The sequence below is a fragment of the Eretmochelys imbricata genome, chromosome 1 (genome assembly GCF_965152235.1).
Source record: "Eretmochelys imbricata isolate rEreImb1 chromosome 1, rEreImb1.hap1, whole genome shotgun sequence".
Taxonomy (NCBI): domain Eukaryota; kingdom Metazoa; phylum Chordata; order Testudines; family Cheloniidae; genus Eretmochelys; species Eretmochelys imbricata.
In genome coordinates this window covers 345215782-345287870 of record NC_135572.1, presented here as the reverse complement: position 1 = coordinate 345287870, position 72089 = coordinate 345215782, and the positions used below count along the sequence as shown (strand labels likewise).

General features: G+C 44.4%; 2 protein-coding genes and 1 long non-coding RNA gene across 4 annotated transcripts in view; all 3 read right to left on the bottom strand.

Moving 5' to 3' along the window:
• Window positions 1–17515: 17515 nt before the first annotated feature.
• Window positions 17516–29665, bottom strand: UCMA (upper zone of growth plate and cartilage matrix associated). The gene is made up of 5 exons (XM_077807886.1): window positions 29608–29665; window positions 29012–29077; window positions 28795–28890; window positions 22775–22873; window positions 17516–17613 (listed from the first exon to the last, which is right to left on the bottom strand). Exons 1-5 carry the CDS (start codon window positions 29663–29665, stop codon window positions 17516–17518), a joined length of 417 nt encoding a protein of 138 aa, XP_077664012.1.
• Window positions 29666–37328: 7663 nt separating this feature from the next.
• On the bottom strand, window positions 37329–53863 carry LOC144259598 (uncharacterized). Of its 2 annotated transcripts, XR_013344865.1 has the most exons (5): window positions 53808–53863; window positions 53242–53359; window positions 42640–42777; window positions 40396–40479; window positions 37329–37566 (listed from the first exon to the last, which is right to left on the bottom strand). It is a non-coding gene; the product is annotated as an uncharacterized LOC144259598 (long non-coding RNA). The 2 variants fall into 2 exon arrangements; XR_013344864.1 differs by lacking the exon at window positions 42640–42777.
• Window positions 53864–58063: 4200 nt separating this feature from the next.
• The window catches only part of PHYH (phytanoyl-CoA 2-hydroxylase), a 22770-nt gene continuing 8744 nt past the window's right edge, over window positions 58064–72089 (bottom strand). Inside the window, exons 4-9 of the mRNA XM_077836480.1 lie at window positions 71768–71936; window positions 70812–70893; window positions 69505–69686; window positions 65628–65777; window positions 63745–63879; window positions 58064–58539 (exon numbers count right to left, since the gene is read on the bottom strand). Coding sequence (XP_077692606.1) covers window positions 58486–58539; window positions 63745–63879; window positions 65628–65777; window positions 69505–69686; window positions 70812–70893; window positions 71768–71936 — 772 coding nt within the window. The 3' untranslated portion in view covers window positions 58064–58485. The remainder of the gene's footprint in view (window positions 58540–63744; window positions 63880–65627; window positions 65778–69504; window positions 69687–70811; window positions 70894–71767; window positions 71937–72089) is intronic.

The window sequence follows — 72089 nt, the reverse complement described above, 5'->3', positions numbered from 1 at the left end:
AAAGCCTGGTGGCTGTCCACTTTCCACTGATGAAGTGGTGAACCAATTAATAAACGTGCATTGCTCAAGAAAGGGTCTTGAGCAGGGCAAGATGGTATATTCTGGTGGTATGAGGTTAGGAGCTGGGGGGATTTGGCTCGTGCCTTTCTGTGTGTGATTTGTGAGTAGCTGTGGGAGCATTCATGCAATCTAGCTGAGTGTGGGGCTCCACATGTGGTTGTAATAAGTGGTAACAGCACCTGGAGGGATTTGCTGCTTGTCACCAGTAAGACATTGAGTGACAACCCTGATTAGTGAGTTAAAGGGGCAGAGTGGTCCCACAGTCCAGATTGCACCCCGCGGATCCTGTCACACCTCTGTTTGCCCAGATTGAATGTAATTAGATCATGATCACTGGTACTTAGGCAGCCGCCAACTTCCAGTCCAGTGATTAATTCATCTTTATCCATCATAATGAAGTGTAAAATGCAATCACTTTGTGATAGAAAATCATCTAGAATTTTTAGAAACTCTAATGATGTTTTACTAACGGCTGTATGAAACCTCCAGCAGTTGTCTCTCAAAATGAAGTCCCTGTAAGAACAGTTTTCTCTCCAGAGTATAGGTTCAAAGAGTAACTCATCCTGTTCTCTCGTTTGATTCGGTCGTCTGTAACAGACCCACCACAGTATCCCCTCCAGGGCTTTGTTAGCACATTGATCCATATGCATTTGAGTTCCTGTGGCTCTGAGTTATCAGTTTTAAAACAGGTAATGGTCTGTTTAATGTAGAGTGTCAAACCATCCCCCCCTTTTACCCACACTGTCCTTCCTGACTAGGGTAGGGGGATTTTTAACATTCCCATTGTGACAGGTTGTATCCCCGGGGTGCAGTCTGGGAGCCGTTGGAGCAGCTATGCCCCCTAACAATTCAGTTGGGTTGGCCACTCTCACACTGCTCTGCTGATGACACCCAGCCAGCCTCCTAGGCCCTGTTATCACCCAACAAGACAGCAGATGGCATCACACACCCAACAGAGTCACCTTCATGCTTTCTCTAAGCCACTCATGGACTGGCAATGGAGGCCTCAGCCAATTTCCCAGCTCCCCAGCCTTACACCTTTACTGGAGTATAAACCCAGACTTATGCCATCTTGCACTGCACAGGGATCTGTATGGTGCAAGCTCATTAATTAATCCGCTTTTCCCTTGATGTGGGGAAGATGGGCACCAAGCCTTTGTTAACTGAGCTGATATTTTCCAAACACATCACTCAAAACCACACTGGTTAAGATAAAACATAACACATAAAACAAGTTTATTAACTACAGAAAGGTGCATTTTAAGGGATTATAAATTATAACAAACAGAGCAAAGCGGGTTACCTAGGAAATTAAACAAAATCGCAAACTAAGACTTATACAAACTAGACAGGATTTGAATCAGCCATATCTCACCCTGACTGGTGCTAGAATCAGGCTTACAGATTATTGAGGCACAGGCTGCATTTGCTGTGCAGCCCAGGTTCCCCTTCCCCCAGTCCAAGTCCTTTGTCTTCCCGAGGTTCTTTCAGGTGTTGAGTTGTGGGGAAGTGAAGACAACTCATGATGTCACTCCCCATCTTTTATAGATTCTTCCAGCTTGCTGGAAAGTCCATGCATGTGACATGGGGGATCCAGCCCCCATTGGCCAAACATTCTCCATTGCCTACATGCTCCCTCTGAGGAAACTTGCTTATACAGAGTTCCTGTGTTAGTGGATTCTTCCCTCTATGGGTGTTGATGACAGCAATTCACACTGTCTGGCTACTCCCCTGTCATACCTGGAAGGCTGCTTTTGGGTGTTTCCAGCCTCACATCATACCTTAGGGTATGTCTACACAATGAAATTAGGTCGATTTTATAGAAGTCGATTTTTGGAAACCAATTTTATACAGTTGATTGCGTATGTCCACACTAAGCGCATTAAGTCAGCAGAGTGCCTCCTCACTATCATGGCTACCATCGACTTACAGAGCGGTGCACTGTGGGTAGCTATTCCACAGTTCCCGCAGACTCCACTGCCCATTGGAATTCTGGGTTAAGCTCCCAGTGCCTGATGGGGCAAAAACATTGTCGCGGGTGGTTTTGGGTACATGTCGTCAGCTACCCCCCCCGCCACCTCCCTCCGTGAAAGCAACGGCAGACAATCGTTTCCCGCCTTTCTTCCTGGGTTACCCGTGGAGACACCATACCACAGCAAGCATGGAGCCCGCTCAGCTCACCGTCACCATACGTCTCCTGGGTGCTGCTGGTAGATGTGGTTCTGCATTGCTACACAGCAGCAGCTCTTTGCCTTTGCGGCAGACTGTGCAGCAGGACTGATAGCCGTCATACATCTCCTGGGTGCTCCTGGCAGACCTTGGTGAAGTCGATCGGGGCGCCTGGACAAACATGGCTATTCTTCTCTGAGAGCACTGAATGGGAGCCAGAGACTCCAGGTCATTCTCTTCTTTAAGTTTTGTCTCATGGAGATTCAGTCCTGCCTGGAATATCATGCGAGCTGGAGGCTTCTGCCTCAGGCTGCTCTCCCAGCTGGCAGCACTACATGGTCACACCTACCCCAGCCTACCCCTTGCTCCCATGGCTTATGAAGCCTGGAGACAGTAAGGAGCTGTTCAACTATAGGCTTAGCAAGTGCAGAATGGTGGTAGAATGTGCCTTTGGATGTTTAAAAGCTTGCTGGCGCTGTTTGCTGACTAGGTCAGACCTCAGCACAACCAACATTCCCATTGTTATTGCTGCTTGCTGTATGCTCCATAATATCTGTGCGAGTAAGGGGGAGACGTTTATGGTGGGGTGGGAGGTTGAGGCAAATCACCTGGCATCCGATTTTGAGCAGCCAGACACCAGGGCGATTAGAAGAGCACAGCAAGGTGCGTTGCGCATCAGAGAGGCTTTGAAAACCAGTTTAATGACTGGCCAGTCTTCGGTGTGACAGTTGTGTGTGTTTCTCCTTGATGCAAACCCACCCCCCTTTGTTGATTTTAATTCCCTGTAAGCCAACCACCCTCCCCCCTTCGAAATAAAGTAACTATTGTTTTGAAACCACGCATTCTTTCTTTACTAATTAAAAAAAATGAGATCACGGACAAGGTAGCCCATGTGTGGTGGGGGAGGAGGGAAGGACAAGGCCACATTGCTTATTGTAGTCACACTAAAAGTCAAACTGTTTGAATGACAGCCTTCTGTTGCTTGGGCCATCCTCTGGACTGGAGTGGCTGGGTGCCTGGCGCCTCCCACCCCATGTTTTTGGGCGTCTGGGTGAGGAGGCTATGGAACATGGGGAGGAGGGTAGGCGGTTTTTCAGTGGATGCAGTGGGGGGTCTGTGCTCTTGTTGGCTTTCCTGCAGCTCCAACAGACACTTCATCATGTCCGTTTGCTCCCCCAACAGACACTTTAATCATGTCTGTTTGCTCCCACATTAGCCTCAGCATCGCGCCCTGCCTCCGCTCTTCGCGCTCACTTAATTCTTTCCTGGCCTCTGCCACTGAATGCCTCCATGCATTAAGCTGTGCCCTATCAGTGCAGGAGGACTGCATGAGCTCGGCAAACATGTCATCACAAGTGTGGTTTTTTTGCCTTCTAATCTGCGATAACCTAAGGGACGGAGATGATAGGGGGAGCGTAGAAACATTCTACGCTCTACGATTTTGGGGAGACTGCATGGTCACCTGTGCTGCTGAGTTCGCCACGCTGACCAAACTGGAAATGAAATTCAAAAGTTCCCGGGGCTTTTCCTGTGTACCTAGCTAGTGCATCGGAATTCAAAGTGCTGTCCAGAGCGGTCACAATGGAGCACTCTGGGATAGCTCCTGGAGGCCAATACCATTGATTTGCATCCACACTACCCCAAATTGGACCCAGCAAGGTCGAGTTTAGCGCTACTCCCCTCGTCGGGCAGGAGTACAGAAGTCGATTTTAAGAGCCCTTTAAGTTGACGCAATGGGGTTGAATGTGTGGATGCAGTCATTTTTAAATTGACCTAACGCAGCTAAATTCGACCTAACCCCATAGTGTAGACCAGGCCGTAACTTACATAGCAAGGTTTCATAACTTCACATGCAATGATAACACATACAATTCAACGAGATATTGATGTTTAGTAGATCAAGACTTTCACAAGGCATGCTTTGTACAAAACATATCATAATTATATAACAGTGGTGAATATGGGGGTGCCAGGGTGTCATACCCATCATGCAGATTGTCCCACTAGGTTTCAGTAATGCCAATTATATCAAATTTCTTCCCATTACTGAGAGTTTCTAATTCCTCTTGCTTGCTACCTAGGCTCCTAGCATTGGTTTATAATCAACTGAAGAATTTCTTCTCTGCGTATTCTGTCTCATACCAGTTTAATTTGTTCGTGACATACGGAGTTGTACTGCATTTGCTTTCTTAGCATCCTCCTCTACTATTCTAGAACGAACAGAAATAGCCGAATAGACTTAACTAACAAGACATCTGCTGGAAAAGTAAGACCGCAAAACCAAAGTTTCCAATAAGTTATTGGAATGTATTGGGGACACCTTTTTGTTCCAGAAAGTGGAGGAAGTAACAAGGGGAACAGCCATTTTAGACTTGATCCTGACTAAAAGGGAAGAATTGGTGGCAAATCTGAAAGTGGAAGGCTGTTATGATGAAAGGGATCATAAAACCATAGATTTCATGATTCTTCTTCGAGTGCTGTTGCTGTGGGTGTTCCACTCCAGGTGATGGTGCGTCCCGGCGCTGTTGATCAGAGATCTTTGGTAGCAGTGCCTGGTCGGGACGCACGCGCCCAGCTGCTGTCTCACGGCGTTGTTAGGGTCTGTCTGAGCGTGCGCATCCCGCACCCTCCCTCAGTTCCTTCTCAACCATTGTTGGCTGAAGATGGGACTCAGGGCAGTGCTGAACTTCTTCCCTGGTCACTGAAAGAAATAAGTTAAAATAAATAGAAACAGTTAGACAGAAATATCCCAGTTCTCTCCCTTCCTTTAGAATAGTTTGTTAATTTAAAAAACAAACAAACAAAAACTTTTCTCTCACGTTCATCTCCCGTTGAGACTCTCCCTCCCAGGCAATCGTAGTTCCACGATATGGGGGTACCCGGGCATCAAGAAATGTGGTTCCTGCAAGGAGCCTATGCCATGGTCTGACAGACACTCACTGTGTGTGAAGTGTCTCGGCGAGACACACAGCCCTGCTAAGTGTCTCCACTGTACCATCCTGAAAACGAGGGCTTGTTGTGACAGAGACTTGCGGCTAAAAATGCTCCTGATGTAGAAAGCTCTGCAGCCATCTATGGAGACGGGCACAAGTAGACCCTCTCCCTCATGCTCTCCTGCTAGGTCGGAACCGACTGGGAGCGTGGCTTCAGCCTCTCAAGCGAAGAGGCAGGAAGCTCCAACGTCTCCGCACAGAGACCTTCAAAAGGGTAAAGGGTCTCCTGTGTAATCTCTACCCTTGGTGCTGACAGCGCCAAAAGCCGGCGCCTCCGACCGTCCCAGCACTGCAGCCGCAGCTCACATGGAACACAAAAGCAGGGAACCGACTTCCCACAGTGGGTCCCGTTGGCACCGAAGATGGACCCGGTACCAGCAGCGCGTTCCACCCTGGCGCCAACAAGAATGTCGGCACCGCACCTGACTATCACCCCTGTAGCGGACACGGAACCCCCGCAGGGTGCCTATAAACGGCCCACAGCGCCCACTAAAGCTAAACAAAAATCGCTGCGGACATCAGCTCACACTCTGCGCCCCACAGGACTGCAGCCCACGGAGCACCAACAATTTTTGAATCAAGCTGATAGTTCTGTGGCCCCAGAGCCTGACTCTCTGCTCCTTGACACAGAGCGCTCACTATTTGAACTGCCGCTCTCACCACCCAACCTGGCTACCCTCACTGACAGTGAGAATGACATGCAGCAGCAGGCAGAGTTCTCCCTGCCTGATTCTCCTCCCCCACCGGAGCCGTATCTATCTCAAGGCACAGCACCTCACAAGAACCAGCCTCAGTTTCTCTACTTTGTCCCTCCAGAGGCGGGGCCCCACTTTTCCTACCCCATGCCTTGGCCTCAGTAGTACCCTTGGTTGGCCCCTGCTGCCACTCCTCCTTGCGGCCCTTCCACCAGACTACAAGTCTGTTCTGTACCTCTATCTCCAGCTCCTTCTACATCTAGAGCTCCTGAACCCCCTCCTGAAGAGGTGGTTTATGAACCCTTCCCAGATTCACCAGCTCCTAACTCGCCATCAGCTGTGGATGAAGCCCTCATGTCTTGACCTCCACAAAATGTGGACAACTTTAAGCAATTCCAGGAACTTTTCAAGAGGGTGGCACTCAGCCAGGACATTCCTTTGGAGGAACTCCAGGAGACACAACACAGACTCCTCAAAATCCTCCAACCCTCTTTGCCCTCAAAGAGCACGCTACCCATAAACAAAGCCCTCCTAGAACCAGCTGACACTCTCTGGCAGACCCCTGCCTCCATCCCATCAACATGCAAAAAGGCAGAACATAAGTATTATGTTCCCGCTAAGGACGTAGATTTCTTATTTTCCCACCCACAACCCAACTCTTGTGGATGCAGCAAAGCACAGAACAAAACGGCCACAATACTGACCTGCTTCGCAAGACAAGGACCTCAAACAGCTTGACCTCCTGGGTGCAAGGTTTATACTTCCTCCACTCTGCAATTCAGAATTGCAAATTACTCCACCCTCCTCGCAAGCTATGACTACGACAACTACAACAAGCTATTTGATTTTACCTCCCATATCCCAGAGGGCAGGAGAGCGGACTTTAAATCAGTCCTTGTTGAAGGTCAACTAGTGTCCAGGAGGGTGCTACAAGCATCCCTGGACATGGCGGAAACAGCAGCCCACACTACCTCCACCGTGGTGGTGATGCGCAGGTCTTCCTGGCTGTCTGCATCCGATATCCCCAAAGATCTGCAGACCAAAGTGGAGGACCTTCCCTTTGATAAAGATAAACTTTTTTCCAAAAAAAACCCGATGAAGTCCTTCACATTATGAAAGACTCTAGGGGCCCCCTGCATACATTGGGGATATACCTGTCCCTCCCCAGGAGAAAATGGTATCAACCTTATCAGAGGCCCCACGCACAACAATATCACTGGGCCCAGTCCAGACCATATGATAATGGGAGGAACCGCAACAGACCTCCCAGGTGCAGGCAAACTCATGCGCAACCAGCTACCTCCCACCCATCGGGAAACAAACAGCAATTTTGAAGCACTGGTTGGGGGTCTGCACGACCACCCTTTGACTCCACCACCTATTAGCCCATTTGGCCTCCGCCTCCAGTTTTTCCACCATGTCTGACAATAGGTCACACAGGACTGCTGGGTCCTGGAAATAGTTCAGTCAGGCTCTCCGTTCACCCCAGAATACAGGCACGCACATGCCTGCAGCTTCTTGGCCACATGGCAACCACCACATTTGTGGTCAAATATGCCAGACTACACATGAGATGCCTTCAGGGTTGGCTCAGTTCCAACTACAAACCCAGCAGACACAGCTTCTGCATGATGTGAACTCCTCCAGCAAAGGTATTGGCCTCCCTACAAAGGTATTGGCCTCCGGAACTTTGCAGGGCCTTTCACAGGAACAGTTGGTGTTGAAGTAGGAAGTGTGATCTAGTGTATAAATTAAGGCAAATAAAGCAAGACAGATAACTAGTCAACTAAATCTTAAGACATCTGAAAACAGTTTTGTAACCCTAGAGTCTGATGCTCTCCCCCGTCTAGTGAAATCGATCAGTGCCACATCATGCCATTGTTTTTAAGTGGAACCCTCTCCTTGGAAACCACTGGGGATCTGTTGAAAATAATCAGTAACATAGTCTAGCTGTAGCCATTGTCTTTGCTGGGAGTTTAATTAAGATCTTGCCCATTTCTATCCTACTCTTTGCTCCACCTACCCACTTGCTTTGTAATTCCTCTAAAAAAAGCTTCGTTAGTTTAGGGTTAAGATTGTCAAAATCATTAAAAATTAAGAATGTCACCAACCAAACCCTGTAGGGATCCATGTGTGACTAGAACCCACGTCCACTGAGCTGGGGTCAGCTGACATTCCCATATTGCATGCAAATCCATATCCAGGGAGCGCTGTGGAGATTAGGCACTGAAGGAAGTACCGCCCAAAGTGTCCAGAGTGTCTGCATCCTAGAGCCCTCTGATTGGTCATGCACAGTATTTAACCCTGGAGGGTGCCTCAGGAACTGTTGTCTGAGCAACCACACAGACTTCTGGCCTGCTGTGACTCCAGACCTCACCTTGTTTTCTGATCTCCGGTCTCCGACCCCGGCCCGACTCTGTTGAGACTCTTTCCTCCTGATTCCCGCCCGGTACTACAACTGCTCTCAGCTCTCCAACCCCAGCCTGACTCTGTCCTGGTTCTTGCATATCACTCCTGGTTCTTCCCCTGTAGGGAAGAAAGCTGCCAAGTTGTCACCTTCCCCTTATGTACTGATTATTGCTGTGATGAGTGCAAAGCCTGGCAGCTCGTTTCTGTCAAAGCCACAATAAGGGCTAGATTTTCACAAGAGCTCAGCTCCTGTTTAGGCACTGGCATAGGTGACCAGATTTAAGACCATTCATCACAGTGGGTGCTGAATGCTTTCGAAAACCTGGCCCCAGTTGTGGGTGCTGAGCACTTGTAAATGCACCCCTAAGTGAGCGGCGACTTTTCACTAGTTTAAACATGATCTGTTTTACTTATTTAAAAAGATCCCACTGCCGCCGAGATGTGTACCTCTCTTCAGTGGAGACTGTGAGATTGTATTATTATACCATCTTTCCCTCCACCATTCCTCCCTGCTGCTTGTTACCCCCATGCAGTGTGTGTTACAATTACATTGAGGTTCATAGAATCATAGACTATCAGGGTTGGAAGGGACCTCAGGAGGTCATCTAGTCCAACCCCCTGCTCAAAGCAGGTTGGAAGCTCTCTGGAGCAGGGACCACATCTTCCTAGGACTTCCACGAAGTGCCTCGTATGGTTTGGAACCCTACAAAATAACTGTGATAATGGCTGGAGACTGGAGCATTTTGCAGTTCCAGGAAGCAAGATTGAGCGCAGAGGGTACAGAAAATGCACAGAGACAAATAACATCTCCAAAACAACTCGCCTGAAGGGGCAAACTGTGCGGAGACAGTTTGTGGGAAAGGTGCCAGTCCTGGGGGATGGTAGAGGAGAGTAAGTATTTCTTGGGCACCCACGTCACATTCAGCACGGTACAGATTTATAGGAAGACACAAGCCCTGCCCCAAGGGCCCTATTTTAGGTACAGAAAAGTCCTGTAGAATTTAATCAGCATGAAATGTATAGGTTTCTATAGATACTGAATAGAGTTCAGTAAAAAAATTACTCCAAAAATAGCAGTCCTTGTTTAAACATTCTCTAGAAAGGTTTTGAGTCCAAGACTTTCCCATAAGGGAGGCAGTGCCGTCCAGTGGCTAGGACACTGGCTGGGAGTCAGCAGGTCTGAGCGCTAACAAGCCTAACCTTGCTTTATAAAGAGCTTTGAGATCTACAGATGAAAAGCACCAGAAAGAAGCTAAGTATTATGATTAGTAAAAAAAACCAACAACAACAACAACAAAACCCACAGAGACACAGCATCTGTGAAGCCAATGCGGTCAGTGTGTCCTTCCCATGCACCTGACAAGACAGACAGGGAGAAAATCCTCAACCCAACCTGCAGATTTAAAACACACTTTCACGCATTCAGCACTGGACACAGGCCCACGTAGGGTGACCAGATGTCCCGATTTTATAGGGACAGTCCTGATATTTGGGGCTTTGTCTTATATAGGCATCTATTACCCTCCCATCCCAGTCCCAATTTTTAACACTTGCTATCTGGTCACCCTAGGCCCACAGCAGGGACTTACAAAGGGACAACATCTCTCCGTGGGAGGGATACACAAGTACCAGAAGGGGGAGAGATTGCGGCTGAGTCCAGAGCTGCCAAGACCTGCCCAGACCTGCCCCGTCTCCCCAAGCCCCTGCCCTTGCTCCGCCCCTTCTCCCTGAGCGCTTGCCCTTGCTCCGCCCATTCCCCAAAAGGCCCAGCCCCCTCACCACCCCTTCTCCCCAGCCCCCATGCTGTCACAGCCTCTTTCCCTTAGGCCCCACTCCTGCGCTACCCCTTCCCCCCAAGACCCTGACCCCTCTCACTCCTCTCCGCCCCCTTCTTGTTGCTTGGTCTCATGGCCAGTGAAAAGCCTTCCTACTTATTCGTTGCTATGCATAAAATGTGTGGAGTAAGATGGGGGTTTTTTCTTTGACTAAAGCTTCTCACACACACCCCAGAATATCTTCTGCACCCGTTCCCCCCAGGAGGGCTTGCCCCTTCCCCCACCCCCCAGTTTGAGAACCTCTGATTAATCTCTTGGGATAAAATCCTGGCTTAACTGAAGACAATATTAAAACGCCCACTGGATTTCAGTATGACCATCCCCGCACGTTTATTTTTAACTTTGGGAGACACTCAGATACCTGGTGACAAGTACGTTATAAGAACCCAAAGAGATTGGGGTGGGAATGAGGCGCGTGTAACCTTTATTTAACTGAATTGATAGTTTTGTATTAAATCACAGTGAATCGAGCTCTTGTATTGCTACAGGTTTAAGCTCAACAAGGTAACAATTATCCTTAGCTGTGGAGGCTGCAGGAACGCACGAAGAGACCACACGCATAGTCACAAGTAAGAAGTCTTGTCTGCTTTATACATTTTACTAAGCAGATGATTAAGGTTGCAATAACACATAAGTATACAAACCCTGAGAGGCCATCCCAGAACTGCTGCTGTAGTCAAACTCACGCATCCAAGGATGTTATAGAGTCTCTCAACAGGTGGTCGTCGATAGAGGAGTGGTTCCTGCTGGGATCTTTCCAGTGAGGTCTTCCTTCAGGAGCTTCGAACTCGAGCCATACCAAGGAACCCTTTTATCCTCTTATTATGCCCACTCCTAACACCTTGTGTATATGCATGTGGGTTCTAACCTACTTTTCTTTTTCCGTGCTTCCACACCCCATACATTTTGGGGTGTCTTGCTATTCACAGGTTGTTCTTTTCATTCCCTTTATTTTTATTAGCATGTCATTAACATTTATGTAAACATGTTCCCATGGTAACCTGTGGTCAGAGCAGAACTTTCCATAATGTTACAATCAGGTGCCGTGCTGACTGGACACATACGTTGCTGTCTAGATGAGTCCATGATGACACATTTTCTTCTGAAACACCCCTATTGGCACTTTTTTACCATAATCTTGTAACCTTACTGGTATAGGGTCACTCCTGGGTTATACCTAAGTCAAGCCTCTGTAAACCTGAGGCCTAGTTTGGCTAAGCTGAAATCTTACAGGCCTTAGCCTATAGGCCTTGCATTACTGCCTTGCCTTACTCATATACCTAATACACGCTAATCACTCCTAAATACTTGTCAATTTTATATGCCTGTAATGCTATGCTACTTACATCTCTCCCTATATCTACAACTTAAATCTATGCATCACACAGGAAATAACAAATGAGTTTGCCATGACAATAGATAACACAATTGAATGATACAATGAACTAGTTGGCTACAATTGTCACCACATCTCAGTCGATAAGATAGATGGGGTCAGCGTCTCTCTATAGCTTATCAGCATCTGCATCACAGGGAAGAGTTCATCAACTCATTTGGAGAGGAAAACTGGTGGTGTTGTTCCCTCAGGCTTCCAGTTATTACTCCCCTTTCCCTTCAGAATCCAGGCTTGATCCATTAGGAATCCTGGATCGGTGAAGCAGTGTGTAATGCCCTACCCTTACTATGGTGGCCTGTTAACAGACACTGTGGAATAATGTCACAGTCACCTGTCTATACTGACTATGCCCTGTGATGCTTCTGATGTCTTACGTCCCTACCTCAGTGCCAACTGTTAGGAGGTCCATGTGAAGAACTGCACACAAGATTTTACTGGCAATGCACAACAAAAACAACTTTTATGGAAAATCCAGGAAGCATCCTACACATTCTTGACCACTGTCTGCTTCCACCTTGTCTACTAATTTACAGTTCACATAAGTACAGCCATCTCTAGTAACACCAACTGCCCAGCTCCTGCCTGTATCTGACACTGTATCCTTCAATCTCTCATTAATGCAAATAGGAATGGGACTAGACAAGCAAAAACATTGTTCATTCCATCCAGAATGTTATTTCATGCTAATGGCTGAAATAAATAAAAAAAAAACCCCACAATTTGTTTTAAATGAATAATAATTTCAGTATGGTCATGTCATAAACTAGCGATGACTGCACCATAGCTGAAATTGCTTTGTTTCTCATAGATTCATAGATTCATAGATATTTAGGTCAGAAGGGACCATTATGATCATCTAGTCTGACCTCCTGCACAACGCAGGCCACAGAATTTCACCCACCACTCCTACAAAAAAAAAAAAAACCTCACACCTATATCTGTGCTATTGAAGTCCTCAAATTGTAGTTTAAAGACCTCAAGGAGCAGAGAATCCTCCAGCAAGTGACCCGTGCCCCATGCTACAGAGGAAGGCGAAAAACCTCCAGGGCCTCTTCCAATCTGCCCTGGAGGAAAATTCCTTCCCGACCCCAAATATGGCGATCAGCTAAACCCTGAGCATATGGGCAAGATTCATCAGCCAGATACTACAGAAAATTCTTTCCCAGGTAACTTGGATCTTACCCCATCTAAAACCCATCACAGGCCATTGGGCCTATTTACCATGAATATTTAATTACCAAAACCATGTTATCCCATCATACCATCTCCTCCATAAACTTATCGAGTTTAATCTTAAAGCAAGATAGATCTTTTGCCCCCACTACTTCCCTCGGAAGGCTATTCCAAAACTTCACTCCTCTGATGGTTAGAAACCTTCGTCTAATTTCTAATCTAAATTTCCTAGTGGCCAGTTTATATCCATTTGTTCTTGTGTCCACATTGGTACTGAGTGGGCATTACATGACTTTAAGGGGTAGAGAGGAAGGTTTCCTCCAGCTAATTTTCATATCTAGGTATTAATTATTATTATCCAGACAATGGATGCTTATGAATTTTTCTACATATACAACACCCCCCCCCCCCCGTGTGGTAGAAGGAGAGAGCCTGGAGCACAGGGCCTGGTGCAAGGCCTGAGGCCGGAACCAAAGGCCTGGTGAGCGTTGCTAAAACACAGGCATGCCTAGGTACAGGATATTCATGTCAACTCATTCCTGGGAGATGGTACAGGATCACACCAACCCTGAGAAAGACAAAGATGGGAGGATAGAATGATGGATGGGGATGTTTTGTTAGAACGAGCAGGTACAAGGGTTGGTAACTAACCACGTCAGCAGTGTAATACGTAACTGGTTTGTATCAATATCTAAAAGAGAAATCATCGGAGGGGCACCTTTGTCCAGCAGAAAGGCCGGCTGCTGATTGAGCTGAGTCCATTGTGATGGGCATACGCATGTTAGTGTACCTGTCACCATGGAGCCAGGGTGCTAGTACCGTGTTTCGTCGATAGTAAACCTGCAGCCACAGTAGAACAGCAGCAGCCATGAGCCGAGAAACAGAAAGTCCCATCCTCACATGCCATCTAAATTCCATTAAAACAGTGTAATATCGGGCTGTTCGGGAAGCAATCCTGTCCTAACAGTACCCACCATCGCCAGATAAAGAAAGAGATCTTAAGATGTTTAAAGAAAACTTTGCTAGCATTCTGTCTGGCAAGGAATCACTTATCGACAGTTGTGGTTGTGAAATCTCTACGTCTTTATTGTTTTGCCTTTATGATCCCTACTTCTCTATTATATGCATGGTTTGGGGGGGCCAAAAGGAAGTTCTTTGGAACCAATTCCAGGACACAGCCCGAGATCAGAGCTGCCAGATCTCAACACCCTGCCAACTATATCATGCAGAAGCTGGAGTCCCCAGATGACCTGATTCTGACTGGCCACCAAGAAAAGTTTGTCTGTCTTATTGGGAGTGGAGACCGTTGTATGCTTAGCGTGTGCATTCTGTTTTGGTAACTGTCAATACACAGATGTTCTGGCTATTACTGTGTCAGGCTCTTTCACTGCTAAAATGTCCCGTAAGCCCACAGAGGGTTGTGCCCTGAGCCCTAGGTATGGGGTAAGGAGGTGCCTAAATTACCTGCATTATACCTTGAGCCCAGGGAACTGGGTAAAGGCAGGTGCCCTAGCGTGCGTGGGTAACACCAACAGCTTCTCACAGAAGCCTTCCAGTCCTCAGATGAGTGAGCGGAGTGGTTAGGCAAGCGCTGATGGCTCACTGGGGATGCTTCACTGACGTCCGTGCTGGCTGGTCAGGGAAGGTGCATGACACGTAGCTCTTTAAGAACACGGGACTGTTCCAGAAAGCTACAAGCAGGGACCGTCTTTCCCAACCGGTGGATTACCACTGGCGATGTTGAAATGCCAGTAGAGATGCTGGGGGATCCTGCCCCCTTAGTCTCCTCATGAAGCCGTACACCGGCCACCTCAACAGCGCCAAGGAGCGGTTCGACTACAGGCTCAGCACGCAGGGGGTGTGTAATAGCAGCAGATACAAGTCTGCCTCCTGCCTTCACAGGATGGACAGGCCATTCGATCCTGGGAAATTCTGCATTGTGAAAGCTGCGCCTGAGGTTTGTCAACCTTTGTTCATTTCATGTTCATGTTGTAATCATGTGATAATTGATCTAACATGGATTAACGGTCCCATTCCAGCTCCCAGTGGATAAATCCACACTCCATAGCCTACTCCTGCTGATAGGCCCCCACTGCTCGGTCTCAACGGAAGGAAACTGAATTACTTTCTGATCCCTGCAAGTGATCCTAACTCATCACATTTGCCCTACCTTGGCAGGCGGTACAGCCAAGGTTTTTACAGCTCTCCGAGTAGAGCGCTCCAGGTGCCTTTCCCGGTTAAGTGCATGTGAAAAAGAAGCTAATTAGCTCTTAGCACTTGCATTCTGCAGGGATTCCCCTCCTTTAGTTCATAGCAGGACAGTTAGCCAAAGCGTCCAGTGGGGCTGTGCTTTGATGAGCAAGCTAGTAACATAGGCAAGTGTTTGATCCTCCCCATTGTGACATATTACATTTTAAAAATGTGTCCCCTCCCCCCGCCCTTGGTTCTCCACAGAGATATTATTGTGCTGAGGCATCTTTCCATGTGGTCCCTGTGTTCTCTTTCCTTCATTCCTATAAGAGTTGCTGGTGTGAGAAGATTTCCCCATGAGAGAAGTTATTTCTCCACACCTCCTCCCCAGGAACAACTGCCACAGGCTCTGATTAATTTTGCCCCAGTTAACAGAGCTGCTAGTATACAGATAAGAACGGAAGAACGGCCATACTGGGTCAGACTAATGGTCCATCTCACCAGTATCCTGTCTTCTGACAGTGCCCAATGCCAGGTGCTTCAGAGGGAATTACCAGAACAGGTAATCATCAAGCGATCCATCCCCTGTTGAGTGTTCCCAGCCAGGGGTGCTGGAACAATTTTTATAGTGGGGATGCTGGGAGCCATTTAACCAAACTGTAAACCCTGATGAAAACCACTTCAAGCCAGGGGGTGCGCCAGCACCACGAGTTCCAGGACCTATGTCCCCAGCTTCTGGCAAACAGAGGCTAGGGACACCATCCCTGCCCATCCTGGCTAGTAGCATTGCTGGACCTAGGCTCCAGATGGAAGATCCCTAGAGTGATCCTACCTCGTGCTAGAATGATGGTGGAGCACTATTTCACTAGGAGGGTGGTGAAGCACTGGAATGGGCTACCTAGGGAGGAGGTGGAATCTCCTTCCTTAGAGGTTTTTAAGGCCTGGCTTGACAAAGCCTTGGCTGGGATGATTTAGTTGTTGCTGGTCCGGCTTTGAGCAGGGGATTGGACTAGGTGACCTCCTGAGGTCTCTTCCAACCCCCTGCTTTGAGCAGGGGATTGGACTAGGTGACCTCCTGAGGTCTCTTCCAACCCTAATAGTCTATGATTCTATGGAGCTATGTTTATTGATAAACAGCCATTATAGAAAGTGAAGATAGTTATTTAATGTCTGGCTAGAAAAAGAATAATGTAGAGGAATAATTTCTACTGTATCAGAAGGGTAACCATGTTAGTCTGGATCTGTTAAAGCAGCAAAGAGTCCTGTGGCACCTTATAGACTAACAGACATATTGGAGCATAAGCTTTCGTTGGTGAATACCCACTTCGTCAGATGCATGGAGTGGAAATTTCCAGAGGCAGGTATAAATATGCAAGCAAGAATCAAGCTAGGGATAACGAGGTTAGTTCAGGCAGGGAGGATGAGGCCCTCTTCTAGCAGTTGAGGTGTGAACACCAAGGGAGGATAAACTGCTTTTGTAGTTGGCGAGCCATTCACAGTCTGTGTTTAATCCTGAGCTGATGGTATCAAATTTGGAAATGAACTGAAGCTCAGCAGTTTCTCTTTGAAGTCTGGTCCTGAAGATTTTTTTGCTGCAGGATGGCTACCTTTACATCTGCTATTGTGTGTCCAGCGAGATTGAAGTGTTCTCCTACAGGTTTTTGTATATTGCCGTTCCTAATATCTGATTTGTGTCCATTTATCCTTTTAGGGACTGTCCAGTTTGGCCAATGTACATAGCAGAGGGGCACTGCTGGCACATGATGGCGTATATTACATTGGTGGACGTGCAGGTGAATGAACCTGTGATGGTGTGGCTGATCTGGTTAGGTCCTGTGCTGGTGTAGATATGTGGGCAGAGTTGGCAGTGAGGTTTGTTGCATGATTTCTACTGTGTAAATGCAAGTATAAGAGTAGTTTCAAACTTTCTTGTTATTATTTTTCCTTCATATAAAACTTACATCACTAGCTGCTTATGCATCTTGAAGGGACTGATGATAATTAAAAAGGAAGTTATATTCTTTGAAACGTATAGAATTTCCATTATTTATAAGATTAGTAAGGAGGAGTAATATTGAGTGATATTGCAGAAGCTAATACTACTGTTTAATTAAACAACTATTAGAATGTTAATACAGTTCCTTTTTTTTAAACTTAAAGTAAAATATTACAGAGACTCTGGGATTACAGCAAACATAAATTTGCTTTTCAGTGATTCCCAAGATACAGTGATTTAAAAAAAAAATTCTTATCTGTTTACATAAGACAAATTCTAAACAGCCTAAACTATCCTGATTTATACATGTCTCAGGGACCTAATTCTGTCTGCATTGTTCCACTTTTGTGTTTTAAATCCAGATTTTGTCACACATCCAGGCACCTCAAAATACAAAGCAAAGCAGCACCCTATGAGAAGCTCTATCCATTAAAACAGAGTCAATGCAAATACTATAGGAGGAGGGCTTGGTGGAGTAGATTCCACAGTGGGATCCATGACATGGCCAAGACTTTGGAAATGTGGTGGCTTCTTTGGTGTCCTGTGAACGGCTTAGTCAGCAAATATTTAACTTTTTTTTTAGTTCACTCTTCTTACATCTAGATGTGGTGACGGTTGTACATGTAAGATGGGTAGAGACCGTCGTAGTGATATTGACGCCATTGCTCGATCTGTTCCCGGCTTCTCTCCTGTTGCTCTGTAGATGTGGGTGGGGAGTAGAAATAACAAGAGACAATGTGAACTGCGATTCATTTTCGGACAGCCAACTAATCTAATGCCAAATGTACTAGCAACATTGAAATGGGGGCAAGGACTGTTGGCTCTCAAATCTCCAACTGCGCATCCCTGACTGTCAAGTTGTGTATAACATATAAAGGGAGGTTGTGGGGGAGGTTAGGCCGAGCGTACTTCCCCAAAGGCTGAGGGTTTGAATGTAGGCGTTTGGCCCATTATAAGGACAGCTGTCTTTTTTTGCACTGTTCAGATCTGAATCCTCGTTTCGTGACTCGGGTCCACCTCTGATTTGTGAGCTTTCCTCATCCCCAACTTTCAGTTGGAGTTAAAAAAAAAAAAAGAAAAAGAAAAAAACCCCACAAAATGTCAATGCAAATCTTGGTCAAAAGCACCAACTTGCACCTATTTTCATGATATGTCCGTGAGATGTGGCACTCACATAGTTCGGTGGTGGGTGCCAGTATAAGAACCTAGAGAGAGATTTTTGCAGGATTTCCTTGCAAACCCCAAGCCTGCTCAGTTTTCCTGAAACAGGGTCTGGGTTTGCTCAAAAGTTTAGTGTTCATGAACATTAGCAAACCTTTCAACATGCTGAGTTTCTAGACTGTAACAGGGGGTTGGACTAGATGATCTCCTGAGGTCCCTTCCAACCCTGATATTCTATGATTCTTTGATTCTAAAAAAAGAGGTACATTACATGGGCCTCTGTGTTTTGTTGTGAATATTTTGCACAGCATGACCCTCTTCCTACCTCCAACATATACTGGATCCAGGTTTACTATTTCAGGTTGATCTATCTAGGTACCTACCTGCCCCATCACGACTGTATCTTTGTGATATCCTTGCAAACACACAATTAATGGGAGGATTTTAATGTTCACTATTAGTGATCTTGGGGAAGTGGCGAAAGGTTGTCTTACAATTTATTTATTTCGATGTATGGTTCTTCAAATCATCATCAAATTATTCATTAACCCATCAGCTGCTGGTCTGCCATAGGCCATGGTGCCATCCATTTATATGCTACTGAAGTCATAGCTGACATATTTGGTAGTACAACAGGATGCATCACCTTGGTGATGCTTTGAGTGTTGGGCTTTAGATGAAGTAAGTTACTCTGAATGTCATACAATGGTGTCCCTCACATCTGTCAACTGGCTTTGAGTGTTCTAGGTACGTCCCCCGCATGTCTGGATCACACGGCTGCATGAAGTCCAGATTAACTGTCTGATGAGTAAAGCATGCTCAAGCTATTGTCAAGTTAGCCTGCACCTGCTGTGCTGCTCAATGCCACAGGTGTGTCCTGATCACCCATTAACAAGTGTAAACTCTGGACCTTACATAAACCTTGGATAGGTGCATCTTAATATCCACACTCTCCTAAGCACTTATTTGGTTGGACAATGCCAGTGTTCTAAGGTTAATTTCAATAGTATGGCACAGGCCCACAGCAGCACAGTGTGTCCAGTGCCAGGGCTAGCAGGTAATAGATAAAAATAATCAGGTGTTTAGGTCTCTTAAGCCTACATTTAATTTCTTAAGGGCAGGTCTACACTATGGACCTCCAGTTATGCAACTCCAGCTACGTGAATAATATAGCTGGAGTCGACGTACCTTAGGTCAACTTATTGCAGTGTCTACACTGGGCTGGATCGACAGGAGAAACTCTCCCATTGACTTACCTTATGCTTCTCATTCCGGTGGAGTATCGGAGTCGACGGGAGAGCGATCGGTGATCGATTTAGCAAGTCTTAACTAGACCCGCTAAGTCGACCTCCGGTGGATCAGTTGCCATAGCATCAATCCACGGTAAGTGGAGACAAGCCCCGAGTCTCTTCTTTTCTCAAAGGCACAAATATAGACATTCTCCAAAGCACCATTTTAAAACAGTGTGGATACAGTACTGGACTGGGACTCGGGAGACCTGGGGTCTATTCCTAGCTGTGCTACTGGCCTGCTGGGTGGCCCTGGGCAAGTAATTTCACCATTCTCTGCCTCAGTTTCCCCATCTGTAATATGGGGATAATGATAGCGACTGTCTCTGTAAAGTCCTTTGAGATCTACTGATGAAAAGTGCTATATAGGAGGTGGGTATTATTTATTTTATCTGGAAAGTCAGACTATTTTGACAATCTTCTCAAAACAATAGACTCTCATATTCTGTACATGTGTCACCATGACAGTTCTGGCATAAAACCAAAAATGTAATAAAGATGGGGCAATAAAAATAACTAATGCTTTTGGGTGAGTTTTTACCATTAGAATCATTTTCCTCATTTAAAAGGATGTACTGCAGAGCTGCTGAGAATTTGGCTTGGTTAGCCACTTCGATGTGAGGTTTCAGAAATACCTCCATGGATGTCTTTATTATGCCAAGTGAAAACCAGTCCCTTCCGTTGCTGTCTTTACCTTTAACCACTTCACTGAACAGTCATCCCATAAATGGTTTTCACTACTCATTCTCTGGAGGGAACTAGCTGAAATGTCTGTACGGCCACTTGGTCATTTTTTTTGGGAAGGTCTGTTATGGAATGCTTTCTTACTGCAAGTATAGTCTCCACCATACAGAAAACGTATGGAGGAGCATCTGAAAGACCATTGTCATAGGGCCATCCCCACATCATAGTAATGGGAAGGCATCACACAAGAGCAATGGGTTTACTAACTGAATAACTGCGCTGTTAATGTCCCCCATTCATGTCCTGTCAATGAGGCCTTGCGTCTAAAGTTTGTTATGGGCAAAGTGAGAGAAGTATCAAGTGCAGGAAAAAAATACATGTAGAAAGAAATGCTGCCATTGCTGGAAGAAAGACAACCAAGGAGAAAGAAAACTGTTCATGTTTTATTTAGATGTCTATTTCCAGAAATTTGGAGGAACGATTTAGTTGCATACAACTAGTCTAAAAAGTCTATTTAAAATTTTGCCCTCTTTGTTCTCTTCAAGAACTCCTTCTAGACTCTCTTATTTTTGTTGGATACATGTACAAAGAAATAGGACATCTTTCCACTTATATCAATTCAATGGCTGAGAAGCAAAAATATTTTCATTAGTGACTTGAATAATGGAGTGGAGAGTACGCTTATAATATATGCAGATGACACCAAGCTAGGAGGCGTTGCAAGCACTTTGGAAGAGAAGATTAGAATTCAAAATGATATGGATACATTGGAGAATTGGTCTGAAATCAATACGATGAAATTCGATAAAGATAAGTGCGAAGTACTACATTTGGGAAGAAAAATGAAATGCACAAAATGGGAACTAACTGGCTAGGCAGCAGCACTGCTGAAGAGGATCTGGACGTTACAATGGATCCCAAATTGAATGTGAATCAACGATATGTTGCTGTTGCGAAAAAGGCTAATATCATACTGGAGTGTATTAACAGAAGTGTTGTATGTAAGACATGGGAGGTAATGCTCCATTCGGCACTAGTGTGGCTTCAGCTGGAGTTTGTGTCCTGTTCTAGGAGCCACACTCTCAGAAAGATGTGGACAAATTGGAGAAAGTCCAGAGGAACGCAACAAAAATGATCAAAGGTTTAGAAAACCTGACTAAGAGGAAAGATGGGAAAAAATTGGCTTGTGTTGGCTTTAGGAAAGAAGTCTGAGGGGGGACCTGATAACAGTCACCAAATATGTGAAGGGAGACAGTGCTCAATTGTTCTCAATGTCCACTGAAGTTAGAACAGAAGTAATGGGCTGAATCTGCAGCCAGGGAGATGTACGTTAGATATTAGGAAAAACTTTCTAACTCTAAGGGTAATTAAACTCTGGAATAGGCTTCCAAGGGAGGTTGTGGAATCCCCAGCACCAGAGGGTTTTAAGGACAGATTGGACAAACACCTGTCAGGGATGGTCTAGGTTTACTTGGCAAGCATGAGGGGCTGGACTTGATGACCTATTGAGGTCCTTTCCAGACCTACATTTCTATGATGTGCTACTTTGCCTTTCTCTTACATTGTTCATTCAGGGATCCAAAAGTGTTTTACTAGCATTAATCAATCAGGCCCCACCGTTCCTCTCTGATGTAGCCTAACTTTACAGATGGGTAAACTAGGCAAGTCGCTCCCCAGTGTCACACAGCAAGTCATTGGCTCATGTTCTGGGCTTCTGCTCCAATTTTTAGAGCATCAGACTGAGAGTCCGATGACCTGGGTTCTATTCCCAGTTCTGCTGTTTGACCTTCATCAAAACACTTACCCCACTGTGTATTGGTTTATCCATGTACTAATCTTTAAGTGATAAATGTAGGGAAACTGCTAGTTAAAGCTGCTTCTCACCTTGTTACATGACACTGCATGCAGCCAGCATTTAAAACTACCCACTCTTCAACCTCCTGGGGTTTTGTATAGTGATTCTATTGCTCAACACAGGGTGCTACCATCATGCACATTCCTCAGACGGAAATGTTACCATGCAGGATGCAAAGCCCAGTTGAAACCAGTGGGGTTTCATATATGTGGGATGTGGAATGATGGCCTCCAGGTACAGTGTGTGGCATGGAGGAGTTGCTGCTTACAGTGGTTAGCAGTGACTTTCTAAGAGCTCTCTGCCGGCTACAATGTGTGGAAGCAGTAAGGAAATGCAACCCAAGAGACATTCTACATTCCTAAAATCCCATCCCAAAAAACAGAAGCCTCATTCCAGCATCCCCTTTTCACCTTAAGGCAATAAATAAAACCTCATGGAATAGGCTTTCACAGTGGCAGTGTCCTCCAGGCAGGGACAGGGAAGAGACTCCATAGAATCACCCCTAGGAAATGCAAACCTGGAATCCCATTATATAGTCCTATCTAGAATTAGAGCATCACCGGTAGGTGGGGATATAAATCATACGGTATATGACAGAATATTGAGCCTGTGGGAATGAACGATGTGAAACCCCTGTAGAATTTGGCAAGAGTTGCTCTCTCGAGTAAAGAGTTTGATTGTAAGTACGTTGGAGCAGGGGCTGTCATTTATTATATTTTTGTACAGGACCTAGCCAACAGGGCCCAACCACATTGTGGCCTTTAGGTGCTGCTACCATATCAATGTTAAATAACACTAATAATAAATAATAATAATATCCTACCAGCCTGCAGCTAAAGTTTCAATTTTTGTTGTTTTGCTGTTCTTACCTTTATGTTCTTCCTTGACAAAATTCTCAAACTTGTTCCTTTGCTCTTCAAAGTACTCCCTCCTTTGCTCATCAGCAATCAGCATCTGCCGGGTCTCCGCTGCGTAAGAGATGTTTATTGTATTAGCAGCAAAAAAAATCTTAAGAAGCCAGAGCATAACTTTTGTCCTCAAAACCCAATGAATCTGATTAGCCTTGTATAGCAGCACCTGTATCCTGGGCTTTCACTGGAGGCTTAGCTGCTAAAGTCCTTGTTTACAGCAGGCTTTCTAGACAATCTGTATGTATTTCATCATCCCATTGTGCAGCACAATGAAACAATACATGCGATGATGCTGGTAGAGAAATTGCTAGCTCCCGTGTTTTGCCTTTTAAATTGCATAGGAAAAACACAGGTTGTTCTAATTTAGTTTGGTGGATTACAGTTATCATATTTGTCCAATGATTTAAAACCCTGTGATAAATGCCTACTAGCTAAAACTTCCTAATGAAAAGTTCCCAATGAAAATGAAACCTTATGACATTGGCTGGCTTTGGGATGTTACTACACTGTCAGAATGCATACCATGTTTGTTGAAAAGTTCGCTATGTATTCAAATAGAGAGGAGCCCAAATTGATCCAGTCAACCTTTAATTTCAGGATGTGGATTAGAATCAAATCCTTGGTTCTGAACCTGGCCTCATGGCTTTGGGATTGTGTTCCCAATCTTTGACCCTGCTCTGTGCCCTTTCAGCTGTTCCACAGTGGGACAGAGCAGGGTCAAACAGCTGGCTGGAGAATTGCCCTTGCACAGGTGAATTTCAGGGTGGCAAAGATGGCATAGCAGGCTCTCATGGCATAGTCATCTCCTCTTCTCTGGGGCATGCTGAGGCAGGAGGTGGCATGGGAAGAGTCCCCTGTGCTCTAGCAATCCTGGTTGAAAGAATAGCTCCTTGGGGGCTATAAACAGCCAGCATAATTTAGGGTAGCCGTCAAGTCTCTCTAAATTGCAGTGGGGGCCAAACCGGACCCTGGCTGTCCCCAAGACTGGAGTGGCAACAAGATGACCTAATACTCCTCTGTCTTTACCTTTTGGATCTTGAACCAAGGATCTGGCCCTGGTCTGGATACAGCCCCAGATGGTGGAAATCTTCTGTGACTTTCTTCAGTCACACTATTTCTGCCCAAGATGGCAGAAAGTGAACAGGAAAAACTAATTTTGTGAGATTTCTGCTATTTTGGGTTGAAATCTCATTAAAACAGCTACGAAGATGACATCATCTAGCCCTGGTTTGGTCATTTACACCTTGCCTGGTGATAATTTAGGGTCCAATCTTAGAAGGTGTAGGTTTCTGCCAGAAGATGAATTTTTCTGGAAAATGAGTTTTAGTTGGAATTTGATAAGATTTTTGCTACGGTATTTTGGTAAGAGAGGCAATTGTTGTGCATATCCTCAAGATGCTTGTGCTTCATCTGTCCATTTACTTATACATATTTTTTACATCACTTTCTTTTCCTCTATTTCTTACATCACTCTTTCTCTCTGTGTTTTTACCTGTTGGCTTGCATGAAAATGCAAAGTAAATAGCCAATTTCTATTTACAGCCATTCTTAAAATATAGCTTTAGAAATTACGGTCTTGCTCAGTGGATGGACAGACCTAGATAAAGTAACTTTGTTTTAGGGACCCAGGAGAATTTTTACCAGCTGGTTTGTTGAATCAATTCCCAAAGAGTTCAAAGTGTTTTTTCAGGCAATAAGTAACAAGATAAAAGCTCCCACCACAGACCATGCATTTCCGCTGTACCCGTGCTTTGCTGCAGAGGTAGCAACCCACACTTGCGACAAGAAAGGTTGAACTCTCAAGAACCAGGCCTGTTACTTCTCACCCTATTATCAAATAGGATGCAACCAGAGAAAAGGCTCTCAGACAATTGAATAAATCTCACTGTACACATGGGACTGGGAACTGAACTGAGAGCATCCTGAAGAATGTTACTGGATAACTGAGGGTGCAAGCTAAAGGAGCCTGTTTGAACGACAACAGAGTTGGCTAATCCGGCCCATTCTAAAGATAGCCGTGAGTCATTATTATCCAGGAGAGATTCTTGGAAGGAACACTTGTAAAAGACAGTGGAAAGCAAGAGCTGTGACCACTTTATAGAAAGTCTTTGCCATATGCTTGTATGGTTCCTAGTGTAATGCCAACAGTTGTCGGCGGGCGGGATCGAACTGGGGGACCTCTGGAGCTTAGTGCATGAGCCTCTACTGCATGAGCTAAAAACCAACTGCCTGTGAGCTCAGGCCATAGAGCAGACTTATTTTATCTCTCTCTTTAAGTAGTCTTGGTGCCACTAGATGGGACAGAACACCACACCCAGAAGATGTGTGGGTTACACTAGCACAACGGGGCTCCATCTTGGGGGCAATGTAAATGTTAAACACTGATAATCAAAACTAATCCTATAAATAAATGAATTGTTTGTACTGATGGCCCTACATGTCATTAGTCAAAAGACTATAGGTATTCAAAATAGAGAAGGTCCAGCTGGTCTCCTTAGCCAATGCAAAAAGAACATGAAAGAACAATTTTCCAATCCAGTGCTTCAGAGGCAGAGCAAAGTGAACTTCAGATGAGTAGAAAGAAGTGAGGGATAGAAGTGCAGGGATTTAATCGAGGCAGCAAACTTGAGGAAGTGGAAAATTAATGCTTTTCCTTCAGATATAATAAGAAGGAGGAGTTCACGCAACAGAGCAGAGCTAATTTCTGTATAGCGCTAGACTTGGAACCAATGAAAGAAAACACAATTAGCTCATTTTCTTTGGGTTTGTTTAAAGGTATAGATATTGATAATAGGTATTACATCAATTCCCATGTGTATTTTTAAAAGTGGCTGAACACCTGAAAGTTGAGAAACCTGCTTTGTGACATTGGAAAAGAGATGAATGTAAGAACAGCTTTAAGAAAGTGGAATATAAATATATTGGCTTAAAGAAGAAGGTAACATGACCACTGATTAAAGAACTGTAGGAAGGAGATGAGAATGGCTGAGGAAAATGAATGGGAACAAGTATTGAGTTAATCTTCTGTTCCAAGATCTATCATAGCTCTGGATGCGGTATTGACCCCAAGGTAGACCATTGCACAATTAGTTATATTGGAGAGGTATTGCATGTTCCTCTGAAACATCCAGTAATATCCGCCATTGTTGGAGACAGATGGGCCTGTGGTCTGCTCCAGTCTGCCAACTACTTAAGGTCTCGTATTTTTGAGCACAGCCTAGAATAAACAATATTTTATGTTCTCCTTCTCATTGGCATCACTTTGAATCTGTACCAATGCTGGGGTACAGGTCTTTGCTGGTTTGGGGAAGGGGAGAACTGTCCTTACATTTAGCATATGATCATCTATGTTGGTACTCAGACTCGGTTCAGATGTGATCTGATTAGACTGGAAGTTTAGCAGAGTCTTCATTTAGGTTTCAGGTTGGGTTTGGGTAACTGGAAATATCCTTATTTCAGGACAGTGCTGGAGAGGTACAGGCTCCTTGCATCTTTTTTTTTTTTATGATGAGTGATAGGAAAAAAACTTGATGGGTCAAATTTCTCTTTCACCTACAGCAGCATAAATCCAGTGTAACACCACTCAGAGTAACTGAAAGAAAAATATAGACCAGTGCCTCTTTCTAAAACATCAGGCTACAGAAGAGAGAAGATGTACCATAAGCTTCCCGAATGTGCCTCAATTCTGATCTGCCATGCAAATTGCCAGTCAGATCCAGGACATCTGGACATCTCCAAGGTATAATTTTCTGTTCATGCTAAATATTCCCAGGGGAATAGGACAAAAAGCACCAGGCTCCTCCTAACCCATAACATAAGGATGTGATTGGAATTGTGCATTGATAAAAGGCTGGTAATGTAACCAACTGTGCCATCTGATGCTAGTATTTGACAAGAATGGGTACATTCAACCTATCTTGAGTGGGAGGAAATTGTTCTGGTTCCCATCAGCCAAAGCCAGCTGAATCTCTATCTGGATGCAACCCTTTATAGAATAAACCAGTACTTGTTTGATGGAGGGTGACTAACCTATTTTTCTGCCATGGTTCAGAGACACTTCTACATCGCTCACTAGTAAAGGAAGTGACAGAGTTAGCCCTTTGTGTTACAGGATACAAATATCATGAAGCTGTTTAATTTATTAAGCACTTATTGCTAAGCACATGTGTTCTGCACATGGTGAGAGGGGAGGCCATCAATAGTAAAATCATAACCTGGGCCCAGTGTCCCAGCCAAAGCTCCCCATCACCAGATCACTTATGCATGGAAGGATACATGGAAATGGGGGTTCTTGGTTAAACTGGATTAAACAGAAAGGATGTACAATGATTCTGTGGACTCTGGCTACACTTTGTTAGAGAGGGAGTTCTAGAGATCAGACCCGACCACTACGAAGCTCTTGTATCTCAGCCTGATCCCAGTTTGAACATCAGGAGGCTGACCATGGACAATCCCGCTGCTCAGTTATTTGGTGGAACATCATCCACAAGTAATGACCATATAATCTGCAGGCCTGTGCATATTTAATAAAACCACTGGGCCAGATTTTGCTCTGAGTCACACCAGTGTAAACCTGTTCACTTCAGTGGAATTGTGTATTGGAATAGTGACTTCAGTGGGTTTACCCTGATGCAAATGAGAATACATTCTGACCCAAAGGCTTTATTAAATGACTGGGAAAATAGGTTATATGGTATATTGCTTCTGGACGATAGCCCATCAAGTAACTGAGATCAGCAATCGAATGGCAGAAGGTTGATCGTGCTCACTTTATATAACCCATTAAAATATTACATTATTGGTTACCTCACTGCAAGCATTGTTTTTATAGACCCTGTTGTAACTTACCTGTAATGGTAATCATCCTCCTCCTATATGTTTATTACCCAATTACATGGACACTACCTGGTAATTACAATGTAATTAAATAGTCAACAGTTAACATACTATTATATAGTAATTACATGATATTTGTGCCCTGTATTTTAAAGTGTTACCAGTTAAATCAGCCCTCCCTTGCACTTTAACTGAGTTAATTTTCAGATTATTACTGAAAGGTTAACATCTCTCCCAATAACCTAGCTGAAGTTTTGTTGAACCAGAGGACAGATCATTTTACTGTTATCCTCTTCAGTGCTTCAGCAAACAAGCCATGTGAATTAAGTTATGTTTTCCATCCCATGTGGAAATAAAACGGTGTTGTGGAAGCCAGGTGCATATTTCTTAATGCTACATTTGCAAATGTTTTCCAAGAAGAGCTGAAAACATTCATTCAGCACTGGGCCTGAAACCTGCTTGTTATTTACCAGCTTTCATAAGATGACGGTGTGAAAGGAGCTGAGGAGAGGAACTAAATAAGCCCCTATATTCACTTCACCGTGCTGTCCTGCACCTCCTACAGCAGCCTGCTGAGCTCCGTCTGCCCTGCTAGATGTCTCAGCCCTTTTGAAAACCAAGGAATTGGCATCCACTTCAGTTCTATTAGCCAACTTCAAGAGATTTTGCAGATGAAAAATATTTCATTTTCCAAAGTTACCTCTTGTCTCATTTAAAAAGATGCCAATGAACAAACCTCATTTTGGAGAGCTCAGTAATGACTGATCCCTTACACCCACTCAGAAATGATTCGGTATGCCCTAAATCTTCCAAAGTGGAAGCCTGTAAAGTTCAATTTTTTGTCCTTCTCCCATATTATTTTTATTCAATTCATAAAAATTACATTTCCTCCCTGTCCCCCTCACACACTAATCCCTCTGGCGGCCCCCCGAAATTGCTATTTGTAGGTACATTCCGTAATTTAAAATGTAGATAATTGAGAAGAAACCTGTTCTAATCCAAAAGAAACAACAACAACTTTGATCGGTGAATAAATCCTTGTAGAGAGTGGCAAGCAACGTAGGACTGTCTCAAGGGAAGCGGGAGATGAAAGAGGAGCAAAGAAAATACAGCTTTCCATAAACACTCCTGAACAGCCTCACCATTGAGCTCATCTCTGGATTTGGTGGCTCGCTTGCCACGCTTTTTGAAGAAGTTAGAGGCATCTGATTCTTGTATAAAAATCTTCTTTTTCACACCTGAAAGCAAAGAGAGAGGACTTGATCAGCCATGGATAGTAAATAGGGGCATCAATGTACATTTAAAAGCCGTAGGAGCAACTTTTCTCCTCTCCCCCCTAAAATTTTCAGCTCCACTTACTTTCCTTGTCCTCTTCCCCAGCTGCCTTCCTGGTGCCCACAGCAGCACTGTCGCTCTTCTCAAGAACTGGATGACAACAGCACAAACATAGTATTGGGTTCAGTGAAGAAATGCAGCATCCCACAGGAAAAACCTCAAGCAGATGTTGAAAGCTGCTACCTGCTAAAACCCTAAAAAACCTGCAGTCCAATAACAACCTGCCTGGGAAATTCACTTTTACACAGCAAGAGCAACAGTACAATCAGCAGCTATGTAGACATATATTTTTGTGCTCCCGGTTTTTATTTTTGTAGAAAGTCTTAAAAATAGCAATTAACAAGACCTATGAGGACATTTAGTCCAGTTTATCCCACTATATTTAAAAAATTGTCTGTATATTCCTAGTATAACTTGATGCCTAAATCCTTTAGAGAGTGTGATAGATTACAGTGGATTAGATTAGCTTCTCACATACTCCCTCATGCTCATTTGACTAGCAATGTGGTAAATGACAGTGTTCTTATGTTACCCCAATGACACGAGTTCAGATTTCTATCATTCCTTGCTGAAATTCTATGCTTCCTGCTGGCACTATTATTACTCTGGATCATACATACCAACCAAGAGCACAAAAGTTGCAAGGCAAGAGAGAAAAAGGATTTCTTTCCAGTTCATCTTTGTTGCGCTCCAGTTGACTCCTCAGAAAAATAGTGAATATCACAAGAAGTTTCTTGAGATCTGCTTGCAAATTCCTCCTGTTAGCTGGAAAAGGAAGCAGGGAGCTGGGATGTCACTGTGGGAAAGAGGAGGGGCACGGGGTAGCACTTCAGTTGGCTGCTCATTGCCAGATCAAAGGAGGTTTCAGGCAACTTGAAAACATCTATCTGAGACATATCCTGTGGTCATCAGCATTTTGATGGAAGTCAGCGTTACAAACTGCCAGGCAGGTGATGGGTGATGATTATTACAAGCAAAAGATTATTGCTTATTATTTTTGGTCATCTATTGTATATAGTTTAAAATGCAATTAAACTCTGAAAAAAAAAACCCCACCCCTTTGTACTCAGCAGATCTGCTCTCTGCTGTATCAGAGTCAAATCTAGTGAGTTTAGTGACTATAAGCTTTCAGTGCTTTTTTAACTTCCGTTAGCCCTCCAGAGTCAGCCCAGCTAAGAAAGGAGCCTGATTCTATTGTTTCTAGTGCATTACGAGCAGAATGGTTTACTAGGCTCATTCATTTACACCTGTACAAGTGCCAATGAAGGCAATGCGGCTGCACGGGTGTCACTGAGGACGTAAACATTAGGGCCTGAATTCTCAGCTGCACCAAGGCCCCTTCACACAGTGCTGGCAGCATAAAGGGGCCTTAAAACTGGGGTATGTTACATAAGTGTCTGAAATTATATCCCTCTGATCTTCTGGAAAGCCATTAAGTATGTGCCCAGAGCTGGGGATATGTAACAGCAGCACAATCAAACCGTGTTTATCTTATATCTTTATCTTATGGAATATAAAAATAATTTGGATACGGTTGGGAGGAGTTTGGCTACCTAATGGGTGCAGGTCAAGAGACATGACCTCATTTTAAACAAGAGGAATTTTTGGACAACTGTGGCTCAATGAGCTGTAGCTCACGAAAGCTTATGCTCAAATAAATTGGTTAGTCTCTAAGGTGCCACAAGTCCTCCTTTTCTTTTTGCAAAGTTTTAGTGTAACAGCTAGGTTGATGTTTGGATGGAATTGCCAGACTTCTTGAAGAACTCCAAAAGAATCTGAATATTGCCTAGGGCTACTTTTAAGCTTCTTATATTACCATATTGCAGGACACTCATCTGTGGAAATGGCTTTCAGAAAATGACATTCTGGAAATAAGACTAACAGATTTTAAGGCCAGTAGGAACCATTACAATCACCTCTTGCATAGCACAAGCCATAGAACGTCATCCAGTGATTTCTGCATCAAGTCCAACAACTTTAGGCTGAGCTTCAGCATAGCTCTTAAGAAGACATCCAGTCTTGACTTACAGACTTCAAGCGGTGAAGAATCTATCACATCGCTTGTCGGCTTATTCCACCGGCTAAGTACCCTCACTTTTACATATGTACACCTTATTTCCAGGTTGAATTTGTCTAGCTTCGGCTTCCAGACATTGGATCTTGTCATACTTTGTCTGCTAGATGAAAGAGCTCTCTAGTAACAAATATCTATACTTTCAGCCATATCAGTATATAAATGTGTGTGTATTCGAGGGAAATTGTAAATTCAAGAAAATTAATTCTAGGAAGGTAGAGGGGAAAACTGCAACATGATTTAAAGTCAAGAAAGATAGAAATTTAGTTGGTTGCATCAGTTCACGTTGCCCGCTATATCAGAAGGGAGCACAGAAACAACCCGAGTGAAGGGAAAGAGGTGTTTTACATAGAAAAGGGGGTGATCTCTCTCTTTCAGTGATGATTCACATGCTGGACTGGACATTCCAAGGATCAGAAAAATTGTGTTGGCAGTAGTCAGGTAAAGGAATATACATGAGGGTTTAAAAATAAATAATGGGAATGCTAGAGCTCTGCACTTGGCTTCGTAGCCTGAGAATTCAGTGAATGCGTGGTTTGTATTCTGAATTCCCTGCAGGCCTTGACATTTTGGCACAAATTGGGTGTCACACTTCTTAAGTACAGTATGTGAAATGGGTAAGTCACCAGACCTGTCTGGATCCCGTCTGCTTTTATTAATGATGAATTACCCACCATAAAAAAATAAAAGACAAATATCAGCTTTGTGTTTCCTCCATTAAAATGATGTGCTTATTAGCCACCTAAACAATTAATCATATAGAATTATTCCATCGGGACATGCTGGCGGAAACACAATAGCACACAGCAGGATTTACCACACTGGATCACACAGAGCCCAGCATCCTGATTCCAGTAGTGGCCAATACCTGAAAAAGATGAAAAGAGCCAACAGTGGAGGCGTGCAAAGTTTGGAAATTCTATCCTCCCACTCCACAGCATGAGATTTGATTAAACTTATTATTTCATAAAAGGAGAAGTGATACTAATGAACATAAAGTTAGCCAGACAAGGCTGGTTCCCAGGCAGATGTGCCTGGGAAAAGAACCCTGTGCCATTGTGTAAAGGCGTGTGTGGGCTGTCCCCATGAACCCCCTTGGAAACCCAGTGTGGTGTTGCAGATAGGCTCTGCCTTAATTTCCCCTGAGTGGGGCAGCAATATGTTTGCTATAACAGCCAGGGCAAGGAGAAGCCAACATATACTAACAAAATAGTACATCCCTGTTTCATAAAGCTTCAGAGCAGGGGATATTACAATAAACCTTTCATCAGGAGCCTGATTTAGTGCTCCCGAATTTAAAGGCTACAACACCCAGGCTGAGTCAGTTTAGGCTAGTCTCTTGCTGGGGGATCCCTGAAGGGATTTCGGCATTGCAATGTGCTAAGCGTGACACCACCTAACTTTTAGGCACCTAGAAAATCCAGGAACAGCCCTGCAATCCACCAGGCCAAGTTACACACCTTGGCTCCTTATACAGTGAATGGGGAGAGAATGGCGCCGGAGAATGGGCTCCACAACAGCCAGCTTGCAAAGCGGGGAGCAACGGGAGGTGCTGACCGGAGGGTTCTGTGGTAAACCCCACCCCTCTCTCGACGATGGACCCTTATCTCTGCTGCTCATTCACCAACAGACAACGCTTTGGCGCCAAAGGGGTTCCTTGTGGCAACGAGTTAGGCACCTGTCTTGCTCCACACAGAGGAGGGGGAGGTGATGGTGGGGCCATTCTCCTTACACTTTTAGCCCAGTGGTTAGAGCAGGCCAGCCAACAGCAATTCTGGGGCCCAGGGCAGAACTGTCAATCGGCCCCCGAGCTGCTGGCTACCCTGCTGGGAGCGCTCTTCCGGCACGGTCAGGGCTTCCACATGCCCACCCGGCTGCCTTCGCCGTCATCGGTGCCACCCCACACGTCCCTAGGAGCATAGGCACCAGCTTCCAGCATAGGCGCTTGACCTGCCACTCCATTCTAGGCCCCTTCCCCCAATGCCCCACCCCCCCGTACCTCTTCCCACCCCTGTTCCACCCTCTCCCCGAGGGCACCCCATATACAACTGGTGCCTCCCCATAGTGGGGGAACCACCCCCAGCACATTCTGCTGCTCTCCCTGGCGGGCAAGAGCCCAGGTGGGGAGCAGGAGGGAGACGCTTTTAATGCCGGCCCCTCCTGGTTGCCTTGCCTGGCAGCTGCCTGAAAGAGCCTGGCTGGGGAGGAGGTGGCTTCTGCTCTCCACCCGTCTCGGCTGCTGGGGACCCTGGCACCCGAGCAGGGAGTGGGGATGAGCTGATCAGCAGGGGTTCAGTGGGAGTCTTGTGGATCACAGTAGAACCAGAAGTGGGACTTCGGCACTTAAACCCTAAGTCTGGGGTTAAGGCCCCTAAATACTTCTGTAGATCTCACCTTTAAAGCCTGAGAGAGAAAATAGCTCCCACAGGCTTCTTCCTTACTCTGCTTCCTGTTCCTGTTTAAATAGCCCATCCATCCTAAGGCTTCCTTGATTACGCCCAAGGCTGTTCCAGCTGCATGCTCTAGCCTGTCCCTTAAAGGGGTAGTTCACTCCCTTCACATATGGTCTGGCTTGATTAACTTTTACTGACCTTCATGGGCCTCTCCCACCCCCACCCCAACCCTGCAGGAGGGAGGACTAGCAAATCCACGTAACCCCTGCCTCACCATGTGAATACTGCATGGGAGGTCTCATGGGGGAGTGAAGGGGCGTTCTTGTTGTGACTCCCAAAAAAACCTCCTGCACTTTCACAGCAGAGCCACACCATTTCCTCTGCCTGGGCACCCTCTGCTGCCGTGGGGCAGGGGGCAAGATGAGCCCCTGAAACAACCACGCACGGTTAGTGATGTGTTACTAATATTTTAACAGGACCCTCCCACAAAGGTTTCCTCTTCACCTGTGACAAACCCATGGAGTGGGGGGCCCATGTACTCAAAGAGAGAGGAGAGGGAATGGGAAACCTATTCATGCACTTCCCTATTTAAACAAGAACCCTTTCCCCTAACCACGACCACAATCAAGGAAGAGGGCAAGAACACTTGGCAAACAAACTGAAGTACTGAGGGCAGGTGTTTTGACAAACATTCCGACTAACCATGTGCCTCTGATTCCCAGCTGTGTCCCAGGGCTACGTTTACCTTTCCAGGAGATCATCTCCTCTCCGCACGCTCGCGGGGTCAGCTTCCCCTACATGGGCATTTGCAGCAGCTCCGGCCTCTGCAGGCTTCAGGGAGAGAGTCAGGCCAAGGAACGCTAGAGGCACCAGGAAGGGCTTGTGTCTTCTGCTTCAACAGTTAGTGAGTGTCTCTTGTTGGGAAGCGTAGCTGGCTCTAAGTGCAGAGAGCTGTTTCCCTCCTGGCCCACTCTGGGGGGGGTCACTTCTGTCCCCCTTTCCCAGGCAGGAAAGGGACAGGCAGGATTGAAAATGCTGGCTCTGCTGGGTAAGATGCAGCCCAGGCTGGGGGGGGTCACCTCTGTCCTCTTTCGCCCGGCAGGAAAGAAGCTAAGCAGGAGTGGAAAAGACATGGCTCTGGGTTAAGCACCTCCCACTCCCCCATTTCTGGGAGGGGAGTAATCGCAGAAGGGCAGAGCACCAGATGGAAGATAGTTCCCGAATCCCTACAGTCCGCACAAGCAATTATGCCTCGACTGCGGCGCTTGGGCGCCTCGTCCCCTTTCACTTCCCCGCAAGGTACTAATGGAGGGCACCAGACACAGCATGGACACTGCTGAGGCTGGACAGTGGATAAGGGGCCTTCAGGGCCAGCTCTGTCCTCATGCTGCCTCCTCTATAACAACCCCCTACCCCCAGCGGATCCCTACTCATATCCCAAGCTGACATCTGGCTCATGTGGATCCCTTGCACTAGAGGGGGTAGAGCAGGGGGTGGGAAAACTATGGCCCGCGAGCCAGATCCGGCCCCTCAGGGCTTTGGATCCAGCCTGTGGGATTGCCACCCTGGTGGCGCCGTGCGCCCCGTGCTGGTCCGGGAACCAGCCGGCACCACTTCCCTGTGGCCCCTGGGGAAGAGGGGGGCAGAGGGCTCTGCGTGCTGCCCTTGCCTGTGGGTACCTCCCCTGAAGCTCCCATTGGCTGGGAACGGGGAACCGCGGTCAATGGGAGCTTCGGGGGAGGTAGCCACAGGCAAGGGCAGCGTGCGGAGCCCTCTGCTCCCTCTCCCCCAGGGGCTGCAGGGACGTGGTGCTGGCCACTTCCTGGACGGGCACAGTGCCGGGGCCAGGGTAAGCAGGCAGGGAGCCTGCCCTGGCCCCGGTGTGCGCCGCTGCCCCCCTGGAGCCACTCCAGGTAAGCAACTCCGGGCCAGAGCCCGAATCCCTCCTGCACCCCGCCCCCCAACTCCCTGCCCTAAGCCCCCTGCCTGCACCCCAGCCCCCTTCTCTGAGCTCCCTCCTACACCCCGCACCCCTCCTCTGCCCCAACCACTTGCTCTGCGCCCCTTTCTGCACACCGCATCCCCTCCCATACCCTGCACTCCCTCCCTTCCACACCCCAACCCCCTGCCCCAGCCCTACATTCATGGCCCTGAGAGCAATTTCCCCAACCAGATGTGGCCCTCTGGCCAAAAAGTTTGCCCGCCCCTTGGGTAGAGTGTCTGGAGATCCCATCCTTGAGGGCCAAGCCAGTACCTTCCTTGAGAGACCCAGAAGGGGCTCATTTGGGGGATGGGAGACATAAGCCCAGCACACCCTCACTCAAGAGGGAATTCTTTCTTCTGAGGGGAGGAAGGCTGCAGTGGATTAAAATTGTAAAATATATTAAGGAAGAAGAAGGAGGTGGAGGGGGAAACTCACCAGAGGAGTGACACTTTCTGGCACAGTCTGGACCAGCACTACAGAAGGATGAGTGGGCTTCACAGACATTTTCTGACAGCAGAGGAATGGTCAGACTCAGGAATCTTGGGTTCCAGTTGAGGTTCAGAAATATTCCCTCGTGGACACAGACTTCTGCCCATTCTCCCCCCACCCCTGCTTGACCCCACTCCTGCCCTTCCAACCTGTCCCTGTCAAATCCTGTCTCTTTCCCACCCCTGGTTCTTATCACTGTCCCATTCTCCTTTCTGATCTAGTCTCAGTCTCTATTTCTCAGGCTTCTCATTGCAATCCCAGTCTCCTTGCCCAGCCAGTCCTATTCTTTCCCTCTGGACTCACTCTCTAACCTCTAATGTCCCCCCCGCTCCCCCATTCTGTCTTTCCTTCTCCTCACCCCCTATCCCAGTCTCCTTGTGCAGCTTGTCGCTCCTTCCTCTATTACTTGGCCCCAATCTCCTTGCCCAAACAGTGCCACTTTCCCTCTCCAGGCTTCTTGTCCAATCTCTCTCCCCTCCCTTCCCCCCAAACTCATAATCCTAGTCTTCCTCCCTAAAACGCTCATCCAGTCTCAATGTCATCCCCCACCTCTTCTCCAGCTCCTTGTCCCAGTCTTTTTGCCCAGCCAGTCCCACCCTGAGCTCTCTGCACCCCAGTTCCTTGTCAGATCTGTCTCCCTTCCATCCCACTCCCATTCTGACCCCCAAGCTGGTTTCAATCCCCATTTCTTTGTCCATCCAGGGTTAGTCTCTTCCCCTGCCTCCAGCTCCTTGTCTGATTTCAGTGTCTCCCGGCATCCCAGTTGCCTGGGTCCCAGTTGCCTCACATTTCCCTCACTGGCTCTGAGGTCTAGTCTCCCCCTTCTGGATCCCAGTCACCTTGTCCAACCAGTCCCAGTCTCCCCTACCCTCCTGCTCCCAGTCAGTCATTCCTCCCTTTCCTTATCTAGTCAATCCCAGTTTCCTTGCCGAGCCAGTCACAGTTTTTCTCCCACCCTCCAGTCCCAGAGTGACTGGAGTCCCAGGGAGCCACACTGGAGTTACTCAATTAGGATGAACTGCAAGAATGGGGCAGACAATCCCCAAAGCTGGTGGATATTCCAATACTTAGATTTACCAAACCAGCACAAACAGCTTCTATAATACCTCACTGGTTACACAGAAGCCAACAACACAGTTCCATTAAAGCAACCCAACCTTAGGCCTCCAGACAGCCAAGTCAAATACGATGAGGATTACTGAAAATCTTAATCATCATATAAGAAAGTTCTACCAATCCCAAAGGATTGGACACATTACCTCCCAGGTTAATGAATATTCTAGCTCTTACCCAAATACACGCTTACAGCCAATTCTTATTAACTAAACTAAAATTTATTAAAAAAGAAAAGAGAGATTATTGGTTAAAAGATCACTATACATATAGACATGAGTACAGTTTTGAGATTAGATTCATAGTAGAGATGGTGAGCTTTGTAGTTGCAAAGAGTTCTTTTAGAATTAATCCATAGGTTATAGTCCAATGTTCATATTCAGGGTGATCCAGATTAGGTCTGGAGATCTCAGCCTTATGGTTTAAGATTCCCCTGCATGAAGCATTAAGCAGATCTGAGATGAAAAGGATCAGGACTCAAGGTGTTTTTATACAGTTCCAGGCTTTCTTTTGACAGGTCAGAATCCTTAGGTGAACAATAGGCAATTATTGAGACTTTGAAGTAGATCTATTTCCTAAGCATTACCAGTAATTAGCTTCATGGATTAACATAAGGTAATTTATCCATTAGGCAGTTTATCACAAACTTTAAAGAGACATATAGACAATGACATTATTTCACCCAGGATTCATTAAACTGTTAATATTCCTTTTTGATCTTTGAATCAATCTTTGAATAGAATCAATCAATAGACAGACAGGAACTAACATCTAACAAGATATAAGTAAATACATACAATTAGTATCACCTCTAATTCTCTAACAATACAGGTATGCACTTCAAAGTTCTAGTCTATCTAACATGGAATGGCCCTAATTACCATTTACATACTTTTCTGACATGTCTCTAAAAGTTGAATCTGGGTCATTTATCCTGCAGAATGCTTAACCCTTTCTAGCCATGTGTCGCACTTTATGTAAGATTTGTTGCAATTATATAGCAGTGGTAGCAACAATGATTTGCATGGTCATACTCTAATCAGATAACGTCACACCCAATCTCACCACATTCCTTGTCCCAACCTACTCCTTTCACTCCCCTGGTCTGGCTTTTGTTCCATCTGCATTCAAATTGGGTAGTTTCCTCCTCCATGCTGAATGAATTGCAACAGGGGGATCATTGAGGGCACAGAAGAGACAAGCTCCCTGCTCTCATTTCCAGAGCTTGGCCCTACCCCAGTCTGGAGCAGCCATTATGGGGAAAGTCCAGCTTTGCTCCTGTAGCTCTGGGCTGAAGCCTGATTTCTCGCTCTGTGTGGATGGTACATGCACAGTCTAGTCAGCAATCTGACCTATGATAGGTTTCAGAGTAACAGCCGTGTTAGTCTGTATTCGCAAAAAGAAAAGGAGAACTTGTGGCACCTTAGAGACTAACCAATTTATTTGAGCATAAGCTTTCGTGAGCGACAGCTACACCTTCATCTGATGAAGTGAGCTGTAGCTCACGAAAGCTTATGCTCAAATAAATTGGTTAGTCTCTAAGGTGCCACAAGTACTCCTTTTCTTTGAACTATGATAGGTTCAAGCATGCTCTGTGAGGATGTAATCTTCAGAGATCTTAGCTGCTAAAATTGAAGAAATTTCTAATGAGCAAGCACAAATTGCAATTTTTTTTCAAAAGGTTATAACTTGGCTAAATTTGAGCTGATTTTCACAGGGATGGTAAAAGGGCTATCCCTTACACAGGCCACCCCCTGCCAAGTTTCACATCTCTCTGCTTCAAAGCAGAGCTTTTCAAAGACAAGGTCACTAGAATATCTTACCATGGGTAAAACAATGTATTTTACCCTATCCTCATTTTAGCAGAAATTTAATATATGTATTTCAGCCTGAGGTATATAAATATCAGCCCAAATAGTTAGTTTGGCAAAGTTATAAGCAACTGAAAACAGGGCTTTACAGTGAGAAGTGTCAAGTAAACTTATTAATAGGCAGTTCTATTTGTCCCATGGATGTAAGCAGGGTCTGAATGAATTCTCCCCTGACAGCTAGCTGGGATGGGGAGAGACTTCAGGAGCAAACTGTGTTTACAAGAACACACCTACTCTGCTTAGCTATCCAGCAGATGGAGTGGTGTTGCTCAAAGTAATCAACTTTGGCTGGTGTTGGATGACAAATCACTTTCGTACTGAATGCAGGAGTAGTAAAATGCTGTTACCAATGTTGTTGTCATTATTGTATGAATAAAGGGGAGCAGAACTGCACTTAACCGGTCCCAAATAAGGGGATCACCCTGATCTGAAAGGACCTAGTTAAGCCAGGGGCTCGAATGCCAGAGGCCTAGGAAAGTAAGATGGGGTGAGAACAGATGTCCCAGGCAGGAGGTGTGGATTTTCCCTAAGGATTCCTGGACTGGTTTAACCTATTCCCCCCCACTTTTCAAAGAAAGAGCTAAACAGGCTTTATTAGGAGCCTCTTTGTTATTTTAAATGCTCAATGAGAGCTGAGATCAGTTGAGGTGGGACTGTGTTTCTGCCCAGCCTGCTAAGAGCTAAAAAAATCACTGAGAGCTGAAATCACTTGAGATGGGGCAGTGTTTCTGCCTAGCCTGCAAAGAGCTGAAAATTACCAAGAGACTGATGTGCAGCGGTCACAGCAGAGAGGCAGGTGGCAGCAGAAGCTGACTGACAGCTGGCTAACAAGTAGCTGGCAAGGCAACAAGCAGCTGGTGAGGCAGGCTGCAAGGAACCACAGCCAGCAGAGAGGAATTGTGGCTGGCAGGGCAGCCAGGCGCCGAGGAGTAGCGGCTGGCGGGGCAGCCAGCCAGAGCAAGTGCTCAGATGGCGGAGCAAGCAAGGTGCCGTCTTCCCTGGGTGGCAGGTGAACTCACACAGATGCACCTCTGAACCCTGGGTCCTCACTTACAAAGGACAACCACTGTGAGTGGGGTATGGTGAGGGAGCAGAGGGGAGGGCAAAAAAAAGGAACTTTTGGTTGTAGAACTCAAGAACATGAGGCAGAAGACGCTGCCCCATGCACTCTGGGGTAGGTGTCCTGCTCACAGTTTTATGATTATGAATCCTGCTTGTGGCATTTTCCCTAATTAATGTTGGGTGATTTCCCTCCTTTCATTAAAAGTTTCTTTTCTACAGTCAGACTCTCTGCTTGTGAGAGGGGAAGTATTCCCCTTCAGAGGCACCCAGGGGTGGTGTGTAATTTTCCCAGGTTACTGGATGGGGGCATGAGCCGGTTCTGTGTTGTATTGTTGAAAAGGAACCCCTAAATATTGAACCCAGCCCTGCTTGCTGCTGGCTCCACCTGGCAGAAGGGTTACACATACAGTAATAAAACATACCTCGTTTGGAATGTCCACATTTAAAGGATGATCCTGCTTCCCACACTGGAGACACAATGCTATGAAAATCCTATTGTGCTGGAGCTGTGTGAAGAATAGGAATATTTATCCATGTTTATCTGAAAATTTCCTTTGCGTAATAATGTCCACAGATCTGGGCCACCCTGCAGATCAGTGGTTCTCAACCAGGGATACATGTACCCCTGGGGGCACACAGAGATCTTCCAGGGGGTACATCAACTCATCTAGACATTTGCCTAGTTTTACAACAAGCTACACAAAAAGCACTGGCAAAGTGAGTACAAACTAAAATTTCATACAAAGACATGTTTATACTGTTCTATATACTATATTAGGAGTTCTTAAACTGTGGGCGAGTGTTAGACTCACTGGGACCCAGAGCAGAAAGCCGAAGCTCGAGTTTTTAAGTGAGGTGAATATTAGGGTACTCAGACAAATCAGACTCCTGAAAGGGGTATGGTAGTCTAGAAAGATTGAGAATCACTGCTGCAGAAAAATAGATCGCTCAGAATAGAGATGAAAACTGACAATGAAGAATTTGGGTTTGTTGTCACTAGTGGGAATTTCCTATACTCTGCAGTAAGAAAAGTCTGCTGTACTTTTTCCTCAAAGTATAGCTAACACAACCTTTAAGTTAGGAAAGTAGATTTGAATTATCTTGGCTGTGGTAGTTATTTCAACTGGAGAGACCTTCAAAAGGTAGGGCATTCCCCTGTTCCCTGTGACTAGCAGGTCTGGCTTTGCCCCTAAACTTCAAGCAAGCTGAAGAACCCTTGTAAGAGTTCTTTGGACCTTATGACTTGAAGAGAGGACATTTTCAGGTAATCACCAACAAATTTCCTATTCCAAAGGTGGAAAATTGCTCATCAGATGCATTGTCATGAGCACCAAGAATGAGACATTTCCGGTAGGATGAGTCAGCAGTACCCCAAGAAGGATTTTTTTAACCCTGGTTTCAAAGTAGTACCCAGCGGCTGCCTCATAATCTACAATCTAGTGCAGGGGTTTTCAAACTTCATTGCACTGTGATCCACTTCTGACAACAAAAATTACTTCATGACTCCAGGAAGGAGGACTGACGCCTGAGCCTGCCCATGCCCCATTTCCCTGAGTTGGGGGTCAAAGCCCAAGCCCCACCGCTCTGGGAAGGGGGGCCAAAGCTGAAGCTCAAGAGCTTCAGCCCCAGGCAGGGGGCCTGCAACCTGAGCCCCACCACCCAGGGCTGAAGCCCTCAGGCTTTGGCTTTGGCCCTGGGCAGTGGGTCTCTGGCTTCAGCCCCACTGCCCCACCAAGTCTAAGCCAGGCCTGGCAACCCCATTCAAAGGGGGTCATGACCCACTTTGGGGTCCTGGCCTACAGTTTGAGAACCGCTGCTCTAGTGTCTGCATCAGTCCTCCAGGCCCTTAATTCACACTCCTAAATCTGGAGGATTTAAGGGAGCTTTTAGCACCTATGCATTTAAAGGATTTAAAATACTTAAAAGCTTGTACTACTTTAAAAATTTAATGGACTTAAAAGTTTAGGATGCCTCAAGGGTTTTCAAACTTTTTCCTCAATTTTAAAGTCTTTTTCTCACTTTTTTTAAATTAAAAAAAGAAAATAAATGTGAAAATCTCTGTTAAGGCAATGTTAGGGTTACACTTTTGTGACCAAAAACTGCCTCCCCAAATTTGTGGCTTGGCTTGTACTAAGCATGCTCACATGGATGAAGCTGTCTGCAGGCTTGGGTCGTCTCTGCAGGAAATTGATAAATTTCAGCTTTCTGCAACAATGAACTCATCCATATTGTACATCCATAATGTTCTCTACTCTTCTCTTATTAATTATGTAGTTTAATATAATACCCTTATTATATTCAATTACATATTTAATACTGTATTGATTAGATAGGAAGGCTGGTCCAGTGGTTGGGGGGTTTAGCCTGGGACTTAGAAGATCTGAGTTCTATTCCCTATTCTGCCACAGACTTCCTGTGTGAGCTTGGGCAAGCCACTTGGTCTGTCTGTGCCTCAGTTTCCCCATCAGTGAAATGGAGATAATAGCAGTTCCCTCCCCCACAGGGCTGTTGTCAGGATAAGTATGTTAAGGATCATGAAGTGTTCAGATACTTATATGGCCCATGTTACAGTACCTTTGAGAGAGAGTAATATTTTGCACTTCTATAGCTGCTTTCTAATTGGAGAACAGAATGCATTTCAGAAATGTTAATTTAGCCATACACACCCTTATTTCCATTGACTCCACCTTGAATTTATGGGTGCTCAGCACTTCTGAAAACCAAGCCCAAGGTGTTCCCAGGTTGACGCCCCAAATCAGTCAGCACTCTTGGCTTTCATGGCTGCCCATGGTCACACAGGAAGCCTAGGGCAGATATAGGATTAGAAGTTAGAACCCATGTCTCCATACTTCCAATTCTGTGCCCTAGGCACAGGTGTATTCCTTCTGCCCTACCAATATATAACTGTGTATATTGCTCAATGTATGCCATGACTTAACACAGGATGTGCAATGTGGGCAAGTTAATGTTTTTGTGGGAGCTTCAACTTCTGCATTTCTTGAGAGTTTGGGTTCTAAACCCCACGCTCAGTACTGCAATAATGCAGTAGATAGTTTTATTCAGTCATTTAATAAAGCTTGTAAAGACTTCAGGAACTATCTGATCTAGCATCTTTCATCCAATATAGGTTCGTTATTACTATCACTAAATCTAGCCACAGAATTTTTCTCCATGACCTTTGATTAAAGCCAATGGTTAAATACACTCACAATTAAAGATCCACGCCTTATTTCTAGTCAGAATTTGTTTAGCTTCAACTTCCAGCCATTGGATTGTGTTATATCTTTCTCTGCTAGATTGAAGAACTCAAATTAAATATTTGTTCCCTCTCTAGGTACTTATAGCCTGTAATCAAGCCACCCTTTAACCTTCTTTTTGTTAAGCCAAATAGATTGAGCTCCTTGAGTCTGTCATTATAAGTTTTCTAATCCTTGAATCATTCTCATGGCTCTTCTCTGAATCCTCTCCAATTAATCAACATTTGTCTGGACTTGTGGTCACCAGGACTGTACACAGTATTTCAGTAGCAGTTGCATCAGTGCCAGTGGAGAGGTAAAATAACCTCTCAACTCCTACTTGGCATTTCCCTGTTCACACATCCCAGGATTGCATAAGCTCCCAGTGTGACACTGGCCAAAAGAACTACTGTTCTGCTGATTATCCACCATAGCCCCCAGATCTCATTCAGGGTCACTGCTTCCCAGGATAGAGTCTCCCATTCTGTAGGTATGGCCTACATTCTTTGTTCCTAGATGTATACATTACATTTAGCTCTATTAAAATGCATATTGTTTGCTTGTGCCCAGTAAACATAATGTCCCAGCACACACACATATATCATATTAAAACCATGCACATAATACCTATTTTCAACTTTTCAAAACATCTCCAACTCCGCCAAAATCACTGAACAGGAAAACGAAAGCGTGGCTCTGGCTACACTACAGAACCGTTACCAACATAGTCTCCGAGTGTACACACAGCGTACACCGACGGAAGCAGTTGTTCTCCCTGTGGAGGAAACCATGTCCCCTAACAATGTTAGCTACACCGACAGAAACACTCTTCCCCCCGCTATATCTGAAGCTACGCTGAGGGGGTTATCTGCACAGGTGGTCGCTAAGGGCCCAGTGATTTCAGTGGGAGTTAGGTGCCTAAATACCTTGGAGGGTCTGGGCCCAACTCTCATTTTCCCTTTGGCCCCTGGGTAACTATTCCAAACATGGAGCCATTCTGAAAAGTTACAGAGCAGAAGTGGGGGGGCGGGAGGGGGACCCAGAAAAAGCAGAGGAGAAAAGCAAAAATCCTACCCTGGCCATGGTTTATATTATCACACTCTATGGCAAAAAGGGGGAGGGGGGAAAGAAGAGAAAAAGTTTGAAATTAGAAAAATGGGGGGAGGGAATGGGGAAAATGCAAAACCAAAAATGGGGGAAATAGAAAAAGGGGGGGAAATGCAAAATCAAGCATTCAGCATTTATTTATTTATGATTTAGTTGGGGATTGGTCCTGCTTTGAGCAGGGGGTTGGACTAGATGACCTCCTGAGGTCCCTTCCAACCCTGATATTCTATGATTCTATTAACAAGGTGTATACTGTGCCTAACATATGTAGTGGCTAACATACCATACCTCTAACAAAATCCTGCTCACTTTACTCATGTCAGTAGTGCCAATGAATTCATGGAAGTTCTGTCTACTAAAGTTTTGCAGGACTGGGAGTAAAATGGGTTAAAAGTTGCTGAGAGTCCACAGATGATTGGTGAATGGGCAGCTTGACACTTTGAAAGAAAGAGAGAGAGGGTAGTTCAAAGCTGTCCCTTTGTGCTAGATCTGCAAAGGGGACTTAAACCCATGTTGCAACGCCTAACTCCTGCCGCCTTGTGCCATCCACAGCCCTGAGTAAATACCCAGGCTCCCTATACAATGCACAGGGAGAGTTAGTCACCTAAGAGTGAGATTCACAGAAGCCAGCAAGCTGAGTTGGCAGTCACCTAAACTAGCCAACAGGAAATGCTGAGGCAAGGGGTGTGGTCTACGCCCCATCCCTCAAAGGGAATTAGGCACCTAACTCGGGGCTGCTGTGGGTGCTTCTCTCTGTTCAGGACTCACAGCTGTGAGCCCTCTGCTGGAGGTAGGTATCTAAGCCCTTTCTCAAAACATATGAGATAGTGCCTGCTGTTGGCCCACTGATTAGAGTACTTACCCAGGAAGTGCTAGACCTGGGGTAATGCCTCTTCTGCCTCATGTGGAGTAGGGATTTGACCCCAGGTCTCAGGTGAGTGCCCTAAGCATGGGGCTATGAGATATTTGGGTGCAGGGTCTCTCTGTCTCGCCTGTTGAATCTGTTCCACTTTGCATAAATATAAATCATTAGGCCACAGAAAACATGAGCTGGACTCCATAGTCCTCTGGTAAGGGCATTCAACTGGGCTGTGGGAGATCCAAGTACAAGTTTCCCTTCCACTGACTAATTTTTTATACAAAATTGGGACAAGGGAGTTGGTGCATGGGTGTGGCATTGTAAAAGGCCAGCCATTCTCAATATTCTAATAGTAACCATTCTCATTGCCCTTCTTTGAACCTTTACCATATCATCCCTCTGGCTCTTGTTAACTCAGGTAACAGTAACCAAAAACACTACTGCATGGCAGATGAGGGAGTTTAATATTAGTTATATATCATATCACTAAGATTTTCCATATGACTTTCTTCCCCCTTTATGCGTGTACCTATGCACCGTATTTGCTTTCTTTACTGCTACAGCACACTTGGCAGGTTAGTTAAATTATACGTGTCAGCTCCTTAGGAGTCTGTTTTACATGCCCCACTTTCAAACCCAATCCATTACAGCAGTGTTGTACCTGCTGCCCTACATTTCAGATTGTTGTAAGACGCTCCTTTATGTAGCTGGGTAGCATTCTCCATCCCAAACAGAGGCACATTGTCACCACCTAAACTAAAGGCACATGTGAGCAGTGGGGTTTCGCTGATTATTGTTTGGTGAGAGAAACAGTAGAAGGGACAGAGAAGGAATTACCAGATGTAGCAACAGAAACATTAGTAGCATGACCTTCAGAAAACGCTAAATGACAGAGCTTTTGGGCAGAGTGCTGCCTGGAAAAGGCTTGGAGCTGTGAGCAAGAAGGCTTGATGCTGTAAGCAAAGTAACTATTTTCTGTTTAATCCCTCCTGTGTTCAGGGAAAGAGGACTTTGTACACTCTAAAAATCAACAGGGTTGTATCAAGGACAGATGACTTCATCATCAATTTATCCTCCTAATGGAATCAATCTGCACGGCCCCAAACTTTAGTTAACTGCTCTGGGTCAAAAATGAGTAACTATCAGTAATATTTTTGGAGAAGAAAAACAAATTTCCTTTTCAATCGGCTGTTGCATAGTTTTTTACCCCACTATCATTTTCTGTTGTATTGAAATAATCTATCCAGTCACAGCAGGTTTTGCATCTGTTACTTGCCCTCAAAAACCTGCTGTTAGAATGCAAGTTACTTTGTATCCCTAAGCTTAGAACTGGTTCTTAATCTGCTGTTTGTGGAAGTAAACTGATTGCAGGAATTTTTTGTTTTGTTGCTTGGCAAAGCTTCTCATTAAAAAAGCATCAATGGGGGAAAAGTGTGCATAGCCTCTTTCATTACAAGTGAGCTGTCTTTAGCAGTTCAGATTCTATCAGGTGAAATATACAACTGTCTATTGGGGACAGTCTGTTTTCAACTCCGTATTTATTTACATGTATTTAATATGTAATCAGTAAATAAATGGTATGGCCTAACCTCTTAACACTGGTGCAATTGCACTGAAGCCAATGGACTGGTTATGGCATAACTTGAGAGAATTTGGCCTTGTAATTTTACTGACAACCAGAAATGGGACTGTATCTAAACTCCCTATCTGAACATCTCTAGCCCTTGGATAGTTTGATCTGGAAGCCAGCGGGCCTATAATGGCCTGAACCAAAGCCTGTGATCTGAACAGTTCAAGCTATTGGGAAATTCAGCTCCAAACTTTGTGGTTTGGGCTCATTATCTACTGAGAACTGATAAACAATCGTATTCCGTTGTAACCCTTCTGCCCATCAGAGTTGGCAGCAACAAGGGCGGGGTTCAGTAGCTAGGGGCTCCTTTTCAACAATACAACACAAAACCAGCTCGAGCTTCAGTGACCTGGGACAATTACATACCACCCCCTGGGCACCTTTAAGAGGCAATACTTCCCCTCTCGCAAGCACAGAGTCTGAGTGTAAAAAAAAACTTTTACTAAAAGGAGGGAAGTAACTTGGCATTAATTTGGGAAAACACCACAACTAGGGTTCATAAACATAAACCATGAGCAAAAGACCCACCTCCAAGTAAGTTGGGCAGTGGTCCTTTTCCCCTCAGGTTTTGAAGTCCAGGAACCCAAAAATCCCTTTAATATGCCTGTCCCTTCTCTGTACCCCACTCACAGTTGCTGTCCTGGGTCAGTGCAGACCCAGAATTCAGAGGTGCATCTGCAGAGTTTACCTCCCACCCTGGGGTGGAGGGTAAGGAGGCACCTTACTCATTCCACTGCTCAGGCGCTCAGGCACTCACTCTCTACGGGGCTCTGCTCTGACCCTCTCCACCAACCACCCTGCTGGCCACTTGCCAAGTCTCTCCTTCAGCCACGCTGCTCACCAAGATGTCTTCAGGGGCTACCGCTTACACAGCTCTCATTGATTTCAGCTGTTAGTTGTGGAGCCTGACTGCTGGTGCACACTGGGCAGCCTCTTGCATCAGAGACACTGTCCCAAAGCAGGTCTAATACTTAGACCTAGATATCAGTGATTTCAACTCTGTAATGTGTAACAAGACTCTCAGTTGAGTCTAAATTAGCTCTGTTATTACTATTTGACCTTTTTCTCTCCACTGTGTATCTACAACCCTTAAACAGGGCCCTCACCACAAAAAAATATAAGTGCCTGCCAACCCCTATCCCCCAGATTTGGGGCCCATGTCCCCTCCCTGCCTAGCGAGTGCCATTTTAGTTGAGGGTGAGTCCTTCCATCAGGCTATGCCAGGTATAGTTCTGCTACCCTCGATTCACACAACAAGGATAACAACCTCTTATTAATCCTGCCCCATAACAAGGAGACTGGGGATCCAAAACTGGCCAAAATAGATCATTTGGGCAAGTAATCCCATCGTGCTGAGCACCTACGCAGGGTGGGTCTGCCCATGCAAACAAGATCAACTCCTGAAGTCCTCTTCCACAGCTCATCACTAGATGTCAGCAGAGAATTCATTCAGACTCTGCTCCCACTGTCATCATAGCAAAGGTAACCCCGCAAGGCCTTTGATGGCATTTTGCCAGGGCTCTGAAAGTTAGTGATAATGATAATGACTGACATTGACATAACATTTTTTGACTAAAAGCTCCTGAAGAACCCAACAAAGTTTACCAACCAATTAAAAACTCTGTGGAACTACATCTAATTATATTGCCCTGCTGGCCTTGGTTGAGGTGAGGTGACTGTACCCCTGAGCCTGTAGGGGCAGCTGTGCCACATGGCAGATTCACTCCCAAGGATTTCACCAAGCAGAAGCAACTTTAAGTTCCTGGCTGGATTGCTCCAATTTCTGGGCTGCTCTGGCCAGTTCCAGGCCCCCTAGGCAGAGTGAGGGGTTCCAAGTCAACCTGAGCCATTCTACCTTGCCCTCTTCGGCAGAGTTTTTTCACCACCAGGCCTGCATTCACCTGTCTATACACTAATGCTGGGAGCCTGGATAATAAGCAAGAGAAATTGGAATTGTTTGTTTACGAGCATAAACTGGACTTAGTTGGTATTACTGAGCTGTGGTGGGAAGACTGGCATGACTGGAATGTTAAAATCACTTGTTATAAGCTATTTAGGAAGGATTGAATAGGCAAAAGGGATGGAGGACTGGGTACTCTGTCAAAAAAGGGCATTACCTGTTTCTGAGTCACTGACACCTCCTGAATGCTTATGGATCAATATAAGCGTTGCTTCCAATCCTTGAGGGGGCCATTTAGGGATCTGGGGCAAAAATTGGGGATTGGTCCTGCTTTGAGCAGGGGGTTGGACTAGATGACCTCCTGAGATCCCTTCCAACCCTGATATTCTATGATTCTATGATCTGACTCCACCTCTTCATCAATAACTTCATCCTCTGGGTTCACTCCTCTTTCCGTGGCCTCCGAAAGTATCCATGTGGTTCTTGGCAATGGAGGTGGGGTTGCCACCAAGGATAGCATCCAGCTCCTTATAAAACCGGCAGGTCTTAGGTGAAGCACCTGAGTGGTGGTTTGCCTCCCTTGCCTTTTGTTTCACTTGCCTCAGCTCCTTTATCTTCACTCTGCACTGCTGCGTATCTCAATCATAGCCCTTTTCGCACAAGCCTCGAGATATCTGCCCACAGATATCCCAATTCCTGCGGCTCAAATGCAGCAGGGACTGCACAGCCTCCTCTCCCCATGTACTGAGCAGATCCAACAGCTCTGCAATTGTCCATGCGGGAAAGCGTTTGGTGCAATAAACTACTATGCTCACCTGGGAAGATGTGTTGAGACCTCTCCATGCCAAGCAAACAGGAAATGGAATTTTAAAAATTCCTGGGGCTTCTAATGGGGAGTTGTTTACTTGGCTGCAGGGCAGTGGAGTTCAAACTGCTGACCAGAGTGGACAGGATGGGCATGGTGGGACATCTCCTGGAGATCAATTAAAGCGATGAAATGAAGCATGGTGTCTACACTTGCACTTTGTCGACAACAATGTGGAGGGAAAAGACGTAAATCCCTCTTGAGGGTGGATGTATTTTGTCGCCAAAACCGGGCATTCTCCCCAACAAAAGTCACCTTGCAGTGTCTCAATCATATCATGCACTCACTGTTTGGGTCAACAAACGGCAGTTTTGGCGACAAAACTTGGTAGTGTAGACACGGCCATAGTCTTTCAATCTTTCCGAAAACACTGCCTCCCTCCCTGCTCCCAAGTGAGTCCAAATGAAATTCTAGCAAGTCTTGACAATAAGCAATGGTTTATCTAAACTTGCAAGCAGTCAGCTCTCTCATTTCTACATACACAGACCCCCTTTTGTTTCCAGCCTCATTTAAAAAGTAAATCCTTTTCCACAATAAGCCAAGAAGACGCCCTTTGTGAAGCAGTTTAGCAAAGCTGTGAGCTCTTAGTCATTAACAACAGATTTAGAGCCATAAAGGGGGGGTGGAGTTGGAGAGGAGAGGGTGTGTGTGAGGGTGAAATAGGCAAGAGGTAAATACATAACAGGAGATGACAGACAGTGGACATGCTGGGAGAACAGAAAATACAGAAACTAATGGATTCAAAGAGGCAGGAAATCTAATCCAGGACAGAAAGATCTAGTGAACAGAAAATCCCATTTGCTAATGAGAGCAAACAATGTGAATGGGAAGAAATCTGTTCTTATTAAATAAGAGCTGGGGAAGTAAATATCCGACAAATCCTATCGAGTTTAGTAACAGTCATCCAAGGCCTCCCTTAAGACACCGCTCCCTCCATACACACACACGCCAGCCTGCTCTGATTTGTACACTAACAACCGTGACATGCACTTGCCCCTGCTCCACATACACACAGCAACTGTCTCCTCCTGCAGCTGGCTCTGCCTATCCGGCCACAGACAAGTGAGAGGACAGGAGCCGTGTGAGCTCGCTGGCACAATCTCACCCCCCTCAGCTTCCAACCTACCCTTCTCCAGGTCCAGCACCACTGTCCTGGGGATCGAGGGGAGCGGCTGTGTTTGCCACTCAGTCTCTGCTCCTCTCTCCCCCTCCAGCAGCCACCTCTGCTTCTTTGCTCCAGGGATGGGAAGGGAAGGAGGACTGGAGTGTTTGCAATGCGATGCCGAGCGAAAAATGCACCCAGACCATCCTCCCTAAGTCCCGCACCTCAGCCAGCTAGCTACAGTTGCTCGACTTTAGTAAGGGGAAGGATTATGAGTCCCTTACTAGTGTGGACCATTGGTGCCATTGTAAACCCGGTCCTGAGCCTTTCTAATGTTGTTCCTACCTACTTGTGCTATTCTTTTGCACACCTCCTTAGCAATCTGTCCATGTTTTCACTCTCTGGGATTCCTTTTTGATTTTCAGGTCATTAAAGAGCTCCTGATGGAGCCATATTGGTCTGTTCCTTTCCTTTGCATTGGGATTGTTTGCAGTTGTGCCTTTAACAGTGTCTCTTGGAGAAACTGACAGCTCTCCTGAACTCCTTTTTCCCTTACATTTTCTTCCCATGGGACCTTACCTAACCAGTTCTCCAAGTTTGTGAAAGTCTGCTTTTGTTTTGAAGTCCATTGTTTTTATTATGCTGCTCTTGCTGCTTCCTTTCCTTAGAATCATGAAATCAATCGTTTCATGATCCCGTTAATCATAACAAGGGCCTCAGACCCCTGGTGGAGAACTGCTGGACTAGGGCAGTAGAACCAGGCTTTTTTGGATCAGTGGAGTAGAGGGAAGCATGTTCCAGAGTGAAGAGCCCCTCACAGAGAATGCTCCATGACCTGCCCCCCTCTCTTTTTAATTAAGGGGAATCTAGTCTGAGCGCCTCTTCCAATTGTAACTCTGGCAGTATTGCCCGGGGGTTGGGGCGGGGGGAGAGGTAGTCCCCGAGGCAATAGCAGTGTTCTGTGAACTCACCTGAGGGAGGTCGCCTACAGCTTGGAGATGGTGGACTGGAAATTTTGAATCAATGCAGTTCAAGAACATGTTCATACAGAATCTTATTTTTTTCCACTTGTGAGCTCTCAATACCTTGTGGACAAAGTCTCCTTCACATAACTTTATCCTCATCCCTGGAGGTATTCCAAGCAATACATAGGATCTGCCACTTAGCTGTGAGCCTCAGACACAGCTAGTTAGTAAACATCAACTCCGAGGTCTACCAAACAAGGACCTCAAGAAAGGCATTTTTACCGAAACTGCTATTTATCTATTTATTATGATTTTATTGTTACAGATGAGTTCCTGTACGTGATCCACTCACAGGCCAATGATACCAGTCCCCAGTTGTTTCCCCAATGGCTTTCTCTGTATTTCTTCAGTGATGGGAGAGGGAACTTGCGCATTAAACCACTTTTCTCTTTCGTCTCAAGTCAAATGATAAAATCATTTTAGAGAAAAATTGTTAGTCCCTGGTACAGTCTGACTTTCAGTGGTTGAGTCAGATTGAGGCTATCTAACAGGCCAATAGGCAGATGGTTAGGATTGCTATTCAGTACTGGGGATCCTGACCCAAAAGAAAACAGAATAGTGCAGAACTTTTACACACTCAGACACCGCAGCAGTTCTACTGATTCTAGATTAGTCATTTTTGGAAAGATTAGCCAATTCTGCAGCAATAAGATATTTAGTTAATTATAGAGTTTGTGAACCAATATAAAACAAGAGCAACTCTCATGAAGTCAATCTGATTTATACCATTGTAAGACTGACATTAAGTGAGAGGTGACTAAGGTCGTGAATGTCTGGTTTTCTCTCTAATGCCCTGAGAAATGGTTTGTTACATTTAGGATTGGGGTGAACTTGTTAAGAAATTGTCACCGTCAGCAAAGAAGCTTTGAACACATATAACTAGAGATGGGCAAACAGTACAAACTATTTCCATGCCCATTCATTTCAAATGGATGTTTAAACACATTTGCGTTGAGTATGGTTCCATCCCTGTTGTGTTCATGTAAGTTTTAGGTGGGCTACAGCAGGGGTTCTCTAACGTTTTCTTTCTGAGGTCCCCCCCCAACATACTATAAAAACTCCAAGGCCCAGTGGGAGGTGGCGGGGGGGATGCTCAGGGTTCCTGGCTTCTGCCACCAGGGGTGGGGAGACTCGAGGCTTTAGCCCCTGTAGGGCTCAGGATTTTAGCTGCAGGGGAGGAGGTTGAGGCTGTGGACTTCACCCACCAGGTGTGGGAGAGATGGGGCTTCAGCTGCGGGGTCAGGGGGGACTTTGGGCTTCTGCCCTACAGGGGCACCAGGCTCAGGGCTTCAGACCCATGGCTCCGCTCACAGCTTCAGCCCCGCAGGGGTGCCTGGGCTCGGGGCTTCAGCCTGGTGGGGAGCACCAGGACTCAGGGCACAGGGGGCATCCAGGCTCAGAGCTCCCTGCAGCTATGCTCCGGTTTCAGATCCATGGGGGTGCTAGGGCTTGAGGCCCTGCACTTCAGCCACAAGACAGCTCACGGCCCCCCAGGGGGGTCTCAGACCCCTGGTTAAGAACTGCTGGGCTAGAGTTTGCTTTACCTCTCCTCTCCTAGCACTTCAACACAATTCCTAGAGAAAAGTCCATGGAGAGCCAGAATTCAGACACTGAGGATTTCCAGCAAGGATTTCACAGGGTCAGCCGCCCCCACAATCAAGCCTGAAAAGAACAAAAGGAACAAATTGAATTCTTAAGCACCAACTTTATAACATTTTATAATAATAACTAATAATTAATAGCAGTTTAATCTCTACTGAATAACAAGGCTACTTCATAATCTACATACCTTATCTTCATTTATACATAAACATAATCAAACAAAACAAATTAAATCTATACCGGTCAGTCCCCACAAAGGGTAATGCAGGGGCACAAGGGAATGAGGAAGAGGGTAGCTGAGTGGGGTGCAGGAACACATGGGAATGAGGTGGTGCAGGGATGGATGAGGACAGGGGTAGGGGGTGCAGGGACACATGGGGAGGGGGCAGATGTGCCTGACTGAATGGGAGAGGTTAGGGGTCAGCCAGGGTCTGCATAGGGGAGGTTCCCCCACCTCCCTAACAATCCCCCTCCCAAAAAAAAAACCCTTGTTCTGTACTTCTCCTACCCACGTCCAACAGTCCTCCAGGTTCACTCCCAGGCTCTTTTCCAGCAATTACTTCCCTTTCCCTCAGCTCCTCCTGACACCTCCAAGCCTCTGCACTGCTTCTGGGGAGTCCAGGAAACACATTTCTGTAAACGTTGTAGGTTAAGTAAATTATTACTCAAATATCTGCATTAATATGCCTAGTAAGGAATCTCTTTGTCAAAAAACATTTCCTGAATCTTTTTTTTGTCTGTATTGTACATATTTGTTGACAGGTATTTTGAAATAAGTTACCAAAATAATTGAAACGGGCAGGATTATATTGTTATTTTGACAAATAAAATTTGCAGAATTTTAAAATGTTGTGCGCAGAATTCCCCCAGGAGTAATACAATGCACATGGAGAGTTAGGCGCTTGAGGGTACGTCTACACTGCAGTTAAACACTTGTGGCAGGCCCATGTCAGCTGGCTCAGGTTTGCAGGGCTCAGGCTGCAGGGCTGCAAAATTGCAGCATAGAAGTTTGGAACCTGGACTCTGGGACCTTCCCCCTTTGTGGGTTGCTGGAGCTCAGGCTCCAGCCAAAGTCTGAACGTCTACACTGCAGTTTTACAACCCAGTAGCCCGAGCCCCATAAGCCCAAGTCAGTTGACACAGGTCAGCTACAGATGCTTAATTGCAGTGTAGACATACCCTGGGAAAGGGGCCCCTCAGAAGCCAGCCAGATGAGCAGGGAACCACCTAAGCGAGCCGAGGGCCTGTGATTTTTTTCCCCGCACACTCCTAGCTGACACAGCTATACTGGCAAAACTTGGTAACGTAGACCAGGCCCTAGTCAACCTGCACTGGACTCGGATGTCATTTACAAGCATGACACTCCCAGGTAAGAGCAGTGGAAACAGCAGCAGCTCTTTCTGAATGGCGACGACCCCCCATGCGGCTGTGCTCTCACACCTTTACTACCTATTGCCTATCTGAGGTACTTATACGAGCACCTCACGATCTTTAAAAGACCTATCCCCACATCACCCCTGGGGGGGATGTGCTATTATCCCCATTTTACATAAAGGAACTGGGGCATGAAGGGCTGGATCCTCAAAGATATTTAGGCACCTGACACCACCACGTGGACACTGACAGCTTCAAGGCTGCTGCCTAACCCTATAGGTACCTAAAAATCCCCCAGCCTCTAAGTTTCCACCAGTAAGGTCCTCCAGATGCCTAAATTTCTGCCAGTGGGGATGCACTCAGCCTCTTAAATCCTGTAGTTCAGTGCCTAACTCCTGGGGGGGAGTCACATAGTAGGCATTCCCCCAGCTGTCTCACCAGTGGGGCCCCATCCAGTGGATGTGCTCTTAGGTGGCCTCAAAACATGTCTAATGGATCAGGTCCTGCACAAAACACAGCTGGAGGAGGTGGTTCTCCCACTTATGTCCAATAGCCTGCCGGTTATAGCACTTCCTGCAGTAGGCAGTTATGGTACACATTCCTCCTCTGATGTGGAGCAGGGACTTGAACTGAAGTTTCTCTTCTCCCACAAGAGTGCCCTAACCACTGAGCTATGGGGTATCTCAGTCTTGCCTCTTGAAGCTTCTTCACTTTGTATACAATGCTTAATCAGTCATTGGGGATGGGGGTTAGAAAGAGAGAGAGAGAAAATATGACCTTATAGCCCAGCCCAGGGGGCACTCACCTGGGAGTGAGTCATTGCTTCAGTGACTAAGTGTGCTTCATCCCCCCACCGCTGAGATGTGCAGACTGGATTGTGCATACACTATCCCCACAGCATGATTGGGCATGCTCCAGTCCACAGCTGCAGAAGCTGAGCAGGACCAACCCTGCAATTGCTGCTCCCGGCTACTGTAGGTCCAAGAACTGGGGCTGAAAGGAGGGAGGCTGTCTATGCTAGGGGTTCTCAAACTGGGGGTTGGGAGCCCTCAGGGGGTCACAAGGCTATTACAGGGGCAGGGTCACAAGCTGTCAACCTCCACCCCAACCCCACTTTGCCTCCAGCATTTATAATGGTATTAAATATGTAAAAAACTGTTAATTTATAAGGGGGGGTGGTCACCCTCAGAGGCTTGCTTTGTGAAAGGGGTCACCAGTACAAAAGTTTGAGAACCACTGCTCTATGCTGTATTCTCAGTGCTTGCCCCTGCTGGTGCTGAGGCAATGAGGAGGGGAGAATACAGAGGTGCAGGGAGCTGGGTCTTCAGGCACTGAAGGGAACAGAAATTGGGACAAATTGCTAGGGGGTGAAGGGAACTGTACCAGAGCAATGAGGGAGAGGCCTTTTTCCAGGGGATGATTCTGGTTGGCTCCCATAAGACCAACTAACAGCTCAACAACTTGCTTTGCATAATCCATGGCAGCACTCCAACACTATTTGCCAAAAAGCATTTTCCCACTGGCTTCATTCTGGTATTGTGTACACAGGGAATGACGATGTCTCATTTGCTATTTGGATGACCTATGATCTACATCAGATGGGAGTCACAAGGAAACATGGCACCATCTAACTTTTGGGCAACTAGAAAAATCACTGGGATTCACAAAGTCTGAGTTAGGTGCCTTAGCTCCCTGCACAATGAATGGGGAGAAATAAGCACCTGAGGGTGGGATTCACAGAATGGATACTTGCATGGCACAGGTATGGTTTAGATGATATAACTGCGTGTTATCCCTGATGAAGGCTAAATTAACTTAATGAAATGTGTTTATTGTTGCATCCTATAATACCATGTGTGCGCACACAATTCAAGGCTCTCGCTGGGCCCAATCCAGCTCCCACTGAAGTCAATGAACATTTTGTCATTGTTTCTAACTGGTGGTTCACAGGTAGTAGTGAGGCTGAGTTTAGGTTACACAGGTGATCTTAACTGTGTCTTTCCATACTCTTTAAGGAACGTGAAAATGTAATTTTGAATTTGCAGCCAAAATGATTTTTACAGAATCCTGTAACATTTGCTTAAGGGGTTTTTCCTGAAGTGATAAATTTAAAAAAGGTTTGCTGGCTGAGAATTTGAGAAAATCTGCAGCTCTTCCATGGCCACAGCTCCCTCTGTCGTCAGCTAAGTTACATGCACAAAGCCCTAAAGAATCAAGTATGATAGTGAATCTTGTCTTTAAGGTGTTCCTGTCAGATGTCATCACAAAGATCCCATGAAGGTAGTTAGAAAAGGCCTGATCCAAAGCCTACTGAAGTCACCAGAAAGACTTCAATTAATTGAAGAGGGCTCCGCGAGAGAAATTCAGTGGGCTTTCCATCAGGCACAAAGATGCCACAGAAAAATGATCTCCAGGTTTTCAGGTTAAGCATATTTTAAACTATTTATGGAATAGTTTTAAGGCTACCTGTTAAAAGGATCATGAAATTGACAGGATCATCAATCACCACAACCCACAATCTTTCTGTCTTAAGGGTTTTCTATAACATCTGTCACCAGACTAATATGTAAAAATACAATGTGCCCATACTTGGTTTTTGCTCTAGTTTAATCTGTATTTCAAAAACATTTTTATTTTTGAAACAAAACAATGATTTAAAAAACTGCATTTCAAAACACCAGATATTATGCCCCATGATAATTATGAGCATCCCCATTCTTCCCAATTTTATTTAATATATTTATTTTCTTTCATTCTGTATAATTTTCCTGCACTGGAGTCAACTACCGAGTCTACCCCTACAGATGCCAGAGTCAAAAAGAGGAAACCCCTCCTCTGTTTAAAAATGGGAAAGGATGCAAGTAAGGTTAAAGATAAATTACTCAATCCCACACAACTAGTTTCAAATGAATTCACTGTCCACAGAGATAACCACTGTCACAGTGACTACCACACCACAGTTAAAATTACTTTGCTTCTGATCAGAATATTACATGTCTTTAAGGGGTAGAGGACATTTTTCTCCAAATTGTGTTCATTTCAATACAGTACATGATAGTTACCGTGAATTTTACACACACACACACACACACACTATTATTTGAAGCATAAGTAAAAAGGAGAGAAGAATTATTTAGGAAGATAGGGAGTAATGGTAGAAAATTAAAGAGGGGGAATGTAGGTAAAATATTAGGAAAGACTTCTTGGCAGTGAGATCTATTAGATTCCACAATAGCCTCCCAAAGGAATTGGTAAAAGCACAATCGCTTCAGACATTTAATAAACTGGACAAAGGACTAGAAAATATACAGTCATGCTCCAGCTAAGGTAAAGGGCTAGATGATGCAACTGGTCTTTTCCACCCAGGGTTAGACTCACTATAGCCATGAGTTAGCATAAAAGAGTTACTTTAATAGCAGCCAAAAATTACATCAGGATAGACCTATCTGAATCCAAATTGGTTCTTAAGTAACAGTGTTGAGTATTTAAAGAGCTGATTTGATGGGATTTCTCATCCATTTCATAAGCAGTGGATTTTAAAACAAATGATTTTTAAAATTACAAAAATAGAAGTCTTTACTGTAGTTAATAGGTTAAAAATATGCCAAGTATATATTAGCTAAATTTTGTTAAACTTCAGTTCATTCATATTACAATATTTTGTATGACTAATTTGTTGTAAATGAACGTTCGGTGCAATATTTGGATAAATTCTAACAAATGCAATGCAAATTTGTGAGGACCATGGTTTCTGATCAGGGAACACAATACTCAGGTACACATTTTTCTAACTCTGCCATTCAAAAACTGTTCTAAAGATTAGTTCTTTCTCCTTTTACAAGCCGCCCTCGTACCATCCAAGTATCCTAAAAAAAAAGAGCAAAGAAAGAAGAGCTTATTAAATAAACCAAGGCACCATGTTTACTTCTGAATAAAGCAGAAGTTATTTTCTCTTACTTGCATATTTTAAAAAACACCAAAGTACAGTATCAACAGAATTATTAATCTTCCCTTCAAATCCATAGGCTCTGAACATGTTAATACATTATAATGCAACAAATGGTAAAGTCAAAGAAAAATATTGAAGATCACCAAAAAGATGAATTCATTTGTAAGATTTATATGAATTGCATGATGCATAAAAGGCAATCAAGAAAGGCAGCAACAGGAAAAGATACATAAACAGCACTACACTGAAATTACTGAACCAAAACCAAAAAGCTGTCATTTAAAAATAATGTGCCTGGCTAGCATCATCCTTATATTGCAAACGGAGCAAGCCAGATGACAGGGAAAAATAAACATTCCTTCTCATTGTCTTGTACACATTATATTATGCCTCCTTAATGCATTTTCAATCGCTCCTATCGTCTCTACAATTCAAGAAGCACACTGGATTTCTCAGAGTCCATCTACAGCTGGCAACGAACATTATGTAGGCATGCAATGCTACTATTTATGCACCACACAGAAAGCAGGGAGGGAACAGATTTAAAACAGAATTCAGTGGACCAATATCAACCACAAATAGGAACTTTCACACTTTTCATTGTTTATCGTGATTGCTTTGTGATAGCAAAGAGTCACAGTGGTGCCAACTGACAAGATAGCATGGGGGATGAGCGATGGGCTGAGGCTGAGCACAGAACTGAGCTATTAAGTCAGCTTCAACTGCAGTTCTGCTAGCAACTCGCTCTTGCCCTGGGCAAGTCACGCAACCTCTCTACCTCAGCTTCTGTATGGGAATGGAGGGTGCTGCGTGGATTAGTTAGTTCATGCCTGTAAATGCTTTGAAGATTAAAAATAAGTGCTAAGCATTCTTCAGAGAAAGTTTAAAATCTGATTAAAACAGACAAAGTATGATGTACTCCTGGGGGAATTCTGTGCCAAAAAATTGCAGAATTTTGCAGAATTTTTATATTTAATTTGTCAAAATAATGCAGTATAATCACACCAGTTTCAATTATTTTGGTAATTTATTTAAAACTACAATACAGGAAATAGTCACAATAACTATCCAGTATTTCCTAAACACATGAAAGTTAATTTACAAATACTTGGTAACCCATACCCTGCACTCCAGTTATAATCCTGACTGGCTACTTTGGGAAGTGCTGATTGTCCTGACATGTTACTGACTGCCTGATAAATGTTATTTGCCCTCAGTCCTTTCTTTTTTTTTAAATGGGTAAGTAAAATTGATCCTGAGCTGCAACCAGGGTGACACTCTGGCACAGGAAAAAAAGCAAGAAAGCACATAGAATCATAGAATATCAGGGTTGGAAGGGACCTCAGGAGGTTATCTAGTCCAACCTCCTGCTCAAAGCAGGACCAATCCCCAGTTAAATCATCCCAGCCAGGGCTCTGTCAAGCCTGACCTTAAAAACCTCTAAGGAAGGAGATTCTACCACCTGGTGTCTGGACACTTATTATGGGTAATGCATTCCAGTGTTTCACCACCCTCCTAGTGAAAAAGTTTTTCCTAATATCCAACCTAAACATAGATCTTCCTAGCTGAGGCTTCCCTGACGATGTTTACAATAAGGCTCCTTTACACCACTCTGGCAATGTAAAGGAGCCAGAAAACGTTTACATGTGTTTTATGCTCCTGGGGGAATTGAGTAAGAATGGGAACAATTAACTAACAATAGGATCATTAACACCTACATAGGCAGGCTGCTACATTTCTGCTCTCTCTCAGGGGACAGAGCCTGCCTCAAGCCCAAAAGCCCTATTCCTCCATGCCAGATGCGTGAGAGGGACAGAGTCCGTCTCACTTGCACACACAACCCCACCCCCTGGCACTGATTAATGTTTTCCCACACACGCCCAGCGCACACACATCCCCACGCCCTGCCATTACACCTCTGCCGGCCGCTCCAGGTGCTCAAACAGATGCGCCTGGTTTGCCAGGGAAGGGGCACATGTCACCTGCAGATTTTGTTGCTTCCCCATTTTTCTGTGGGGAAGCAAAGAAATCTGCGGATCATATGAATTCTATGCCTGCGCAGTGGTGCAGAATTCCCCCAGGAGTAACGGTGAAATGCACAGAGCTAATTTAGATGTAAAGTGCTATCAATGTAAGCAAGCAAACTGTAGAAAATGCTCATTTAAACAAGCAACAGTGCTTACATTAACACTCAAAATATCAGTGTATAACTAGCAATGCAGGAGTCATAGGCAAAGCAGACTTATGTTTTGCTGATAAATATATTTAAAAATCTGTCCTTAGATACTTAGGGGCCTAAAGATGCAGAAAGGCACCTAGTGAGATTTTTAAAAGCACCTTTCTGCCTACGTCCCATTGATTTCTAATAGGAGTTAGCAGCTTTTGAAAAGTCCACTAGGTGCCTAAATATATTTATTTTAAATCTAACCTCCAGATACTATATTGATTGGTGGTTGAAAAATGCAGTAGATCTGAGTTTGGAAGATTAGGTGGCACCAAAACCCAAGTGATAGTTGGATTTAACCCCCTCCAGTTGTCACCCCACTGTAGAAACCAGATTTTTATGCTGCGGATTTGAGAAGAACTTGCTGCATTCATTATTTTTGGAATGGATCAGAGCACAAAAGGAACACCTCCCATGCATCCACTCCCTCAAAACGCCACAAGTTTAAGTGATTACTACTGGATTATATTAAAATGAGTCAATGTTTACTGTTAGGATATAGATATTCAGGCCTGTCTGTAAAGGCCTATAAGAATTTAGGTGTATTCTTATCACTTGGCTAGTGATAGAGGTATAAAAGAAAGAATCAAAATCACTGTCTGCTGGTGTAAGGGCCTTCTCTTACTGTGACAGTCTGAGGCCCTGTTCTTAGGCTAAGGCCTTTGGCTAAGCAGCAGAGGCAGCCATAAGCTGGGAAGCGAACAGTCACATCCTCACATTCCAAACTAGTCACACTGAAATAAGGTGCTATTCCGCTGTTAGGAATACAATCCTGTCCTGATAGTTCCTATCACCTCCAGAGAAAGGGAAGTGCCTAGAAAATGTAAAAGGAAACTTAGTTTGATCGCATCCTGTCTGGCAAGAACTCACTTATCAATAGCTGGGATGTGAAATCCTCACTTCTGTATTGTGTTGTCATTATAGTTCCCACTTTGCTGTTGTTTGTCTGTATAATCTCTGTCTGGTTCTGTGATTGTTCCTGTCTGCTGTATAATTAATTTTGCTGGGTGTAAACTAATTAAGGTGGTGGGATATAATTGGTTACATAATCATGTTACAATATGTTAGGATTGGTTAGTTAAATTTCAGGAAAATGATTGGTTAAGGTATAGCTAAGCAGAACTCAAGTTTTACTATATAATCTGTAGTCAATGAGGAAGTGACTGGGTGTGGGTGGGGGTGGGCATGGGCATGTGGGTGAGGGAAATGGGAGCAGGGAATGGGGGTAAGAAAATTGGAATCATGTTTTGCTAAAGGGGGAAATGGGAACAGGGAATGGGAGTAAGGAAGTTGGAATCATGTTTGGCTAAGGGTAGGAATGGGAACAGGGACACAGGTCTAAGGCTCTGTGGTGTCAGAGCTGGGAAGGAGGACACTAAGGAAGGAAACTGGAATCATGCTTGCTGGAAGTTCACCCCAATAAACATCGAATTGTTTGCACCTTTGGACTTCGGGTATTGTTGCTCTCTGTTCATGCGAGAAGGACCAGGGAAGTAAGTGGGTGAAGGAATAAGCCCCCTAACATTTACCATCAGATATATGGGTATAGGTACTGATTTCAAACAGGAGTCGCACCCATTATCTAAAGACAGAATTTTGCCCTAAACCTATAATCATGCCCTAATCTTATTATTGTTCTGAACATAGTAGCATTCAGCCTATTGCTAACAAGTACAAAAAAATTGCATCTGCAAATTAGGAGGGCAAGTACCTTCCAGCTGCTAATGTCCATTCTGTGCAGTCCACATGTAACTGAGAAAAACTTTTAAGTTTATTTTTAGATATTCACCCACACCATTAATCTTAGAAGGAAGAGTGTGGCTAGCAATATGAAACCTGTATCCACACTGCCATATACTGGGTCATCTCATTAGCACTATCCTTATCTCCCAAGGTAGCTCTGCCATTCCACACAAAACAGTTAAACCAGTTAAAGAGAGGTTTCAGAGTAACAGCCGTGTTAGTCTGTATTCGCAAAAAGAAAAGGAGTACTTGTGGCACCTTAGAGACTAACCGATTTATTTGAGCATGAGCTTTCGTGAGCTACAGCTCACTTCATCAGATACATACCGTGGAAACTGCAGCAGACTTTATATATACACAGAGAATATGAAACAATACCTCCTCCCACCCCACTGTCCTGCTGGTAATAGCTTATCTAAAGTAATCATCAGGTTAGGCCATTTCCAGCACAAATCCAGGTTTTCTCACCCTCCACCCCCCCACACAAATTCACTCTCCTGCTGGTGATAGCCCATCCAAAGTGACAACTCTGTCACTTTGGATGGGCTATCACCAGCAGGAGAGTGAATTTGTGTGGGGGGGTGGAGGGTGAGAAAACCTGGATTTGTGCTGGAAATGGCCTAACCTGATGATTACTTTAGATAAGCTATTACCAGCAGGACAGTGGGGTGGGAGGAGGTATTGTTTCATATTCTCTGTGTATATATAAAGTCTGCTGCAGTTTCCACGGTATGCATCTGATGAAGTGAGCTGTAGCTCACGAAAGCTCATGCTCAAATAAATTGGTTAGTCTCTAAGGTGCCACAAGTACTCCTTTTCTTTCAGTTAAAGAGAGGTGCTTTAATGAAAGGCATGATGAAGAACAACTAAATCTGCCAGCCACCATAACAACTGTCTTCCAAAGAAAATCAAGATTTTTTTTTCCCCTCAGATAAGTATCTGCTTAGACCCAGGATCAGTCCTACATAAACCCACAGTGTTATATATGATCGGATGGGTTGATGCAATTAAAATTGCTTATGAATTTAATTATAAAAAGCACAAACTCTCACAAGCAGCAGTAAAGAGATACTTATAAAAGTAAAATGTAACTAACCTTTTGCTGTGTAAATAGGGTTAGTGTGAAATATACTGTTGCAGGACACTTAAGCTTACCTTCAGTGTGATAGGCGTGCTCACACCATATTTTCTTTGTGCAATTTCTACAACTTCTTTCTCAATGTTTTCTTGACTAGTGCCCTTGACGTCAATATAGTGGCAACCTGCACTAGCATAGTGACAAGATATCGCCTGCATGAAGAAAGTCAGGAATAAATCACAATATAGCTGTTAAGTCAAGAATTGTTGATCAGTGACATGTATTAACACGCCACTATCTTAAATGCAAATATCACCATTGTAACCAAATTTGAATATTTTCTGTTTCTCATGCTTTTGGAAATGTTCACTTGGAAAAAAATTTTACGTTAAAAAATTAACGTAAGCTTAATGAATCACTTTCTCCATCTTCTCGCTCATATGGTGAGATCAAAGCACCCATTTTATGATATCGCACATGATAAAGACAGGACTATGATTTCTCTGAAAGTTTAAGTAGAAGGAAAGCTGGACTGGGGTGGGGGGAGGAGAAAAGACAAACAAGGAAAACAAAGCGCACTGGCAAAGTGAACTGCTTTTTTCCATATAGTTACGCAATCTTGTGTGTTGATCTCATCAGATCTCATAAACTTAAACAGAATTGTGTTGGATGGGTACTTGGATAAGAGACCTCCAAGGAAAACCCAAGTTTCTATGCTGCTGATGGAATTGGAGTAGTGATAGTTTTATGCTCTGTGTAAGTTCAAACTTTTCTCTCTCACCCCAACAGAAGTTGGTTCAATAAAAGATACTGCTTCACTCACCATCTCTCTTTATTATTATGGGATCAACACAGCTATAACATTGCATATTACTCTTCCTTCTTATTTAGCCCTGTAGGAGGCTACTGGAAGGTGTTAAACAAGAATCCTCATAACACTCTAGGTTTTTATAAAAACAAACAATTTATAACTATTGCTCCATTTTACTAAAATGGAAGTCAATGGGCCTGATTCTCAGCTAGTGTACATCAGCACAATCCCACTGTCTTTAGTATAGCTATGCTGATGTACACAAGACGAGAATCTAGTACAAGGAGACTACTACCACCAAGTCCAGCAGTGAGAGATGCATGATCAGGCCCTTCTTTGTAAGTTCTTTGTCTGATTCTACTCTCAGTTAGGCCTTGTCTACACTACAGGGGTAAGTCGACCTCAGCTTAAGGTAGCTGGGAGTTGACGTAGATCAGGTCGACTTACTGCAGCGTCTACACCGCGCTGGGTCTACAGGAGATGCTCTCCCATCGACTTCGGTATTCCACTGGAATGAGGAGAGTAAGGTGAGTCGACAAGAGAGCGCTCTGTTGTTGATTTAGCGGGTCTTCACTGGACCCACTAAATCAACCCCCGGTGCATTGATCCCTGGTAAGCATCGACATGCCCTTAGAGTGGAGTGCAGTGTAACTCCATTTACTTTTTCTGTAAAGTGCTATACCATGTATACAGGTAATTCATAATTAAATTATGTTGTTAATCAGATTACAGTGGCCTCTGGTGCTCAGAAAAGAGAATGACAAATTTCATTCACAGCTAGTCAGAACAGAGGAAGAGACCTTGTGCAGAAGCAAAAAACAAGAATCCAAAACTGTCCACCAACATGTTTAAGGTCCCAATTAAGGAATGCGCATGCTTAAACACTTCCCTGTGTCAGAGCTGCAACATACACCTACCAAGAAATCTAACTCAGGGTTATATAATTTTTCCAAAACTAATTATCCAAGATCAAGTATTACATCAAAATTACATCAGAAATCTATAAAACCAAAACAAAAAATAAGATTACAAAAATCTATTTCATATGCAAGAGACTATAAAGTCTCCATAAATTTGGAGGGAGTCTTAAGTGTTATGCAATCTGTTTTAAAACATGTTCAATGGCTGTAACTTGAAATGGTTTCCTACCTTCCGGAAGCCTTGAGTTCTGTTCATTCCAGAGCCATGAATCAACAAGGGATGGAAGAATACTGTGTCTCCCTTCTCCATAACAAGGTGAACCCTGGGAAGGTTTTTGTTGTAATCACGCACCCCATGGTACATCTTGTTAACACCACCCTAAAAACACAGAATTTACATCATGGGATAATTATTAAAACTACTGTCTTAATGTAGACAAAAATCTGCACTGTTCAGCTTTCTTTCAGATAACAATCCAAAGTATGCAATATGCCTGCCTAAGAGTCTGCCTATTCGCCTTTGAGTCTTCTCACCCCTAAAAGCCCAAATCTAGCTCAGCTGCTAAGGGTATGTCTGCACTGCATTTAAAAACCCATGGCTGGCCCGTGCCAGCTGACTTGGGCCCCAGAGGCTCGGCCTAACGGGCTGCTTAACTGTGGTGTAGACATTTGAGCTTGGGCTGGAGGCCAGGCTCTAAGACCCTGTAAGGTGGGAGAGTCCCAGCCCAAGTCAGAACATCTACACCACAATTAAACAGCCATGGCTTTTTAATTGCCATGTAGACATAGCCGATGAGTCAGAATGTACCTGCTGCTTTTCAGATTCCAATATCCTAATCTGAATTCCTTGAAAAAAACAAACAAGATTCTAGTCTTACATGACATTCACTTTGCACTTTCTTAATTTGCTTTCTTTTGAGCTATAAGCAGCTTACTAGTCCCTCTGAAATGTTCACTTCATACAACTATATTTGATTCCATATTGTTTGTTTTCTGCTTTAAAAGAACAGATTGGAATGAGCGGTCAGTGTGATGGAAAAGGCTCGTACATGCACACGCGCACAGTGTGTGTCTGAAATGTAACAATGCACCATGTAATTCAGAGTTCCTGACCCACCACAGAGAACTCTGGGGGATTTGTGTTCAAGTTTCCAAAAAGGGCATTGATCCAGAAATGAATGATGTCCAGTACTAGAGTCTTATACTAAGGTAAGGACACTGTTGTTAAGGGAGCACTCTCCCAGATTTCAAAGGCTATGACTTTGGTTTGAATAGAAGCCATGAAAAATTCTAGCCAAAGGATAGCGTGTGCGCACAACAGGAAAAGTCTGCTAAAGTTCATTTGGTCTCTTTTTATTTATACTAAATGAGAAAACTTTTTGCTTTGAGAAAATGTTCTATTCAAGAACATTACTCAGATAAGAAAAAAAGCTTAATTTTCAAACTTCAGCTTGTACATCACCCTAATGAGAGATGCACACTGCTAAGATATAAAAATATTACATACATATGAAATAGATGTGTGGTCCTGTCATAAATATAAAGGGAAGGGTAAACCCCTTTGAAATCCCTCCTGGCCAGGGAAAAGCTCCTCTCATCTGTAAAGGGTTAAGAAGCTAAAGGTAACCTCACTGGCACCTGACCAAAATGACCAATGAGGAGACAAGATACTTTCAAAAGCTGGGAGGAGGGAGAGAAACAAAGGGTCCGTGTGTCTGTCTATATGCTGTTTTCTGCCAGGGATAGACCAGGAATGGAGTCTTAGAACTTTTAGTAAGTAATCTAGCTAGGTATGGGTTAGATTATGATTTCTTTAAATGGCTGAGAAAAGAATTGTGCTGAATAGAATAACTATTTCTGTCTGTGTATCTTTTTTGTAACTTAAGGTTTTGCCTAGAGGGGTTCTCTATGTTTTTGAATTTAATTACCCTGTAAGATATCTACCATCCTGATTTTACAGGGGGGATTTCTTTATTTCTATTTACTTCTATTTTTATTAAAAGTCTTCTTGTAAGAAAACTGAATGCTTTTTCATTGTTCTCAGATCCAAGGGTTTGGGTCTGTGGTCACCTATGCAAATTGGTGAGGCTTTTTATCCAACATTTCCCAGGAAAGGGGGGGGTGCAAGTGTTGGAAGGATTGTTCATTGTTCTTAAGATCCAAGGGTCTGGGTCTGTAGTCACCTAGGCAAATTGGTGAGGCTTTTTACCAAACCTTGTCCAGGAAGTGGGGTGCAAGGTTTTGGGAAGTATTTTGGGGGAAAGACGCGTCCAAACAGCTCTTCCCCAGTAACCAGTATTAGTTTGGTGGTGGTAGCGGCAAGGACAAAGGGTGGAATATTTTGTACCTTGGGGAAGTTTTGACCTAAGCTGGTAAAGATAAGCTTAGGAGGTTTTTCATGCAGGTCCCCACATCTGTACCCTAGAGTTCAGAGTGGGGTAGGAACCTTGACAGGTCCCAATTGCCTGAGGAAGATAAACATGTACTTACAGAGCCTTTTAGGCCCTAGATTCTTTTGTATATGCTAGACAAGGTGGGTGAGGTAATATACTTTATTGGATCAACTTCTGTTGGTGAGAGAAACAAGCTTTTGAGCTTACACTGCTCTGTGTAAGCTCGAAAGCTTGTCTCTTCCACCAGCAGAAGTTGGTCCAATAAAGTATATTACCTCATCCACCTTCTCTCTCTAATATCCTGGGAGCAAACACTGCATCCATATCTGCTAAACAGCGTGTCATAAATATAAAGGGAAGGGTAACCACTTGTCTATATACAGTGCTATAAAATCCCTCCTGGCCAGAGGCAAAACCCTTTCACCTGTAAAGGGTTATGCTAAGATAACCTCACTGGCACCTGACCCAAAATGACCAATAAGGGGACAAGATACTTTCATATCTGGAGGGGGGGGGAACAAAGAGGTGTGTGTCTGTTTGATGCTTTTGACGGGAACAGATCAGGAATGCAGCCTTACAACTCCTGTAAAGTTAGTATGTAATCTAGCTAGAACATGCATTAAATTTTCTTTTGTTTAATGGTTAGTAAAATAAACTGTCTTTTTGTAGCATAAGGTTTTGCCTAGAGGGATTCTCTATGTTTTTAATCTGATTACCCTGTAAGGTATTTACCATCCTGATTTTACAGAGGTGATTCTTTTACTTTTTCTTTAATTAAAATTCTTTTTAACAACCTGATTGATTTTTCATTGTTCTTAAGATCCAAGGGTTCAGGTCTGTGTTCACCTGTACCAACTGGTGAGGATTCTTATCGAGCCTTCCCCAGGAAAGGGGGTGTAGGGCTTGGGGGAAGACATCTCCAAGTGGGCTCTTTCCCTGTTCTTTGTTTAAAATGCTTGGCAGCATATGGTTCAAGGCCAAGGCAAAGTTTGTACCTTGGGGAAGAAGTTTTTAACCTAAGCTGGTACAAATAAGCTCAGGGGGTCTTTCATGCAGGTCCCCAAATCTGTACCCTAGAGTTCAGAGTGGGGAAGGAACCTTGACACAGCTTGACAGAGGTTAATGGTCTGTCCAGACGTTGTGACAATGGAGTGCTGGGGAGAATATCCTCAACCCTCCAGATGTAGCTGCATAGCTCATATGTGGCCAAACTCCTCTCTATCCCCAGGGACAGAATCTCTGACACTAACACACCTAAATACCATGAAACATCATCAGGGAGTCACTAAGCAATCACAATGCCTTCTCAATATTTGCATATGGGTAGGCTCCTTCCATTGCTCTACTGTTTGCTGAACTGACCTTGGATAGGTCAGCCTAGTGAACAGCTGGCTTGTGCAGCTGCATACGCTTCATGTGAAGCACACATATTACAATCATTACTACTTTGATTGCAGAAGCACCCACAACAAGCTAGCACTTTCCAGATACAGAGGAAGTCAGTCCCTGCCCGAGTAAGCATACACTATCATGAGGTTAGACGTGGAAAAACTTCAAAACCTTTTCATGTCTCTGACCAAGAAAAAGAATATTCATAATTGCCTTGTAAAACTTGATTAACTTTCACCAACTCTGTTGTGAGCCAAAAAACAAATCCCCTCGCCTCCCCCAACTCCAAAATGCATACTGCATTAATCCCACATGCAGATCTACCTCCCAATCAGGGTAATCGTGTTGCTTCAGGGAACCCTTGTGTGTTCCTGGCAAAACAACCAAGCAGCCATTGCTGCGATCTATCCGCTCCATGGCAGTCCAGGCACACACAATGTGATCTGCAGGCCGGAATGGAAAGTAGTGCAAATCCTGATGCATGGGATGGCGAGAGCTCTTCTTGCCTGGAATAAAAAGAGAAGAGTCTGAATCAGAAAAAAAAATTAAATGGTTTTAAACTAAACAGAGATTCAGATTTTAAACTGAACACTGTTCAATTTCACTGAGGGGACAGGGCATGCTGCAAGAATAAGTCTTGCTCTGCATTTGAACAAAAGAACAGCTGTATTTAGGGGGCATCAGAACAAACACTGAAATCCATTGCATTTCCAACAGAGTATTCTGCCTTTGCTGCTTATTAATTTTATTAACTTCTTTTAAATTGTAGTTTGTGCTGTTTAAATAATATTCCACATGGACCAAGGCTATCTCCTACTATGTTTCTAAACTCATTTTGTAGCTCTTCTGTATTTTTTAACTGGGGTGCGAGGGTTGATGGTATGCATGAACTAAGTATTTTAATCTTTTGACATAAATCAATGTCTGCTGAAAATACAAAGCAAGATCATTGTGAATAATAAAAGTAGCATATAGCTGAATATTATGAAACCATCAATGTATCCAGAATAAAAGTATCTTTAGAAACCGTTACTTCATCTAAAGTATTACAAACCTCACTATCTCATACATTTTAATGCCAAGATTTTCAAAAACAGGAGCCAAAAGTTGGACTTCTAAATCCATATTTTGGCACTTAAATAAATGTCCAGATTAAAAAGTTCAGAGCACCCAACAGCTTCCACTGAGGCGAGTATCTACATGTCCAAACTAAATTTGACATATCTAAACTCTCAGTCCAAAGAGAGTATGTCATATAGATGAAGGACGCTCTTCCTCTATTCTGTTCTATTGAGGTCAATAAGAGCTGCTGAGTACTCAGTGCTGTTGAAAGCCAGGCTTCTAAGGGCTCGATCCTACAAATAGCCATGCATTCACCACATGAGACTACTGACATGCTTAAAGTTAGGCATGTGTACATTGCTGAATTGGAGCCTAACAGCCAGAAAACGAAACAGCCTACTTTATTTTCTTCGTCAAAATGAATTTTATTCAATTTTCAAAATAGGGCAACATTTTTAATATCTTAGAAATTGTTTGTTCTGTGAGGTTTCTTTGTTTTTTTAAACTAGACCATGTCCCCTTTATACAAAATCATATTCCTTATTCTTCCTCACACAAGTGCCCCTTACCAGAATCTGGAGGTTTATTTATCAACATCGTGTGCATGGCCATGATGTTTGGCCCTGTGAAGCACTCAACGTATTTTAGGATCTAAGGTGAAGAATATATATTAGAAAAAAAGTTAGATGTTTATGCTGCAATATATATATATATTACAATCAAACCAAAACTGATCACCATATCATGCAGGCCAAGTATACACTACAAACTTTTTCCTGCATAACTATGTTGGTCAGGAATATGATGAGGTGTGCTTTATGACCGACATAGCTGAGAAAGAGAGAAGAGTGTTGGAATAATATGTAAAAGAGTTTTGCCACTATAAAATTGCATCTACACTAGGAACACTTTGCTGAGTCTGGCATACCAGTATAGCTATACCAGCAAAGCATTCCTAGTGTAGACCTAGCTGCAGTGTCTGCTGCTATGGGAGTGGCTAAGAAAAAGTGAACTCACATATATTTATACCTGACTAGAGCAATGACAGAAGAACTATAACATTCTGCGCATTTATCTGTTCTTTTCCAAATTAGTCAGCAAGATAAATGTCCTTCAAAAGCAACATTTTCTGGTTTTAGGTTGCTATGTGCAATACAATCTGATTACAAAGAGAGGATTTATTTATATAGCAACTGTACTTCAAGCAGACTAATTTATTTTCCAAAAATTACTTCCATACTCCATCATCCATTGCCACGGACATACATGTGAGAGGAATGTGAGGAACAGCAAAAAACATTCACAAGAATTCCTTCAAGCTATTTGAACATCAACATAAGCTTTCTAAACTGTACAATGCCTTAAATTAAGCTGCATCTAAATATCTAAACATGAAAATTCATTTGGTTATTCCGAGAACTCACACAGATTCCTCTTGTTGTTTTAAGAAAAATTATAGGAAGTGATTTCATTTAGTTTTCATGGGCAATTACTTAAAACATACACCAGGGTTTTCCCTTTTTACCTGAGGCATGGTACAATATCTGAAGAGCTCTTCATCTTCCTGAAAATCCTGTACTTTAGTAACTGCTTTTTGATCCGGAACAAACTCCGATTTAGCAATGGCCACATCCCTCATTATGATTAAACCAGGCACCTGTACCTCCTTTTTACAGATCTTTGCAAACTGATTTCTAGAAAACACACAGTTAAAAACCATTTCAAAACACATTCTACCATTTTACTATACCAAAACATTTTGTTTAAATGAAGCAATAAGTTATTTGTTAATAAAATGCTTCCATTTTTGGAGAACCCAAGTTCATACTGTTTCAAAAAGCCTCACA

Bases quoted from the DNA above. Each gene is read 5' to 3' on its own strand.
- UCMA (XM_077807886.1), bottom strand. From the start codon at position 29,665: ATGAACTGGAAAGAAATCCTTTTTCTCTCTTGCCTTGCAACTTTTGTG. The intron at 29,078-29,607 runs GTATGTATGATC...GTTGTCATCCAG, and splicing joins AACTTTTGTGCTCTTGGTTG to TTCTTGAGAAGAGCGACAGT. The intron at 22,874-28,794 runs GTGAGGCTGTTC...TCTCTTACGCAG, and splicing joins ATCCAGAGATGAGCTCAATG to CGGAGACCCGGCAGATGCTG.